At 44.3% G+C, this 72089-nt stretch overlaps 2 protein-coding genes across 2 annotated transcripts; one reads left to right on the forward strand and one right to left on the reverse strand.

Moving 5' to 3' along the window:
• Positions 1 to 691: 691 nt before the first annotated feature.
• Positions 692 to 15400, reverse strand: pygma (phosphorylase, glycogen, muscle A; the record flags this gene model as incomplete). Its single annotated transcript, XM_084140388.1, has 20 exons — positions 692 to 844; positions 2726 to 2792; positions 3494 to 3628; positions 3945 to 4155; positions 4294 to 4435; positions 4564 to 4622; positions 4730 to 4877; positions 4964 to 5065; positions 5258 to 5372; positions 7128 to 7291; positions 7500 to 7646; positions 8529 to 8621; positions 8959 to 9102; positions 9214 to 9296; positions 9462 to 9573; positions 9769 to 9900; positions 10215 to 10318; positions 10482 to 10560; positions 10775 to 10876; positions 15158 to 15400. 20 exons carry the CDS (start codon positions 15398 to 15400, stop codon positions 692 to 694), a joined length of 2535 nt encoding a protein of 844 aa, XP_083996514.1.
• A 7140-nt stretch (positions 15401 to 22540) lies between these two features.
• Positions 22541 to 35027, forward strand: rasgrp2 (RAS guanyl releasing protein 2 (calcium and DAG-regulated)). Its single transcript, XM_084140211.1, has 17 exons — positions 22541 to 22781; positions 23246 to 23569; positions 23765 to 23867; positions 24007 to 24063; positions 24375 to 24506; positions 24723 to 24873; positions 25072 to 25245; positions 28406 to 28522; positions 28708 to 28989; positions 29081 to 29161; positions 29271 to 29369; positions 29452 to 29567; positions 29687 to 29828; positions 32475 to 32511; positions 32945 to 33103; positions 33985 to 34047; positions 34262 to 35027. Exons 2-16 carry the CDS (start codon positions 23500 to 23502, stop codon positions 34041 to 34043), a joined length of 1779 nt encoding a protein of 592 aa, XP_083996337.1. The 5' UTR covers positions 22541 to 22781; positions 23246 to 23499; the 3' UTR covers positions 34044 to 34047; positions 34262 to 35027.
• The last annotated feature ends 37062 nt before the right edge of the window (positions 35028 to 72089 follow it).

Here is a 72089-nt window from a genome sequence, read left to right on the forward strand (position 1 = left end):
TAGTTCGCTCAGAGGGGAAAACATGTTACAATCATGGCAGTACCCTAAGAGAATGATGGTTCTCATCATTGACTAGAGTCTATGCTATGAGAATGCATGCACGATATTGACAGCATTCAAGCTAAGATAAAATCATATAGCTCAACCTACTCTTGCATTTAAGACCACAGAAACTCATTCAGAATGGATCCAAGCCTACATACATAAAGATACACTCCAGAATGCACAACTAAACACAAAACCCACCACACAACTCTTATGTCTTCTCCACAACAGAAGGCATTGCATAATTTCTCGCTAAGGCATGTCACGATAAGGTATGAGCCATGTGAATAGACAGAACTGTGTATGAGACAAACTAGTGAGACAGTCATTTTTTTAAAAACATTTCAGTAATTTTAGCAGATGCTCTTATCCAGAGTGACTTACAGTTAGTGAGTGCATACATTTTTCATACTGGCCTCCCGTGGGAAACGAACCCACAACCCTGGCGTTGCAAGCACCATGCTCTACCAACTGAGCTACAGGGGATTACAGGCATCAATTACTACAGTCATTCAATTGCTTTGAGAAACGATTTGCCATTTCCCTCAGACATATTTAATGGTGCTTATCTCCTAACAGCAGTAGCGTGGAGCGGGTGGGGTAAGTAAGTGGTCGAGAAGGGAGCCCTGTGGAGTGGACGCACAGCTTATTTTAGTTGCTCATCGGGGGCAGGGATCTTTTCCAGGCTGGGCTCCATGCCCCAGATCTCTCGGGCATACTGGGCAATGGTGCGGTCGCTGGAGAATTTACCACAGCCCGCAATGTTATGGATCACCATCTTGGTCCATTCCTTGGGGTTCTGTTTGTAGAGAGAGAGGGAGGGAAGGAAAGATTATGTTGAGATCACAGTTGTCATGACTGTCCTGACAATGCATCAAAGGACCCTCTCTCTCTCCCACAGGAGAGGGAGGGGGGGAGAGAATTTGGCCAGTTTATGACTTAACAACTGGTCGTAAATACCGTGCAGACTTTCTCTTCCTTGCCATGAAGTATTGGGAGAAAGGACCCCTTTGTTAACGCAGAGATTCTTCCCGCCAAAACTCCAACATCCAAAAGTGGATAATGAAACAATATTTCTAACACAAATGATGCGGGAAATGGTCGGTGGGGACTTAAAGAACAATCATGTCGAATTCGTTACTATGTTGTGATGTCATTAAAGATGGTGGAACAACATAACTGTATCTCTGGGGGTGTACACTTCCCAGTTATGAGGTTTGCATCTAATTGTTGTATAAAACGAATTATTAAGTATAATAATACTTTTGTGAAGATAACAATGTGATTTTAGCATTCTAGATGAGATTATTGTTTTCCATATTGACTTGTTCTCAGTCAATGGCCACGCCCAGATGAGCACAAAAATGATGAAACGCCCCCTTTTCTACTCAAGTATAAAATCCCTCATGACGAAATTCACACCAGACCAGGAAGCTACAGGCTTAAAATGGGTAGACCAGAAAGACCAGAAAACGTGAGACGTTAGTCCACACGTTTGAAATGGTGAGAAACTCTGAAACTCTCAATCTCTACACAAGAAGAAGAAACTCACTAGACCGTAGCATTACCAGTCTGCAGCTGGCATGTAAAGCAGTCTAGAACATTTGATTAAATACACGAGGTGGGAAGGACAATCCCTTTCAGACAACCGCTGGTACATCTGAAGTATCTATTCTAACGAACACTCCATTCGAAGACAAGCCGAGTCTCACCAAAGTGGAACCAGGACACTCAAACCCTTTTTGAGAAAGTGGTCTAACAGAGAGATGACGATCAAGGACAGCTACGTGTAAATATATACATTGCATTTCTTATCCGAATGAGCGGTGGTTAGGGTGCTAAGTATTATGATTACTGTGAGCGTAGTTTCCAAATGTAACAACGATAGTTTGAATCTCTTTGTCTCTCCCTTTCACTCTCTTTCTATTGACCCCTCGCTTTTTGATAACCTATACCGTGTGTGTGTTTATGTATTCTGTGTTATTATTTAGTGAGTTAGTAAATAAATAATTAAGCCAATTTGTGTATAGCTGATTCATCAATAAGGTTAGGGTTCTTGCAGGTTCAAGGATTATGTGACGTTCAGAATGAGACTGATGAGGTAATTATTTGATAAGTGACTGTTAAATGATATAAGAGATATCTAGATATCTTTTAGAGTTAATTCAGGAGATGGTAACTCGTTAAACAACTTCTTCCGTGGTGCCCCAAATTCCTAATGAGTTAATTGTTGCATGATTAATTTAATCGAGTGACAATTAAACATAGTTAGTTGATTCGATAAATAACAGTCATCACATGAATGTAAGTCACGTCACGACACACTGCAAAAAGTGAAATCTAAGCAAGCCTTAATATCTTATATTGAGTGATAATTCACTTAAAATTAGTGTTTTTCTTGTTTTGTTTTACCAACCTAAATTATCTAACGTCATTGACAGATAATTTTGCTAATTTTAACATTGAAAAAATACAAGTAATTGATCTTATTAAGGTAAATTATCTAGAAAAAATATCTTGAAATAAGATATATTACTTGTATTAAGCTTTTTTTTTGGTTAAAATAAGCAGAATTATCACTCAATATAAGATATGTAGGCTTGCTTAGATTTTGAGAAGGTATCGACAGATACTTGAACCAGGTGACCTAGGACCTATGACGTTTAGGCATAACACTGACCTTGTACAGTTGGTTGACCTTGTCCTGGCATTTGATGTAGGCTTCATAGTCAGCAAACACCTTGAACCTGTACATAAAACATTAGATAAGAAGAAATGGAAGAAAATACATTTCAGGTGCGTTTGCACACATAGAGCTTGCCCTTTTGATTGGTGGGGTTTCAAAAATGTACATATATTTGATCTCTTTTCTATCTTGTAATGTTAAATGCAACAAATTGCCTATCAAACTAGATGACTTCTCATCAACTCATAAATCTTGAAAAAAGTCCCCTCCCCTCCCTTCTGCCACCACGCAGTGCGTTGCTGCGCTCATCCCCGTCGCATGTGCGAGCTACCTACCGCCGCCTAGTGGTGAATTTCAAATAAATAACGCCAGTAGGTGACTTTGGAGTTGCTAGCATGTGTTGTATCTCACGGTCAGGGACAGGGAAGGGGCAACTGCAGTTGGACTGTTTGTCAGAGTAAAACAAATTCAAATAAGTAAGGACTAGTTTGCTTGTTTTGACAGCGTAGCCTAGCTAACTAGCTAATTAATCTAGCCTGTATTAATGATGATCAGCTAGTATAGCCCATCCCAGCAGTGGCAAAGATGCTTAACTCCCTTTCATCTGTGGTTCTAGCTTGCTAAGCCTACAATGTGTGATGAGTGAGTGTGCCCTTTTTGTACTTTGAGCACCTGCACCACCAAAGGCCCTATGCACGGCCCCTGTGTGAGTGTGAGTGTGAGTGAGCGAGTGTGAGTGAGTGTGTGTGTTGATGTGATTACCTGTCGTGGTGCATCAGCAGGTCCACAAGTTCCTTGAAGAGGTCAGGCTGCTTGGGGCTGAAGAAGCCACCAGCGATCTGGTCCATGGCCTGCTTCAGCTCGGGAATACGGTTGTAGTACTCAGAGGCGTGGTATCTGTGTAAGACAAAGGTCAGTGTTTAAATCTCGCTGTTCAGATCGACGCGCTCTCCAGTTTGGTTTTGTCTCTCTATTATCTTAAACAGAAAAACATATGTTATCCAAAACATTGAGATACAAGGGAGACCTGGCCAAACAGTATCTCTGCCCTGTATATCTCCCTCTGACTGTATCCTGACTGGAACAGCCTCAGTATCCCCCTACTCCCCTTACAGAACTCCCATTCCTGTGGATCAGTTTCTCCTTACTTCCCTGTCCCTTACCCAGTGTCCTCTCTGCCTCCCTGTCCCCATGTGCATGTCCTCATGCTCACCCTTTGCCGGCATCCATTGCATCCACATCCTCCACTCTCATGCCGAAGATGAAGAGGTTCTCCTCTCCGGCCTCCTCGGCCATCTCCACGTTGGCTCCATCCATGGTGCCGATGGTCAGAGCGCCGTTCAGCATGAACTTCATGTTGCCAGTGCCAGAGGCCTCTGTGCCAGCTGTAGAGATCTGCTCAGACAGGTCGGCAGAGGGGATGGCTGGTAGGAGACAAGGATGGTGAGGAAAACTTGAAGCATAGGAATGCAGTACAAGAGGAGTATACGTTATAACAGATGTTACGTCTAGTTAGACATTGCAACAACAGATACCCATGGGGTTACGGGTTAGTCAGTCACCTTTCTCAGCCAGGGTGACTCTGTAGTTCTCCAAGAAGATGACTTTGAGGCGGTCGCCGACAACGGGGTCGTGGTTGACAACCTCACCGATAGCTGTGATGAGACGGATGATCATCTTGGCTGTGTGGTAGCCTGGTGCAGCCTGGGAGAAAAGCAGGGGGCAGAGGTGTTGCATAATAACAGTGAGTTGTGGATGGGAGGTATTGTTCTATATGTACTTCCTATAACTAAACTCTGGGGTCTGTGAAGGCTGAGGGGCACCAAACATACCTTTCCTCCAACCATGATTGTTCTTGGGGTCCAGTGCTTGTTGGGCTCCTTCTTGATACCTGAGAAAGAGACAGAGGGGTATATAGTGAGTGAGTGAGTGAGTGAGTGAGTGAGTGAGTGAGTGAGTGAGTGAGTGAGTGAGTGAGTGAGCCAGGGAAGTACTAACGGTTATAGTAAGTGATCATGTGCAGACAGTTGAGCAGCTGTCGCTTGTACTCGTGGATTCTTTTGACCTGGAAGTCAAACATGGACTGCGGGTTGATCTTGACTTTGTAGTGCTCCTCCAGGTGCACAGCGAACTTCAGCTTGTTCTCCTACATTAGGGGGGATATGATGGGGGGCATGGAGTTAGCACAGACATACAGTAGGCTGTTACAGTTGACAACTTAGTGAGACTCACCTGCTTGATTTTGGCGATGTCACGGATGAAAGAATCATCATTAATGAACTTCAACAGTCTCTTAAGCTGGTCAAGGTCACGGACAAACTCCTCTCCAATTTTCTGACCAACAAGATGACATGAGAATTGTTAGTGTGCAAGTATCAGAACAGAAACATCTATTTAACAACACTCATATTATAAATTATTATATAAATATAAGGATGTTTTCTATTTATATACACAAATGGCTACATCCAGTGCAAAACTCTTATTCCATTCTAAATTCTAATGCTTTTGCAACAGTCCCTGCACCTCTGCGATGACCTCTGCCAAGCCGGGGTTGCACATAACCAGCCAGCGACGGGGGGTGATCCCGTTGGTCTTGTTCTGAAACTTGTGTGGGTCCAACTCATAGAAGTCCTTGAACCTGCACATAGTAGCACAACAGATATCAAGTTAGTTCACTTTAGCTCTTCAAACAAATCCATTCAAAATGTGCACGCATCACCAATAGTATCATCATGTGTATGTGTTGTGCCGTTTAAATATGATGATTTACAGTAGGGAAAAAAAGTATTTAGTCAGCCACCAATTGTGCAAGTTCTCCCACTTAAAAAGATGAGAGAGGCCTGTAATTTTCATCATAGGTACACGTCAACTATGACAGACAAATTGAGAAAAAAAATTCTCCAGAAAATCACATTGTAGGATTTTTTATGAATTTATTTGCAAATTATGGTGGAAAATAAGTATTTGGTCACCTACAAACAAGCAAGATTTCTGGCTCTCACAGACCTGTAACTTCTTCTTTAAGAGGCTCCTCTGTCCTCCACTCGTTACCTGTATTAATGGCACCTGTTTGAACTTGTTGTCAGTATAAAAGACACCTGTCCACAACCTCAAACAGTCACACTCCAAACTCCACTATGGCCAAGACCAAAGAGCTGTCAAAGGACACCAGAAACAAAATTGTAGACCTGCACCAGGCTGGGAAGACTGAATCTGCAATAGGTAAGCAGCTTGGTTTGAAGAAATCAACTGTGGGAGCAATTATTAGGAAATGGAAGACATACAAGACCCCTGATAATCTCCCTCGATCTGGGGCTCCACGCAAGATCTCACCCCGTGGGGTCAAAATTATCACAAGAACGGTGAGCAAAAATCCCAGAACCACATGGGGGGACCTAGTGAATGACCTGCAGAGAGCTGGGACCAAAGTAACAAAGCCTAACATCAGTAACACACTACGCCGCCAGGGACTCAAATCCTGCAGTGCTAGACGTGTCCCCCTGCTTAAGCCAGTACATGTCCAGGCCCGTCTGAAGTTTGCTAGAGTGCATTTGGATGATCCAGAAGAGGATTGGGAGAATGTCATATGGTCAGATGAAACCAAAATTGAACTTTTTGGTAAAAACTCAACTCGTCGTGTTTGGAGGACAAAGAATGCTGAGTTGCATCCAAAGAACACCATACCTACTGTGAAGCATGGGGAAGCATGGGGCTGTTTTTCTGCAAAGGGACCAGGACGACTGATCCGTGTAAAGGAAAGAATGAATGGGGCCATGTATCGTGAGATTTTGAGTGAAAACCTCCTTCCATCAGCAAGGGCATTGAAGATGAAACGTGGCTGGGTCTTTCAGCATGACAATGATCCCAAACACACCGCCCGGGCAACGAAGGAGTGGCTTCGTAAGAAGCATTTCAAGGTCCTGGAGTGGCCTAGCCAGTCTCCCTATCTCAACCCCATAGAAAATCTTTGGAGGGAGTTGAAAGTCTGTGTTGCCCAGCGACAGCCCCAAAACATAACTGCTCTAGAGGAGATCTGCATGGAGGAATAGGCCAAAATACCAGCAACAGTGTGTGAAAACCTTGTGAAGACTTACAGAAAACGTTTGACCTGTGTCATTGCCAACAAAGGGTATATAACAAAGTATTGAGAAACTTTTGTTATTGACCAAATACTTATTTTCCACCATAATTTGCAAATAAATTCATAAAAAATCCTACAATGTGATTTTCTGGATTTTTTTCCCTCATTTTGTCTGTCATAGTTGACGTGTACCTATGATGAAAATTACAGGCCTCTCTCATCTTTTTAAGTGGGAGAACTTGCACAATTGGTGGCTGACTAAATACTTTTTTCCCCACTGTAAATGTATTTGTGTTTGTGTAGGACACGTACAGAGTGGCGATGAGGATCTCAGAGTGGATGCGGGCCACGCCGTTGACAGCATGGGAACCAACGATACACAGATGAGCCATGTTGACTTTCTTGCATCCGCCCTCCTCAATCAGGGACATGCGACGCAGGCGGTCATTGTCGCCAGGGTACTTAGAGGCAACATACTGGAGGAACAAGTCAAACAAAAGTTTAGGTTTCCACAAGGTGGACATTGTTATTCTGTAACAAAGTTGGATTTCAATTAAGTTAGCCTATAATACCACGTTTTGGTACAATAATTCCAGTTAGATAAAGCGTAAGGAACACTTATCTGTAATAACACTTCCTGCACGGTAGGCTACCATTAGTCTTTGTGCCATCGGCCTCACGTACCTCCAAGAAGCGACGGTTGATCTCGAAGATGATCTCCAGGTGACGGGGCAGCAGATGATGGAACAGGTCAAGGGGCCAGCGCTCCAGGGCCTCAGGCAGCACGGTGTGGTTTGTGTAGGCACAGGTACGGACACACACGTCCCAGGCCTGGACACACACAGGGACAGAGGTAAGATAATACCATTTATAAACCTCATGGTTAATTTGCCCCCTTCTAGACAGAAGTAGGATAAATGAATGGTAGTCTTAATAGTCCTAGCTTTACATTTGTGCTAAATCTTTATCTGTAGTGTGTTGCCAAGCCAACACATTCTACTATGCTGGTATTTGTTGCCCCCTGCTGGTATCATTATTAAAGTACAACCCCACACTCCATGGCTTTCGAAGTAATACTGGATGTACCGTACACTACTGCCCAGGGCAGTTCCAATGAAAATAGTTCAGTCTACCCAGTGTGACACATCAGAACCAATGATGTATATACACCTTGGATTGCTGATGCCATGTATTGACCATTGAGAGGCTTTGAAGCCACAGGTCGGCCATATTGGCACTCTCCAGTCAGAGCAGTCTTCCATAGGAATGAATGGAATTCTATAGTATTTAAATTAAATGTTTCAAGGATTTAAGTATTTTCTTGTTGTAGTGGGGACAGTAACATTAGTAATCTATTTATTTCATGTTTTATTTGTATATTTATCTCACATAATATAATTTAAAAGTATGCATTAAGGTGTCTGTAATAGAATAAATGTGGCAAAAACTAATGTAGACATTCATAAATAAATTTCTATAGCTTTTAAAATATTTTTTACAACGGTGAGGGAGTGCCAAGATGGAGGCACGGTGGCTTCAACACAGTGCCCCCTATCAGTCATCTAGTGTATATATAAATTATTGATCAGAACCAGTGTAGTTGTACAGCTGTAAAACACATTCAGTTGTCATGATGATAGTTATCTCATCCACTCACCTTGTCCCAACCCAGCTTCTCCTCATCAACCAGTACCCTCATTAGCTTCCACTCACCTTGTCCCAACTCAGCTTCTCCTCATCAAGCAGGACCCTCATCAGCTCAGGAATAGCCATGGCAGGGTGAGTGTCATTCAGCTGGATGGCAACCTGGATGTGACAGATATTGAGTACATTGTTATTATTTTTATTATATCACAATTTCACATCAGAACAAGTCATCAAAATAACTATACTTAAGCCAGTGACATGGAGACAGTTGCAGTCAAATACATTGGCACCCTTGCACTTTACAATGGAACGCAATGGAGCAAAATGTTCTGTTTTAAGTGAAAAATCAACATTTCAGTTTTGATTATCATTTTTTGGGTCCGGTGCCATTGTAAATCAAACAAATACGTTGTAAATCAAACTCCAGTTGACCACAACTGTAAGTGACATGAAGACATATCAGTATATGTTTGAATAACCAATAGGGGGTTCTCACTTTGTTCGGCAGCTCGGCAAAGTCTGTGCGGACGATCTCTCTGGAGCCAAACTTGGAGGCCTTGAAACGACGGATGATGTCCTGCAGAGTGGCAGCCACCACAAAGTACTCCTGCTTCAGACGAAGCTCCTTGCCCTCAAAGAACTGGGGAGGAAGACATGTAGAGGTGAGTCCACACTGACCTGCACATCTGTCTGTCACCATCTTGAATTCATCACAATTCACAAGTTTTCAAATTCTAGTATGTATCCTTACGTTATCGTTGGGGTACAGCACACGGGAAATGTTCTCACACAAGTTTCTGTCCAACACAGCCTGAATGTAGCCACCAACGTTGACTGTTGAGACAGGGAAAAACAAACCCTAAGGATAATGGTTCCCAGTGGCCAATTACGTCATGCTACATGAGTAGCCATTTGCAGATTTGACTAAATAAGCATATGAAATGGTGGAATGCAGCCAGTCAAGGTGAAAACAATTAGCCAAGCAAAGTGTACACTTACAGTCTTTCAGGTTGAAGTCGCATGGGGCCTTAGCAGACCACAGTCGCATGGTGTTGACAATGTTGTTTCTGTAGCCGGGAATAGGGGTGTCGTATGGCAGAGCCAACACTACCTGTCAACGCAATGACAAGAGACTGAATTTAAAGAAACCTGCTAACAGAATCCATATTCATTGATGGTTCATTGGTGGCATCCAGTTGCCATAGCAGCACCTTGTTTTTCTCTCCCTTCTCAGACACACACACACACACACTCGTCTCCCTCATATGCACCCTCAATCTCACCCCAACCCCTGTCCTTTATTCACCTGAGTGTCAACCCATTTCACACCATCTGGGGTGTGCTCGGTCCTGCCATAAAATCTGACGGGGCGCATGTACTCGGGGCGGGCCTTCTCCCAGGGGTTGCCGTAACGCAGCCAATCATCGGCCTCCTCAACCTGTCAATCATTGGGTTATACAAAAAACGTAATATGTTCCTACTAGCACTGACTTTGCTGATAACTACTTTATTGAGGGAAAATGTATTTGCTACGACTGTGATATGTGGTTGTATCACCCAGCTATCTTAAGATGAATGCATTAATTGTAAGTCACTCTGGATAACAGCGTCTGCTAAATTACTAAAATTGAAATGTAATACAGTCTGTCGGGCAAAGTTGTTTCACAGTCCACCTCTGTGTCTTATGGTCTGAAAATGATGGGGAAACATAAGAAAAAGTTCCCCAAAAGCATAGGAGTGTATATATGTTACCTGCCAGCCATTGACAATCTTCTGGTTGAAGATGCCAAACTCATAGCGGATACCATAGCCATAGGCAGCAAGGCCCAGAGAAGCCATTGAGTCCAGAAAGCATGCTGAGGACCAGGGAAGGCTTAGGTTAGGGTTACACTGGCCAAATTAACTTATCATGTTATATCATTATATAATGTTTAGCTCATTCTAGTGTAATTCAAACAACCGTCTAAGGCACACCAATGTCACACTCTCTCTGTGAGAGGAAGTAGCTAGGCAACTGACCGGCAAGACGACCAAGACCACCGTTTCCCAGGCCAGCATCCTCCTCCATGTCCTCCAGCTCCTCCATGTCCAAACCCAGCTATGGAGAATAGAGGGGCTCAGGTCAAGTCAGGTTCAAATCACAGCTCTGTGGCCATGACATTCAGTTAAAACAGGGGTGGATCTTTTGACCCCCCCAAAAAATGAACGAGGGTAGAAAATGTAGCTATGTTACACAAGGTGAAGTCAGTTTGACTGCCGTGGTGAGCCACAGCAATGAAAAAGCTATCTGAATGACTGTGAGCATCCCTCACCTGGTATACGGCCTCATCACAGGCGTTCTCCAGGGCCAGGTTCACCATAGTGTTCTGCAGGGTGCGACCCATGTAAAACTCCAGGGAGATATAGTACACCCGCTGAGGACAAGAGAGGTGGGGGATAGAGTGAGAGAGAGATGAGTGTGGGATACAGTAGCAGAGCTAACAACCAGAGGAGACAATATTAAGGGCTTGGCCATCTTATTGATTCTCTAACCCAATGAGTCACAGTCTGCTGTTTTAATAAGTGCATTGAATTATTTTATGGACTGTTGAACACTTGGTGAACGACTGTAACCAAAATACTAATGAACCCAAATGCTGATGTGAGTGTAATGTGTCAGATACAGTAACACAAACCCATTCAAACTGTCAAGCAAATTCCTAGAATACTTTTTATGGTCTGCCTGTAAACATGAGCGTGTGGAACTCTGACACCTGAGCCTTACAGTTGTTTAGCCTTTGACATTTTACATGTTTTTCTCTTGGTGTTGGATAGGGAGGTCTGGCACACTCTCTGGCAGAGAGAGTAGAGGAGGGGCGAGAGGGGGGAGGAGGAGGGGGCGGAGGGGAGAGAGGAGGGAAGGAGGGGGCGGAGAGGCGGGAGGGGGGAGGAGGGGACGGAGGGGAGAGAGGAGGGGGAGGAGGACAGAGAGGAGGGGTGATAGGCGCTACGGGAGACAGATTGCTGTTGGTGTTACGTAACATTGGCATTTTGGCTCAGGCAAAAATAGCTTCAGCTGGGGTTGTTGTAAAGGTTAGTCTGTGTGTGATACTCATGAATAGTAAAAGAGAGGTCTGAAAACATACTGTAGCTGTACCAGGGAGGGTACTGATATCAAGTATGTACAGGGCTAGTGTATCAAGTATGTAGAGAGCTAGTGTATCAAGTCTAATAAATGACTTAATGTTGTACTTTGGGGTACAGTGTACGAGTGAACCCTCCAAATGAGCTCTCTATCTTGTGTAAATGTGCAACTAAATGTCTACCAAATAAATATGGCCATATATCATAAAATTGGTAACAATTTGGGTACAAGTATGATAGGTTGGGTTAAGGCTTCTCTTAAATACTATATTTTAACCACTGGGGGTGGTCTTGAGCCAAACAGGCCCCCCTAAATGGTCAAAAATATTATCCAGAAATGACTCATTCCACAGGGGAGACTCTATAAGGTCACTGCTGACCTAAAACTGACCCTGACCTTGACCCTTAACTTAACCCTTACCCTGACCCTTACCCTAAACCTGACCCTAACTATGACCCTAACCTAATTTGTGCCAATTCTGACATTTAAATATCGGTTTGCAGATCAGGAGTTTCCGTATAGATATTTCCATTGCACAGTACACATACCTCCCCCATGAAAATCTAATTACTAAGGAGTGTGTGGTTTCATTAGATGAGAAATAAATTATGATATCATATATGTAAATGAACCAGTCAATACTCAATGAAACATGTGAGTTAAACGATTAGCAATTCAATTCACAGTAGCCGGCCGCGACCGGGAGACCCATGGGGCGGCGCACAATTGGCCCAGCGTCGTCCAGGGTAGGGGAGGGAATGGCCGGCAGGGGATGTAGCTCAGTTGGTAGAGCATGGCGTTTGCAACGCCAGGGTTGTGGGTTCGATAAAATAATGTATGCGCTAACTGTAAGTCGCTCTGGATAAGAGCGTCTGCTAAATGACTAAAATGTAAAATGTAAAATGATATGCACTCGTTGATGTTTCAATAATTCAGTCCCTTTCACTCCAATATTTTGATATAGTTTATACCACCATGGCAGTGATACTGTCCATGCTGAGAACATTTCCCCAGTGAGTTACAGTTTTCCTGTCCAAGACCACATCATTTGCAGATGTATTAAATACATTAGATTAAATGCATCATCATCAACAAAACAACGGTCGTTTTTTGGCATGTAAGGAGAACAGCTCTCTATGTTCTCATACATTTAAACTCTAACCAGCCTCCCAATTTTCTTCTCAGATTAAATGTCCTCTTGCCCTCCCTGCTAATGGGTTTCTGTCTTGACCTTTCTATCAGGGAATACCTTTTGACCTTTCAGCTAGGGACACCATAACCACCAGCTGACCTCGGATGATGTAATGAAGTAGAAGGTCAGAAGGAAAGTGCTGTACAGGCAGCAACTTCTTCGTGTATTGTACTTACCTTAGTTGGTATAAACATGCTATAAACATGCTATAAACATGTTATAAACATATATATATATATATATATATATATACATATTTCACAGAGGGAATATCATATATGATATCTGTGACATATTGGTAAAATATAATATCTGATTTAGTTTTTTCTGTGTCAAGAAGATTTCTTACGGCTTTAGATCCTGTTCATCGTTACTGACTAGGTTTCATTGTCTGTAAGGATGTTGCATGAATAAGGTAGTTATGGAAGAGGCTGATTCACAACTAAATAGAAGGCTCAGTAACATAAAACTAATCAATGAGGGTATGGAACAAAGTTTTTCCCTGCTCCTTTACACTCGTTGATGTCAATTGGCACTTCTGCTACTCCTACAGCTGTAGCTATATCAGCTCCAGGATGAACTACGTGTACGAGGTGGGGGGGAGGAGAGAAGGTCACAGACAGGTTTAGTATAGCAGATCATCACGACTGAGGAGCACTAGTGAATTGGAAATGTCATGGTGATACTGCTTGCATTAATGCAGCAATGCAACATTTGGCAAAGAGACTTAACCCAGGGACAGAGACCCTGTGTGGACAGCAGCATGTTGCTGGGGAATGACTAGTAAAAAAAACTTACCATAGTGAATTATACAACCAGGCTTCAAATGTGTCATTTGTTAAGAGTATACAGTATGTGTTAAGAGTATACAGTATGTGTTAAGAGTATACAGTATGTGTGTTAAGAGTATACAGTATGTGTTAAGAGTATACAGTATGTGTTAAGAGTATACAGTATGTGTTAAGAGTATACAGTATGTGTGTTAAGTGTATACAGTATGTGTGTTAAGAGTATACAGTATGTGTTAAGAGTATACAGTATGTGTGTTAAGTGTATACAGTATGTGTGTTAAGAGTATACAGTATGTGTTAAGGGGCTCCTGAGTGGCGCAGTGGTCTAACTGTGCCACTAGAGATCCTGGTTCGAATCCAGGCTCTGTCGCAGCCGGCCGCGACCGGGAGACTCATGGGCGACGCACAATTGGCCCAGCGTTGTCCAGGGTAGGGGAGGGAATGGCCGGCAGGGATGTAGCTCAGTTGATAGAGCATGGCGTTTGCAACGCCAGGGTTGTGGGTTCGATTCCCACGGGGGATCAGTATAAAAAAAATATGTATTCACTAACTGTAAGTCGCTCTGGATAAGAGCGTCTGCTAAATGACTAAAATGTAAATGTAAATGTTAAGAGTATACAGTATGTGTGTTAAGAGTATACAGTATGTGTTAAGAGTATACAGTATGTGTTAAGAGTATACAGTATGTGTTAAGAGTATACAGTATGTGTTAAGAGTATACAGTATGTGTGTTAAGAGTATACAGTATGTGTTAAGAGTATACAGTATGTGTTAAGAGTATACAGTATGTGTTAAGAGTATACAGTATGTGGTAAGAGTATACAGTATGTGTTAAGAGTATACAGTATGTGTGTTAAGAGTATACAGTATGTGTTAAGAGTATACAGTATGTGTGTTAAGAGTATACAGTATGTGTTAAGAGTATACAGTATGTGTGTTAAGAGTATACAGTATGTGTTAAGAGTATACAGTATGTGTTAAGAGTATACAGTATGTGTTAAGAGTATACAGTATGTGTGATATTAAATTGCCATGGATGGAGATCTTATGATCTCGTGTGGCTCAGTTGGTAGAGCAGGGTTGTGGGTTTGATTCCCATGGGGGACCAGTAGGAAACAAAGTACAAAAATGTATGCACTCACTACTGTAAGTTGCTCTGGATAAGAGAATCTGACAACTAAAATGTAAAAATATGATGTTTTCAAACCATATGTCCTAAGTTGGCTATTATCCTGCTAATAACACTGGCCACTGGAACAGTAGGTCTGAGGTCGGAGGCACACAATAATACATTCATTACTAAAATAGTGTGGTATAACCAAGACCACTGAAATGTAACATTACAATGTTATTTACTTTTCTCACAGTATGGCCATATATTTCCCATATCATTATTTTTCAAAAAAATTAACATGGAATGCTCTTTATGATGAATGACTAATGTTGTCTATTTTTCATTGCTAGATGTTACTGTGAAACCAAAGGGGAAATTTGACATCCTATTCTATTCCATTTCTTTCTGTTTATTTCTATTCTATGGATTTTAGGAGGATACAGATGATACGAGCATTTTAACAGTGGAACTTACTTTGGGATCTTTCTCATAGTAGTACTGCTGGGTTCTGATCCACTTGCCCACCAAGTGGTCGCGCACGGTGTTGGCGAGAGCAAAGTAGTAATCCCGTTTGGTTGCCACATTTCTGTCCTTGACCAGTGTAAAATGGAGATGCCTATTGAAAGCGACCTTCAGTTCTGCGACATTTTCCACACCGGCAAGACCTCTCACGGAGATCTGCTTCCTTTTATCGTGGTCTGACAACGGTTTTGACATGATGCTCTAACACCGGCTTCCTTGTTACAGTAAAAGGTGCACGTCCACCCAGTTCAGATACTACTACAGAAGCACCCACATGGATGGGCCACGTTCACCTATTTATAAGAGTGATCATGAATATTAAGAAGAAGGTGGGGCATACTCAAAAGGGAGATCCAATTACTACTCAGTCCCTATTATTACATAGGAATATTTTCAAATGTTTAGATTAAGGCCTATTTCACATCTTGCAGTCTAGAAACTAAATTAATCTGAATTGAATTGTCATGAAAAAATTTTTTTGAACTTTTAAGTGTCTATGGATTTAGGCGTATCTGAGAGATAAGAAAGCTCAGATTTGTATTTTATTTTAAATTGACACATATTGAACTAATTTTTTGGCACCAAAGTACTTCCATACTTTTTTAAACTGGTACAGGGCTACCTTCAGACGAGTCTTGTGAGAGTCCTAGAGCAAAACAACCAACATGTACTGTAGGTGTTCCTAAGAGTCTCACCTTTCAATGGTGGGTACTACATATTAGTGTGTAGCCCAAACTGACTTCAGACGAGTCCCATGACGCTTGTGGGTGTCGCAGAGCAAAACCGAGAACACCATCGTGAGAGTCTCATCTTTCTATAGGTCGGACGCTACAGACGTTTTCGTGAGAAGTCCGATTTTCGGAAGGTCTCCTGTTCTGACAAACACAGTTGAAGTTGGCCACCTTCCACCACAGATGCAGAAGGACAACATCGGCGGATGCGATGGATTGAGATTGATTTTTATACCGGTGTTCTGCTGGTATAAAATGTATAATAGGAATTATCCTATGAATTTGTTCTACTAGTATTGCGCTATTTCTCTCTACAACCACAGAGTTTCTAAACCCAGAGGCGCAACATCCCCAGCCCTCCGGGAACGCTTGCGAAACAGACTACGTTTTTAATGTCACATGCACAACTACAGTGAAATGCCTTTCTTGCAAGCTCTAACCCCAACAATCCAGTAATCAATAACAATGTAATACAAAAAAAATAACAAGGTAGAACAAAAACACACAAGATATACAAATAAGAAATAAGTAGAACATGAGAAGTAAGTAAGCGTACTATATACAGGGTCAGTTCCAGTACCATTATTTACAATGTGCAGGGATACTGGATCAATAGAGGTAGATATGCATAGAGGTAAGGTGACTAGGCAACACGATATAAGATCAACAGAGTAGCAGCAGCTTGTATGTGAGTGGGTGTGCGTGTGTAGAGTCACTATAAATGTACAGTTGAAGTCGGAAGTTTGCATACACTTAGGTTGGAATCATTAAAACTCATTTTTCAACCACTCCACACATTTCTTGTTAACAAACTATAGTTTTGGCAAGTCGGTTAGGACATCTACTTTGTGCAGGACACAAGTAATTTTTCCAACAATTGTTTACAGACAGACTTTTTCACTTATAATTCACTGTATCACAATTCCAGTGAGTCAGAAGTTTACATACACTAAGTTGACTGTGCCTTTAAACAGCTTGGGAAATTCCAGAAAATGATGTCATGGCTTTAGAAGCTTCTGATAGGCTAATTGACATAATTTGAGTCAATTGGAGGTGTACCTGTGGATGTATTTCAAGGCCTACCTTCAAACTCAGTACCGCTTTGCTTGACATCATGGAAAAATCAAAATAAATCAGCCAAGACCTCAGAAAAAAATGGTAGACCTCAACAAGTCTGGTTCGTCCTTAGGAGCAGTTTCCAAACGCCTGAAGGTACCACGTTCATCTGTACAACCAATAGTACGCAACTATAAACACCATGGGACCACGCAGCCATCATACCGCTCCGGAAGGAGACGCGTTCTGTCTCCTAGAGATGAACGTACTTTGGTGTGAAAAGTGCAAATAAATCCCAGAACAACAGCAAAGGACCTTGTGAAGATGCTGGAGGAAACAGGTACAAAAGTATCTATATCCACATAAAAACGAGTCCTATATCGACATAACCTGAATGGCCGCTCAGCAAGGAAGAAGCCACTGCACATGGGGACAAAGATCGCACTTTTTGGAGAAATGTCCTCTGATCTGATGAAACAAAAATAGAACTGTTTGGCCATAATGACCATCTTTATGTTTGGAGGAAAAAGGGGAGACCTTGCAAGCCAAAGAACACCATCCCAACCGTGAAGCACGGGGGTGGCAGCATCATGCTGTGGGAGTGCTTTGCTGCAGGAGGGACTGGTGCACTTCACAAAATATATGGCATCATGAGGAAGGACAATTATGTGGATATATTGAAGCAGCATCTCAAGACATCAGTCAGGAAGTTAAAGCTTGGTCGCAAATGGATCTTCCAAATGGACAATGACCCCAAGCATACTTCCAAAGTTGTGGCAAAATGGCTTAAGGACAACAAAGTCAAGTTATTGGAGTGGCCATCACAAAGCCCTGACCTCAATCCTATAGAACATTTGTGGGCAGAACTGAAAAAGCGTGTGCGAGCAAGGAGGCCTACAAACCTGACTCGGTTACACCAGCTCTGTCAGGAGGAATGGGTCAAAATTCACCCAACTTATTGTGGGAAGCTTGTGGAAGGCTACCTGAAACGTTTGACCCAAGTTAAACAATTTAAAGGCAATGCTACCAAATACTAATTGAGTGTATGTAAACTTCTGACCCACTGGGAATGTGATGAAAGAAATACAAGCTGAAATAAATCATTCTCTCTACTATTATTCTGACATTTCACATTCTTAAAATAAAGTGGTGATCCTAACTGACCTAAGAAAGGGAATTTCTACTATGATTAAATGTCAGGAATTCTGAAAAACTGAGTTTAAATATACAGTGGGGAAAAAAAGTATTTAGTCAGCCACCAATTGTGCAAGTTCTCCCACTTAAAAAGATGAGAGAGGCCTGTAATTTTCATCATAGGTACACGTCAACTATGACAGACAAATTGAGAAAATAATTTACAGAAAATCACATTGTATGATTTTTAATGAATTTATTTGCAAATTATGGTGGAAAATAAGTATTTGGTCACCTACAAACAAGCAAGATTTCTGGCTCTCACAGACCTGTAACTTCTTCTTTAAGAGGCTCCTCTGTCCTCCACTCGTTACCTGTATTAATGGCACCTGTTTGAACTTGTTTTCAGTATAAAAGACACCTGTCCACAACCTCAAACAGTCACACTCCAAACTCCACTATGGCCAAGACCAAAGAGCTGTCAAAGGACACCAGAAACAAAATTGTAGACCTGCACCAGGCTGGGAAGACTGAATCTGCAATAGGTAAGCAGCTTGGTTTGAAGAAATCAACTGTCGGAGCAATTATTAGGAAATGGAAGACATACAAGACCACTGATAATATCCCTCGATCTGGGGCTCCACGCAAGATCTCACCCCGTGGGTTCAAAATGATCACAAGAACGGTGAGCAAAAATCCCAGAACCACACGGGGGGACCTAGTGAATGACCTGCAGAGAGCTGGGACCAAAGTAACAAAGCCTACCATCAGTAATACACTACGCCACCAGGGACTCAAATCCTGCAGTGCCAGACGTGTCCCCCTGCTTAAGCCAGTACATGTCCAGGCCCATCTGAAGTTTGCTAGAGTGCATTTGGATGATCCAGAAGAGGATTGGGAGAATGTCATATGGTCAGATGAAACCAAAATAGAACTTTTTGGTAAAAACTCAACTCGTCGTGTTTGGAGGACAAAGAATGCTGAGTTGCATCCAAAGAACACCATACCTACTGTGAAGCATGGGGGTGGAAACATCATACTTTGGGGCTGTTTTTCTGCAAAGGGACCAGGACGACTGATCCGTGTAAAGGAAAGAATGAATGGGGCCATGTATCGTGAGAATTTGAGTGAAAACCTCCTTCCATCAGCAAGGGCATTGAAGATGAAACGTGGCTGGGTCTTTCAGCATGACAATGATCCCAAACACACCGCCCGGGCAACGAAGGAGTGGCTTCGTAAGAAGCATTTCAAGGTCCTGGAGTGGCCTAGCCAGTCTCCAGATCTCAACCCCATATAAAATCTTTGGAGGGAGTTGAAAGTCCGTGTTGCCCAGCGACAGCCCCAAAACATCACTGCTCTAGAGAAGATCTGCATGGAGGAATGGGCCAAAATACCAGCAACAGTGTGTGAAAACCTTGTGAAGACTTACAGAAAACGTTTGACCTGTGTCATTGCCAACAAAGGGTATATAACAAAGTATTGAGAAACTTTTGTTATTGACCAAATACTTATTTTCCACCATAATTTGCAAATAAATAAATTAAAAATCAAAAAGGGTCAACTCAGATAGTCCGTGTAGCCATTTTGTTAGCTATTTAGTTAGCTATTTAGCAGTCTTATGGCATGGGGATAGAAGCTGTTCAGGAGCCTGTTGGTGTCAGACTTGATGCACCGGTACTGCTTGCCGTGCAGAAGCAGAGAGAACAGTCTATGACTTGGGTGGCTGGAGTCTTTAACGCTTTTCCATGCCTTCTTCTGACACTGCCTGGTATACAGGTCCTGAATGGCTGGGGTTTGGGGTGAAAGAAGTGAAAAATTCTTCCTTAGTTGTTAATTTTCTCGAAATCTAAAGGCACAACCTGGATTCGAACCGATGTCTTAAATAGTAGTAGTTGAACATGTTACTACTCGTGAAAGTGACAAACTTTTCATTTTAGTCAAAAACAACTTTATGTCGAAGGAGCGCCTTTGATGACCGTTAGACCCGATGACGTGTTTCTACACATGAGCTTAGCTAGCCAACTTCACCATGACATCGCCTACAAGTGTGATCGGGGATTTCTATTGGAGAAGCCGTTTTAGCCTATCTTCAGACAGTACTGTCTCTGGTGCTATCATGGAGGCCTGGTTCATTAATAGCAGCTGTGACCCAGTCTGAAAGGCCATGATATTTGAAAGGCATGTCTGGTGAATGTCAGGAGCCAGTGTACACAACACTTGTAGCCTGACACAAACCAAGCACCCCCACAGCTTTAAAGGGAAGGGCAATATTTGTTTCGGTGACCTTTCCGCATTAGGATGGTGTAATCATTACTGCGTCTTGTCCCTGCAGCGAGTTTACTTACTGTAGATGCTGTTTCATACTGAAAACGAATAGAAGAACTGAAACTCTTAGAATATATGTTAACATGAGCCAAACCTTCCATATTTCCAACAACTCAACACCACTTGAAATTTACATAGACCATCTGCATCCAAAACATTTCTCTCGTTGTCATATGCATATGTTGGCGTACAGTATGTATTTACATAAAAAGGTGAACAGTGAATTTGGATGAGCTAGGAAATGCAGGTTCGTAGGGTCATGGGTCGTAATAGGGTCATGGGAAATGACCCCTTGGCAGCTTGTGCGTAGTTACTGTCTGTTTGAGATTTTCTCTGAGATTTTTCAACATCTCGTCCGGAATTGCTGTATAATAAATGTGTAGTGGGCAGTCATATTTGACATACATTACATATGATATTATAAATACCTCACATGTGACTTGTAATGAGACTAAGCAATTAGCCTATTACATTTTTTATCTGACTCTATAAAGATAATTAAAATATACAAGCAAGCATTACGCAATGAGTTGACATTGACTAGCAAGAATTGGTCTGAGAATTGTCTATATCAAAGGCAGATATTTAATTAACATTGTACAATGAATGGATTCACATACAAGGCATAAAGCATCCTCAGTTTTCTCCTATCACAATCATTAAACTGTAACTGTTTTAAAATCACCATTGGCCTCATGGTTAAATCCCTGAGTGGTTTCCTTCCTCTCCGGCAACTGAGTTAGGAAGGACGCCTGTATCTTTGTAATGACAGGGCGTATTGATACGGCAGGTAGCCTGGTGGGTAGGAGCGTTGGGCCAGTAACCGAAAGGTTGCTGGATTGAATCCCTGAGCTGACAAGGTAAAAATCGGTCGTTCTGCCCCAGAGCAAGGCAGTTAACCCACTTTTCCCGGGCGCCGATGACGTGGATGTCGATTAAGGCAGCCCCCCGCACCTCTCTGATTCAGAGGGGTTGGGTTAAATGTGGAAGACACATTTCAATTGAATGCATTCAGTTGTACAACTGACTAGGTATCCCCCTTTCCAAAGTGTAATTAATAAGTTCACCATGCTCAAATGGCTATTCAATGTCATTTTTTTTTTTTTTTTACCCATCTAACAATGGGTGCCATTCTTCGCAAGGCATTGAAAAACCTACCTGGTCTTTGTGGTTGAATCTGTGTTTGAAATTCACTGCTCGACTGAGGGACCTTACAGGTAATTGTATGCGTGTGGTACAGAGATGAGGTAGTCATTCAAAAATCATGTTAAACACTATTATTGCACACGGAGTGAGTCCATGCAACTTACCATGTGACTTGTTAAATCCATTTTAACTCCTGAACTTATTTAGGCTTTTAATAACAAATGGGTTGAATACACATTGACTCAAGACATTTCAGCTTTACATTTGTAATTAATTTGTAAAACATTTGAAAAACATAATTCCACTTCGAAATTATGGAGTATTAATCTAAATGTCATCAATAAAAAATTCAGGCTATAACACAATATTTTTGGTAAAAAGTCAAGGGGTGTGAATACTTTCTGAAGGAGCTGTTTATGATGTCAGGGATCTGCTACCTCAGAGCAACTGAATAACTAGAAAACCAGCATAACAGCCCCACCCTCTCTCTCTTTGTGTGTGTGTGTGTGTGTGTGTGTGTGTGTGTGTGTGTGTGTTTGTGTGTGTGTGTGTGTGTTTGTGTGTGTGTGTGTGTGTAGAGAGAGAGCGAGAAACATAGACAGACAGACGTCTTTTGACTTTTTGTGTATATAATCCTCTGTCATTTTGGTACATGTATTTGTTGCCTTGTGTGGCTTCTTTATGTATTTTAAATTGTCAAATAAAATATAATTTCCATTACAACATGTAAGTGCTTTGTTATTTCATCTGACAAAGTACCCTTAATAATACTTTACTGCAATCACACCACCAACAGCACTGCTTTGGCAGTGAAAGTGCATGTACTTTAGAAGGGAAGGTACTTTTGGGGCACGGTCTGTAAAGAGGAAATGTGACCGCACTAAAATGCTCAGCAAAAAGGAAACTGAGAGCAAAAGGCATCTGAAGGGATATATAACTGTCACTTAGTTAGACAAACTGCTTTGAAGGAGTAATGGAATGGAGGGGTTCAGACAGCTTTCGTAGTCTTGTGATGGAATCTTCAGTAATAACATTAACAGTTAGCTAGATAGTTAACGAGGTCTTAACATGACCAAATACAGTCCTTCTGTGAAGTTCTCTTGATATTTGCAATCCACTTGATGACGGACAATTTTTCAAGTTTACACATCTTATGATATTACTGCTGTGTTCAATTCAAGAGGGTAAGACCTTTTTTAATTAATATAACATAGTTTGGTAGACTGGTTGTGGTGTCAAGTGCTGCAAATAATGTCTTAATGACTCATGTACTGTATCTAATAGGTAATCAAATTATAAGTTCAGTCAATGTTTTTAAACTCAATTTGCAAGTGCAAAACTGTAATTGTGTTTGAGATAACTTTTGACATTTATTTGATATCTGGGAAAACAGCCACTAACACACTTAATCTCTGTCTGATGGGTAATCCTTTGGCTGGGATTATCTTTTCCTTTCTTCATTTATAATCAGATAGAAAATGTATGTGGAAGGGTGAATTAGTATTGCCATGTTGCAGGTTCTTGTGTCACAAAAATATTACATTTGTATTAACATCAGTAAGCAAACAGTTGAATACCGAATTGCTGAAGGCCTACTCTCAATGGTGTTTTTTTGTTTTCATAACTGTACCAATGTTCTTGTTTTAAGGTGGGGCAGGAAGCATGCTTAAACTAAACGCTTCATAAAAGAGGAAGATACTTTCTTGGCTTGTTGACTGGAGCAGGGTAGCTGCCTGTCTGAGGACTAACCGACTCATCAGAGGGCTCTGCTGGAAGGTTGCCCAACAGAATAGAGAACACGGCCATTCTTCTAAATCCCACACCTCATCACATTCTCACTGTGTGTGTGTGAACGGAGGAGAGAACAGAGAGGGCCGTTGGAGAGAGAACCGTTTGAGGAGGATGAAGTCCATCAAATTGGATCATTCGGCGACAGTCGATGAGCTTACTGATGCCTGCATCAAAGCATTTGGTCAGGATTCATCTCCCTTTGACTCTCTTCTGGTGTAGACAGTTGCAGACAGTACATGCTTAGATAATGTTTTGATTGTTGTTTGGTTTGTACAACTGCAGTAGTTCCTATGTTTAAATGATTTACACAATATGTGGCAGCTTGCCTTGTACAGTGAAGCTCATCCATGTATCTCTGTCTCTCCTTTCCTGGTAGATGATGAAGGCAGGCTAAATGATGAGTCTCTGGTCCGGATGTTTCTCATGATGCATCCCTGGTACCTCTCCTCTGCTGACCTGGCCAAGAAACTCTCCAACAAGTATCCTGACACACTAATGTTCCAAGATGCTAGCAGAGGTTTATTTTTGCCATATTAGCAATGGGCCAAAGGATTACTAGACCAGGGGGTTCAAATCCTTTTGGTGGAAAAGTCATTTTGTTCCTTAACCACACAACAGGTCGCTGGAGGAAAACTGTCTGCCTGAACTCAGGTCACAAATCTGCCATCTTATCAAGTGAGTGAATATAGCATAGAACATCATGGAGCCACAGAGGAAGAACTGCTATAGGTCTTAGTCGTGAGATAGATTCTGTGCATGTCTGTCAACATTAACACACATATATATATATATATATATATATATATATATATATATATATATATATATACATACATACATATATGATTTCCCTGTAAGCAATGGACATACTATTTCTGTGTAAGCATATGATCTCCATGTAGAAATATGATTTCCATACTCTCTGGTCTGAGCACTAACTTCTCCCGTCCTGCTTTTCTATCCCTGTAACCCCATCTCTCCGTAAGGTACTGGATCAGCGAGTTCCCAGCAGAGTTTGACCTGAACCCAGAGCTGGCAGAGCAGATCAGAGGGCTGAAGGAGCAGCTGGCCCTGCAGGGAGAGGAGCACCAGAGCACACTCATCAACGTTGACAGTGTGTAAGTGCCCCCTGTCTTCAGCCAGGCAATCTTACAAGAACAGTAGCAGCCAATCAGCCGGGCAGGCATAGTCTCCTCACAGTGACACAGTGACAGCTTAGCATTCAATTTTAATGATACAGTAGAAGGATTTTCAGAGTGCGTGAGTGCATCTACATTCGGCCACTCTCGCAGTACTTCTACTGATAGCTGACACTCCTTCCTTATTCTCTCTAGGCCGTCATATGAGTGGAGAAGGCAGGTGAGCCAACCAGCTCGGTCTGATTTCAAGAAGAGGAAGACGTCTCTCCTCTTTGATCACCTGGACGCATCTGAACTAGCAGAGCACCTCACCTACATGGAGTATAAATCCTTCTGTAGGATACTGGTGAGTGGGTGGCCAGCAGGTGGCTCTTTTCGCCAGCTTCTTTCTAGGTCTCACTCAGGTGACTTTGCTTTTGGCTGAAATATGCCGTATTCATTGTATTTGTGGTTTAAGTAAGATAGACTGTGTGTTTGTGTGCACTTTTTACCGTATGTATGTGCATATTGGACACTGTTTTTAAAACGGTCCCTTGCCCTCCAGTTCCAGGACTACCACAGCTTTGTGATGCATGGCTGCACGGTGGATAACCCCATCCTGGAGCGCTTCATCACCCTCTTCAACAGCGTGTCTCAGTGGATCCAGCTGATGGTGCTCAGCAAGCCCACCGCCCCCCAGAGGGCTGCAGTCATGTCCCACTTTATTAGGGTCGCACAGGTCAGTCAATCAACTCCCAGTCCCATGTCAATGAATCAACTCCCAGGTCAGTGAAAGTCAACTTCCAGGTCAGAAAGGGTCAACTACCAGGTCAGAAAAAGTAAATTACCAGGTCACAAAGGGTCAACTCCCAGGTCAGAAAGAGTCAACTCCCAGGTCAGAAAGAGTCAACTCCCAGGTCAGAAAGAGTCAACTGCCCAACCTGGTCTCAGAGCACCAGTCAAAAGTTTGGACACACCTACTCATTTAAGGTTTTTCTGTATTTTTACATTTTTTAATAATAATAATAATATGCCATTTAGCAGACGCTTTTATCCAAAGCGACTTACAGTCATGCGTGCATACATTTTTGTGTATGGGTGGTCCCGGGGATCGAACCCACTACCTTGGCGTTACAAGCGCCGTGCTCTACCAGCTGAGCTACAGAGGACCACATTTTACATTGTAGAATGATAGTGAAGACATCAAAGCTATGAAATAACACATATGGAATCATGTTGAAACCAAAAAAGTGTTAAACAAATCAAAATATATTTTATATTTGAGATTCTTCAAATAGCCACCCTTTGCCTTGATGACAGCTTTGCACACTCTTGGCATTCTCTCAACCAGCTTCATGAGGTAGTCACCTGGAATGCAGGTAGCTTAGTAGCTTAGAGAGAGAGAGGTAGCTTAGTGGTTAAGAGCGTTGTGCCAGTAACCGAACGGTCGCTTGTTCTAATCCCCGAGCCGACTAGGTGAAAAATCTGTCGATGTGCCCTTGAGCAAGGCACTTAACCCTAATTGCTCATGTAAGTCGCTCTGGATAAGAGCGTCTGCTAAATGATTAAAATGTAAAAATGATTTCAATTAACAGGTGTGCCTTCTTAAAAGTTCATTTGTGGAATTTCTTTCCTTCTTAATGCGTTTGAGCCAATCAGTTGTGTTGTGACAAGGTAGGGGGGCATACGGAAGATAGCCCTATTTGGTAAAAGACCAAGTCCATATTATGGCAATAACAGCTCAAATAAGCAAAGAGAAACGACAGTCCATCATTACTTTAAGACATGAAGGTCAATCAATACGGAACATTTCAAGAACTTTTTAAGTTTCTTCAAGTGCAGTCGCAAAAACCAGCGCTATGATGAAACTGGCTCTCATGAGGACCACCACAGGAATGGAAGACCCAGAGTTACCTCTGCTACAGAGGATAAGTTCATTAGAGTTACCAGCCTCAGAAAATGCAGCCCAAATAAATGCTTCACAGAGTTCAAGTCACAGACATATCTCAACATCAACTGTTCAGAGGGGACCCTAAAGGACACCAATAAGAAGAAGAGACCTGCTTGGGCCAAGAAACACGAGCAATGGACATCAGACCAGTGGATATTTGTCCTTTGGTCTGGAGTCCAAATTGGAGATTTTTGGTTGCAACCGCCGTGTCTTTGTGAGACGCGGTGTGGGTGAACGAATGATCTCCGCATGTGTAGTTCCCACCGTGAAGCATGGAGGAGGAGGTGTTATGGTGTGGGGGTGATTTGCTGGTGACACTGTCTGTGATTTATTTAGAATTCAAGGCACACTTAACCAGCATGGCTACCACAGCATTCTGCAGCGATACGCCATCCCATCTGGTTTGGGCTTAGTGGGACTATCATTTGTTTTTCAACAGGACAATGACCCAACACACCTCCAGGCTGTGTAAGGGCTATTTGACCAAGAAGGAGCGTGATTGAGTGCTGCATCAGATGACCTGGCCTCCACAATTCCCCGACCTCAACCCAATTGAGAATGTTTGGGATGAGTCGGACGGCAGAGTAAAGGAAAAGCAGCCAACAAGTGCTCAGCATATGTGGGAACTCCTTCAAGACTGTTGGAAAAGCATTCCAGGTGAAGCTGGTTGAGAGAATGCCAATAGTGTGCAAAGCTGTCATCAAGGCAAAGGGTGGCTTCTTTGAAGAATCTCAAATATAAAATATATTTTGATTTGTTTAACACTTTTTTGGTTGCTACATGATTCCATAAGTGTTATTTCATAGTTTTGATGTCTTCACTATTATTCTACAATGTAGAAAATAGTAAAAATAAAGAAAAACCCTTGAATGAGTAGGTGTGTCCAAACTTTTGACTGGTACTGTATATCCAAGACACTTCATTTAGTATGATGTTACATTTTGTATGGTATGTATTAATTTGTGGATGTCCATCATCCATTTCGTTTGATATGTTACAAATTACAAAATTGTACAATATTTTACGAATTGCAATTCATACAATATATTTCGAATTTGCTAAACGTACAATATTGTAGAGGCAGCAGCCTATTAGAGGATCTAGAGGTGTGGCTTGTTGGAGGCGTGGCCTTACGGTAGCTCTGTTGGGACAACCGTGGGTGAAAGTGTCATGCCAGTTTATTTATTATGTTGTACTCTGTATTAAATTCAAGGCTCATACACTGCCAGTTCTGCAGTGTTAATGGGCGTGACATAAGTGCAAGTGATAGAAAAGAGCCCACAGGAGTTCTAATGTTGACTGTCACCATTTTGTTAGAAAATATAAGGATATGTTATGTTGGTTGTGTCTAATGATAGCTAGGTGGCTAATGCTAACATTAGCAGGCTAGCGTTAGCTAGGTTAAGGTTAAAGGATTAGGGAAAGGTTAGCTAAAAGGCTTAAGTTTAGGGTTAAGGTTAGGGGAAGGGTTAGCTAACATCCTAAGTAGCTAAAAAGTAGTAAGTAGTTGAAAAGTTGTTTATTAGCTAAAATGCTGAAGTTGTCCGTGATGAGATTTCAACATGCAACCTTTGGGTTGCTAGAGGTTCGCGTAATATTGTTTTTGCTTTAAGTAACGTTCTGTCTTATGTAACCATATTAAACATATCATCCTAATTTGAGTGTCCCGGATTTACCTTTACCATGTTACGTCTAGCCTATGAGATCAGGCTGAACTCACAGGTCAGAAAGAGTCAGCTACCAGGTCAGAAAGAGTCAACTCCCAGATCAGTGTGAATCATCCTTCAGATAAAGAGAAGTCCGTTAGGTTAGTTCTTGAGTACCACTGCTTCTCAGTGAATGGCTTCCAAACTCCCTCTAGAAGTTGGTCTGTCTTGTGTTCCATGCTGTGTTTTGTTGGCTATGTTAGGGCTAAGATGGGTTATATTTTTGTATCTGGTCTCTGTAGAGGTTGTTACAGCTGCAGAACTTCAACACTCTGATGGCAGTAGTGGGGGGTCTCAGTAACAGCTCCATCTCACGCCTCAAAGACACACAGTCACACATCAGCAACGATGTGAGCAAGGTGAACAGTTTTTTTCATCATTATTTTAGTTAAGAAGAGTGAAAACATTTGCTTACCAATTACAACTAAACATTTGCATTTTGAATGTAGGTCTACGTCAAAATGTGACCTATTATTTCCATTTCCACTGTGTTCTGCTCTAGCTATGTGATGTCCAACATTGTGTGATGTCCTTATTGCCTCAGGCGTTCAACAACCTGGTGGAGCTTGTGACGTCCTGTGGGAACTATAGCCAGTACCGCCAGCGCTTCTCAGAGAGCACAGGCTTCCGTTTCCCCATCCTGGGCGTGCACCTCAAGGACCTGATCGCTGTGCACGTGGCCCTGCCCGACTGGAGCGACCAGGAAAAGACGCAGGTCAACCTGGCCAAGACCCAGCAGCTGTATGCCATCCTCCAGGAGCTTGCGCTGATCCAGACCACGCCACCCAGCGTCGACGCCAACAGGGACCTGCTCAACCTGCTCATGGTCTGGCCCTGTTGACTGATACTGTAAGACTTGGTAGATTTGTTTTACCTGTTGGCATTTGATTGAACAGTTTGTGTTTGGGTCCTGTCAGGTGTCTCTGGACCAGTACCACTCAGAGGAAGAGATCTATCAGCTGTCCCTGCAGAGGGAACCCCGCACTGCCAGGCCATTGGTGAGTGTGTGTCAGGGACACAGGGACACGGACACAGACACAGAGCTTCAATTGTGTGTAATCTAGAGGAAAGATTCATTCTTGTCACATATCTGTTTTGGTTTGCCAGTCTACCACGAGCCCACCTCTGATAGAGGAGTGGGCATCTTCAGTGAAGCCCAAAGCTGACCCCGCCATCATCAGCAAACACATACAGAAGATGGTAGAGGTAGGCTGTTCAACATATTTGAAATATTACATGTAATTATAAAAGATGACACTGAGAACTTACATTTGGTCATTTTTCGCAGTCGGTGTTTAAGAATTTCGACACTGATAGAGACGGTTACGTCTCTCAGGATGAATTTGAGATCATTAGGACCAACTTCCCATACCTCTGCAAGTTTGACGACCTGGATAAGAATCAGTGAGTATCACAAGTCATAACTATTGATTGCCAACATTTCAACTATCTTTAGATCCACAAGTCACACAGAGCATCTTGTTATTACTGTAATATCAACCTTTGACCCCTCACCGTCTCAGGGACGGCAGAGTCAGTCAGGAGGAGATGATCGACTACTTCACCAAGGCTAACTCTTTACTGAACAGCAAGATGGGGTACATCCACACGTTTTCAGAGAAGAGCTGCATGAAGCCTATGCTTTGCCATCACTGTAAAGGCATTGTAAGTAGAATGGTGCCTATGCTTCAACTATGTACAACTCCCTGTAAAAGCAAAAATTTTAATATTTTTTTTAATCATAAGTAAATTAATATGAAACAATTAGGTATAAATCAATTATTATGAGGACCTGTATATAAAAAATTATGTTAAGGTACCCATATTATAGGAAGCACATATTGTGACCAGAATAGTGGAAATTGTGGAATAAGATATTTAGAGGACACCATTTTGGATGTGGAAAGACATTGCCTAACAAAACAAAAGAACACTGACTTCCTGATCTCACATTTCCTGATGGCTTCCATCCCAACACATCAGTTCTGTTTCCTTTTTTTAAGTGTTTCTTTCTGTCTCTCACTCACGTTTAGTCTGTTATCATTCTGAGGACACATCACTTAATTTCCTTTCATACTGTAGCCTATGGTGCCCCACTTCAGGTCTGTTCTGTATCATTTTGAACCAATCAAGCTGTCAGCAGTTGACTCTTGTTGACTCCTGAGAAAGCTGAAATGGCAGTTACAAACAAGACTTAATTAACTGCTCATTGTTGACGACAAAGGCTTTGAAATTGATGCATGTGAAATTTAGATAAAAAGATTATTGTCACGCCCTGGCTCTGGGGACACTGTTATGTTGAGCCAGGGTGTGTAATTCTATGTTTGTATTTCTATGTTGGCCTGAGTGACTCCCAATCAGAGGCAACGAGTGTCAGCTGGTTGTCTCTGATTGGGAGCCATATTTAACTGTCTGTCTTTCACTTTGTGTTTGTGGTTTCTTGTTCCGTGTTGGTTGGTTTATGTAACCAGGGACGTCACGTTTCGTTTTTGTTGTTTTGATCGTGTGATCATCTTGATAGAATAAAATGTTCGCATTCAACGCTGCGCCTTGGTCCTCCTCTCTGGTAGACGATCGTGACAGAAGAAACCACCAAGATGTGACCAAGCAGCGTGTCCAGGAGCCATTGCCAGGGAGATCCCTAACAGATCTCCTTCGCCTCCTCGACTGGGTCAAGCCGAGTGAGGAAGAGAAGGGCTTGACATTATGGCAGAAGGGCGAAAGGCTGGCGAGGGACATGGAGACCTGGTCCACGGGTAGGGGAGACGCCCAGAAATTTTTTAGGGGGGGGCTAACGCCGTGGACGACGGGCCAGCAGGAGACCGCGGCAGAGCGGCCCAGCGGATTGGCAGAGGAGGCCGCCAGGTTACGGGGGCCACTGGTCGAAGAGGGGGTGGAAGATCTAGAGGCACGGCGAGAGGTACTGGCGTGTGTTGCCAGTCCGGTCCGGCCTGTTCCTGATCCCCACGTAGGGCCAGTGGTGTGTGTTCCCAGTACGGTCCGGCCTGTTCCTGCCACTCGCACCAAGTCTACGGTGCGCATCGCCAGCTCGGCCCGGCCCATTCCTGCTCCCCGCACCAAGTCAGTGGTGCGCTTCGTCAGCCCGGTCCGGCCCGCTCCTGCTCCCCGCACCAAGTCAGTGGTGCGCGTCGCCAGCCCAGTCCGGCCCATTCCTGCTCCCCGCACCAAGTCTGTGGTGCGCGTCGCCAGCCCAGTCCGGCCCATTCCTGCTCCCCGCACCAAGTCTGTGGTGTGTTTCGTCAGCCCGGCTCGGCCCGTTCCTGCTCCCCGCACCAAGTCTACGGTGCGTGTCGCCAGCTCGGCCCGGCCTGCTCCCCGCACCAAGTCTGTGGTGCGCGTCGCCAGCCCAGTCCGGCCCATTCCTGCTCCCCGCACCAAGTCTGTGGTGCGTTTCGTCAGCCCGGCTCGGCCCGTTCCTGCTCCCCGCACCAAGTCTACGGTGCGTGTCGCCAACTCGGCCCGGCCTGCTCCCCGCACCAAGTCAGTGGTGCGTTTCGTCAGCCCTGTCCGGCCCGCTCCTGCTCCCCACACCAAGCCAGTGGTGTGCGTCGTCAGTCCAGCACGGCCCGTGCCTGTTCCCCACACCAAGCCAGTGGTGTGCGTCGTCGGTCCGGCACGGCCCGTGCCTGTTCCACTGGTGCCTGGTCCGGCACCGGTCAGATGCGTTACGCCGGAGCTAGAGCAATCCGCTCCATCAGTGTGCAGTCCAGCTCCGGCCAGCGGGGCCAGACCGGACCAGGGGTACTTTGGGGGGTTGGAGAGGGAGTGGGGATCAGGTCCGGAGCCGGATCCGCCGCCAAGGCGGAGTGCCCACCCGGTCCCTCCCCTGCGGTATTTAGTTGGCGCGGTCGGAGTCCGCGCCTTTAGGGGGGGGTACTGTCACGCCCTGGCTCTGGGGACACTGTTATGTTGAGCCAGGGTGTGTAATTCTATGTTTGTATTTCTATGTTGGCCTGAGTGACTCCCAATCAGAGGCAACGAGTGTCAGCTGGTTGTCTCTGATTGGGAGCCATATTTAACTGTCTGTCTTTCACTTTGTGTTTGTGGTTTCTTGTTCCGTGTTGGTTGGTTTATGTAACCAGGGACGTCACGTTTCGTTGTTGTTGTTTTGATCGTGTGATCATCTTGATAGAATAAAATGTTCGCATTCAACGCTGCGCCTTGGTCCTCCTCTCTGGTAGACGATCGTGACAATTATTCAGCAATCAGTTTAGTTTCCAAAGTCACCATTAACCTGTCTTTTTTTCTAATGCTAAATGTGATATGTAACAGATGTGTTATATTTTTCAGATGTGGGGAATTTACAAACAAAGATACAAGTGTAAAGGTACACAAATAAAATGATCTCTGTCAGAATTCTGCACCTCCCGCACCCCACGGACAATGTGTAATGTTGACCGACATTATATTGTTTATTTGCTTATAATAGCTTACATTTATATTTCAGGATTCAGTTATTTACCAGATACTCTTGCTCATTGAGACAGACACTGATTAGTGTACACAATAAGAAGTTAAGCAGCATGCACTGAACCTCAAGCAAAACCTTTCCAAAACCTTTTCAAAACCTTTCCATAACCTTTCCAAGACCATTCCAAGACCATTCCAAGTCACATTCTGTAGTTAAACACAAAGCCATATGACATTGCCTATAAAAAGCCAAGGCTAGCTATCTAACAATACAATAGCAATGCCAGTACCAATACTGTCTGTTTTCGGATGTAACAGATTTAACCCCATACTACCACTCTTTGTTCTAGCCTGTGGGGTGAGCTGCCACAAAGATTGTCGCAGCCGCCTTGCTGTGGAGTGCCGCAAACGAACACAGAGCACCTGTCACGAATACCATTCACCCCAACACTCCCGTTCCTTCAGTGTGCCTGCTATAGCTCAGCCACTACACGCTATGCAACACACAGGTAAAAGCACACCACCCGATTCACCTCTCTTTTCTTTTATGTTCAAATCTTTACCTACTCCCGAGTGGCGCAGTGGTCTAAGGCACTGCATCGCAGTGCTAGCTGTGCCACTAGAGATCCTGGTTTGAGTCCAGGCTCTGTCGCAGCCAGCCGTGACCGGGAGACCCATGGGCGGCGCACAATTGGTCCAGCGTCGTCCAAGGTAGGGGAGGGTTTGGCCGGCAGGGATGTGGGTTTGTTTCCCACGGGGGGCCAGTATGAAAAAAAGATAAAAGATAAAAATTAAACTAACAAATTTAAAAAAGAAAATCTTTACCTGGATGTCTCAAACTTAGTCTTCAAGCACAAGGACTGGTACAGTACTTTTTACAGTTTAGTGCAATTAGGTATGGTATATTTTGCCAAAACCGGTCCACGAGTGATTTTATCGGGCCCCGCAAAGATTTTAGGATTTTCGTTTTTTTGGTCAGAAAATACTAAAATCACCAGGAATTAGGCTGAAATGTTGTTTAATTTAGGAAATCTGTTCAACAAGTATTCCCACAAATAAAAAAAGAAACATATGTGATCATATTTCAATGTCATCAAGGTATGAAATTATTGTTATTTACAAATACAATCTCTTTTTGTGTTTAGTTGTGGTCAATTTGCAGTGTACAAATTATTATAATTACATTCTGTTCAGTGGCTGAATCGAGCTATCTACCCGTAGACCTCTTGGTATAATTCAGACCACCTGGTGGCTTTCCATGAACAGATACATAGTTACCTAGTTACACATATGTTTTTTTATTCAGTGCAAATGCTTTTGAGCTCTGCTGTTCTCCAATATGGCTGATGAGGTGCCCTTAACACAGAGATACTTTGTTCTCTCTCCCCAGTCATTACAGAGGAAGCTCCTGACTCCCTGGGGGATGAAGTGTTTGATGTCCACCTTTGAGGAGGTAAGAGGCCTAGGAGAATACAGGGTCTAGGTGTTGGAGTAATCCTAGTGCAAGAAATGGTCCTGGTCAAAATTTGACCATTTATGCTCTATATGCAGGTGTTTTGAAGTGGTCTCTAAGCATATCATATCTGAGCACATCCCGTTTAGACTGCATTTCAATATTTTTCTTGAATTAATTTTGTTGTCCACTTACTTGTTCATTTTTATATCAGAATGAAGACCAACGTTGAGGACAAAAACAACAAAGACTGGCCATGTTGCCGACAGCAACGGCACTCAGAAGATCTCAGTGTGATAGAAACGTAATTGCTCCTGTTTGAAGATACAACGCATGTTAGGAACATTCCAATTTTCCAGTTTAAGGGCATTTCGCATCTGAGGAAGGATTGTATACATTTTCTGATTGATTCATCCTTCATTCTCTCAGCCTTTTCAAACATCATATTATTTGCTCAGCGCTTTCACAGTAGGTAAACCTACAGTAGATGCATATCTCTGTGTGTGTTTGTATGTGGTTCATGAACGCAGAAGATTGCTTCTCCACTAGATGAGGCTGTTTGTGTGTCGCAACTCTGGATATTGTAGACTACCACTGCCTTTTTACATTCGCTGTTTTTGGTGTTGCCCTGTTTGTGTGGTCTAGTTGAGTAAAGACATGTGGGTGTGGATTGTTAGTGACAAGATAAATTGAGGTTCTCTCCTCAACTAGACAATCCTGTGGTACAATTTAAAAGACAGACATGCAGTATCTTCTATGGTTCTATAATTATTATAGAATAGAAAATGATAGAAACATAATAATATCATACTACAGAAACTACTGCACAGACTTGTTCTACCTGTATACATATGACTCTCTCTGGGCTTCAGTGACATTGTAAAATGGGATAGCAGCACAAATACAGGCTACATTTTAAAATTGAATTTAGACATACAGTGGGGAGAACAATTATTTGATACACTGCCGATTTTGCAGGTTTTCCTACGTACAAAGCATGTAGAGGTCTGTAATTTTTATCATAGGTACATTTCAACTGTGAGAGACGGAATCTAAAACTAAAATCCAGAAAATCACATTGTATGATTTTTAAGTAATTAATTTGCATTTTATTGCATGACATAAGTATTTGATACATCAGAAAAGCAGAACTTAATATTTGGTACAGAAACCTTTGTTTGCAATTACAGAGATCATACGTTTCCTGTAGGTCTTGACCAGGTTTGCACACACTGCAGCAGGGATTTTGGCCCACTCCTCCATACAGACCTTCTCTAGATCCTTCAGGTTTTGGGGCTGTCGCTGGGCAATACGGACTTTCAGCTCCCTCCAAATATTTTCTATTGGGTTCAGGTCTGGAGACTGGCTAGGCCACTCCAGGACCTTGAGATGCTTCTTACGGAGCCACTCCTTAGTTGCCCTGGCTGTGTGTTTCGGGTCGTTGTCATGCTGGAAGACCCAGCCACGACCCATCTTCAATGCTGTTATTGAGGGAAGGAGGTTGTTGGCCAAGATCTCGCGATACATGGCCCCATCCATCCTCCCCTCAATACGGTGCAGTCGTCCTGTCCCCTTTGCAGAAAAGCATCCCCAAAGAATGATGTTTCCACCTCCATGCTTCACGGTTGGGATGATGTTCTTGGGGTTGTACTCATCCTTCGTCTTCCTCCAAACACGGCGAGTGGAGTTTAGACCAAAAAGCTCTATTTTTGTCTCATCAGACCACATGACCTCCCATTCCTCCTCTGGATCATCCAGATGGTCATTGGCAAACTTCAGACGGGCCTGGACATGCGCTGGCTTGAGCAGGGGGACCTTGCGTGCTTTGCAGGATTTTAATCCATGACGGCGTAGTGTGTTACTAATGGTTTTCTTTGAGACTGTGGTCCCAGCTCTCTTCAGGTCATTGACCAGGTCCTGCCGTGTAGTTCTGGGCTGATCCCTCACCTTCCTCATGATCATTGATGCCCCACGAGGTGAGATCTTGCATGGAGCCCCAGACCGAGGGTGATTGACCGTCATCTTGAACTTCTTCCATTTTCTAATAATTGCGCCAACAGTTGTTGCCTTCTCACCAAGCTGCTTGCCTATTGTCCTGTAGCCCATCCCATTCTTGTGCAATTATCCCTGATGTCATTACACAGCTCTCTGGTCTTGGCCATTGTGGAGAGGTTGGAGTCTGTTTGATTGAGTGTGTGGACAGGTGTCTTTTATACAGGTAACAAGTTCAAACAGGTGCAGTTAATACAGGTAATGAGTGGAGAACAGGAGGGCTTCTTAAAGAAAAACTAACAGGTCTGTGAGAGCCGGAATTCTTACTGGTTGGTAGGTGATCAAATACTTATGTCATGCAATAAAATGCAAATTAATTACTTAAAAATCATACAATGTGATTTTCTCTCACAGTTGAAGTGTACCTATGATAAAAAATACAGACCTCTACATGCTTTGTAAGTAGGAAAACCTGCAAAATAGGCAGTGTATCAAATACTTGTTCTCCCCACTGTATATTCCAACCTGATCAAAAATGATGAATGTGGTATCATGTAAAAATATCATGATTTATCCTAAACACATTTTTATGCAGTTATCAGCTCTGAAACCCAGTTTAAATGTGTTCCTTTTTATGACAGGCTCTAAATGATTTAAGCTTTCAAACAGATTCCAATTTAAAGTGTTTTGTTGCACTGGACTTTTGTAGATACTCTGTTTGAGAATAAACGCTGTTGATCATGTTGGCGGCAGGTTGCCTGACGGTTAAGAGCTTTGGGTCAGTAACCGAAAGGTAGCTGGTTCAAATTCCTGAGCTGACTAGGTGAAAGCCCTTTCCATTTGCTCCTGTAAGTCACTCTGGATAAGAGCCTCTGCAAAATGACGTAAACGTTTAACACTTTTGTGCTGTCCTTATTTGAACCACTAATTTTGTAAACTCACAGCCTTCAGGTATTGATGGCTCTTGCCAACTTCAACTGTGGTAGGCTACCTGGGTCCAGCTGAGGATTTGTCACCATAGTAACTCCACATATGGGTATCCTGTAGGCTATTACTGGCCTGTGAAAATTGAAGCCATCTCACAATGGCTAGTCCTGTTCCTATTGTGGTAGCTCTCCCTATAGGGGAAGATGGAGTTAGTTGAGCCACCCTTGTTTCTAGGAAACCATACTGTGACAATCGTCCTTATGACCTCCGTCACCTCATCTAAAGCTAAGCTTATTCTAAATAACCAGACATTGCAAACGGTTAATGATTTATTAATTGTAATTGTGTGGTTTGGCTATATTCTTTTGATTGATGAGCATCTGTGAAAGAGAGAAGAAATGTATGTTAAGAGTTTATGGCTGCATGCCAACAATTGGTTTCTGCAAGCAAAACCTCTTGTTGTGCGGTGCACAGTATAATGCTCGTTCTAATGATGTATGTACTGACCAAAACTTACAACTACAATGTGATCATGTTTAACTATCAAATCGTTAAGGTTAAGTCAAATAAATGTATATGTTTTCCTGGTCCGAGTTTTCACAGGTTTATTCAGGATAGGGGGTAATGCGATACTAGCTTATCCCGGGGGGAACGTACATATTTATATCCCAGGTTGTATGTATGCGTAAAGCAGGTGAAGCATCTTTAGTGATATGTGTGCTGTATGAACACATATGTGTTTATGAACTGAACATTTTGTATTGAATTTCATGCATTGTGAATGTTAATTGATCAATGTGTCAGGTCTTCCTCCCATTGGCTGATGCATTGTGGTTATGTGTATTTAAACCCTTTCATTGTTTTTTGGACAAGACAGGGTAAGGTTGGCATACTGCTGGGTGGTAGGTATATTTGAAGCCTGGGTTTTGGTTGAAGAGCTCTATTTGATTTCGTTTATTTCCTTTTGTTGTTTTGTAAAAACTTGTACAGTTTTCGGTGGCTATTTATCTTCACGTTTGCTAATAAAAGCCAAACTCTGAGCAGAAAAAAACATTGTCTGTCACGCCCTGGCTCTGGGGACTCTTAAATGTTGAGCCAGGGTGTGGATTTGCTATGTTTAGTTTTTCTATGTTTTTGTTCTAGATCGTTTGATTTATGTTGGCCAGGGTGGTTCCCAATCAGAGGCAGCTGTAGCTCGTTGTCTCTGATTGGGGACCATACTTAGGCAGCCTGTTTTGCACTAGTCTTTGTGGGATCTTGATCCGTAAAGGTTTGTTGTGTTATAACCGCAGGACTTCACGTATCGTTTGTTTGTTGTTTTTGTCGTTAAGTACGTTAAATAAAAGTATGTACGCTTATCACGCTGCGCCTTGGTCCGTGTCTTCAGTCAACGATCGTGACAGAAGATCCCACCATAAGAGGACCAAGCAGCGTGCCCAGGAGGAGAAGATGGCGATGTCGCAGGTGGGCAAATGGTGGTCTTGGGAGGAGATATTCGCGGGGAAAGGGCCATGGGCAAAGGTGAATGCCCAGGCAGGAGAGGAGACTGTGGAGGCGCGCTACAGAGAGGAGCAGCGGCAACGCAGAGGGTACCGGCCGGGGAGGAAGCCCGAAAGACAGCCCCAAGATTTTTTTTGGGGGGGGCTAAAAGGGTGGTTGGCGGAGCCACGTACTGTGCCGCGAGTGTTCCAGCAGAGTCCTGTACGTCCTGTGCTAGAACCACACACGTGTCGTGCTAAGGTGGGCATGCAGCCAGGACGGGGTGTGCCGGCTCAACGCTCGTGGCCTCCAGTACCCCTCCTCGGTCCCGTATATCCTGCGCCAGTGCCACGTGCTGTAGCGCCAGTACGAGTGCACAGCCCTGTACGTCCTGTGCTGATGCCTCACACATATTGTGTGGAAATAGGCATTCAGCCAGGACGGGTTGTGTCAGCTCTCCGCTCCAGACCTCCAGTCCGCCTCCACAGTCCGGCCCGGCCCGTTCCGGCTCCCCGCACCAAGCCAATGGTGCGTGTTCCCAGTCCAGCCCGGCCTGTTCCTGCTCCCCGCACCAAGCCAGTGGTGCGCGTCGCCAGCCCGGTCCGGCCTGTTCCTGTCCCTCGCACCAAGCCAGTGGTGCGCGTCGCCAGCCCGGTCCGGCCTGTTCCTGGCCCTCGCACCAAGACAGTGGTGCGCGTCGCCAGCCCGGTCCGGCCTGTTCCTGTCCCTCGCACCAAGCCAGTGGTGCGCGTCGCCAGCCCGGTCCGGCCTGTTCCTGTCCCTCGCACCAAGCCAGTGGTGCGCGTCGCCAGCCCGGTCCGGCCTGTTCCTGCTCCCCGCACCAAGCCAGTGGTGCGCGTCGCCAGCCCGGTCCGGCCTGTTCCTGCTCCCCGCACCAAGCCTGTGGTGCGCGTCGTCAGCCCGGTCCGGCCCGTTCCTGCTCCCCGCACCAAGCCAGTGGTGCGCGTCGTCAGCCCGGTCCGGCCCGTTCCTGCTCCCCGCGCCAAGCCAGTGGTGCGTGTGTCCAGTCCGGCACGGCCCGTGCCTGTTCCACCGGTGCCTGGTCCGGCACCGGTCAGCTGCTCCACTCCGGAGTCAGAGCAATCCGCTCCACCGGGGTCTGGTCCAACTCCAGTCAGCGGATCCACTCCAGAGCCAGAGCAATCCGCTCCACCGGTGTCCAGTCCAGCTCCGGCCAGCGGCTCCAGTCCGGAGCCGGTAAGGTCTGGTCCACCGTCGTCGGGTCCAGCTCCAGTCAGCGGGGCCAGACCAGACCAGGGGCGCAACGGGGAGGTGGAGAAAAGGTGGTGGTCACGCCCGGAGCCGGATCCACCTCCGAGGCGGAATGCCCACCCGGCCCCTACCCTCTTGTGTTTGTGTGGCGCGGTCGCAGTCCGCCTTTGGGGGGGGGGGTACTGTCACGCCCTGGCTCTGGGGACTCTTAAATGTTGAGCCAGGGTGTGGATTTGCTATGTTTAGTTTTTCTATGTTTTTGTTCTAGATCGTTTGATCTATGTTGGCCAGGGTGGTTCCCAATCAGAGGCAGCTGTAGCTCGTTGTCTCTGATTGGGGACCATACTTAGGCAGCCTGTTTTGCACTAGTCTTTGTGGGATCTTGATCCGTAAAGGTTTGTTGTGTTATAACCTCAGGACTTCACGTATCGTTTGTTTGTTGTTTTTGTCGTTAAGTACGTTAAATAAAAGTATGTACGCTTATCACGCTGCGCCTTGGTCCGTGTCTTCAGTCAACGATCGTGACATTGTCATTGTCAGCCTCACTGTTCCAATCCTACCACTGGATCAACCTCAAACATACACACAATTAATAATTTGATCAAATATTTAGGAAGAGCGAGGTCATCATTTCATGGAATCTGAAGGAAGAAACCACATTTAAAAAGTGGTAAGCAAATTAGGTCCAAAAACTGATTTTCACCGAGTCAAATGAATGTGTTGTGTTGAGGTTTCATGTTGCTTGTATCTAAACCAAAGTAGATCATTTTAATATTGTTCTATACATCAGTTGGGGTCTCTATAAGCTTCAATATGAGGTCCTAAACCTAGCATGAAAGTGCATCCTTGTAGCTGTGTGGACTAATATAGTCAACATGTTTGCTTTAGGGTAAGTTGAGCCAATGGCAAATTGAAGTGTTTTCTTCCCAGGCATAATCACTGGGATATGAGGTAACAACAGGTCCTGGCCTATGTTAAAAGTGTTTTAAAAAAGTACTGTGTTTTTAAGGTGTTAAGCCTGTGTTAAAGGATGCTTAAAATGATTAAAAGACAAAAAAATAAATTGTGTTTGTGTTGAATTGTATTGAATTGTGTTTTGGAAATAAAGATAGACATGTTTTTTTAAAAGGTAGTGGTAATATTTAATTCAGTACAGAAATGTGTAGGCGGCTTAACTTACCCTGTCCCATGGCTCAACTCACCCCGTACCTGGAGACAATCTTATGTTGTCAAAACTGTAATGTTTACATACATTCTGATTGTTTCCAGGGATACACAGTATCCTGAAATATATGTTGATATCTTTGTTAGAAAGAATACTATATTTCCCTTGATGGAGTGATGCTGAATGTAAAAATTGACTCAATTTACCCCATTCTCCCCTAGTGAAGCAAGGTTATTACTGATGGAGATGTTCAACCCATATGACCTTGTCACACTGCATTAACAGTTTTGTGGAACAGATTGAACACAGGGCTGGAGTGGCTCTGAGGTCAGTTATCGTGTGTGCAGCATTAACATGCATGAAGGCAGAATATGTTGCATGTGAAATAGGCTACATAACATGCAAAATTAAAAAGGAACAATGAAAAGTGCTGTTGAAGTTATATTCAAAATGCTCATGCTTAAAGTTGCCACCATCATAACAGCTGTCCTTGATTAGTCAATTAATTTGGTGGAAACGATAATGCGCTGAAAATGTTCCAATGCTGTGGCTATATTTGCCAGGATAATAGGGATATACAGTTTGAACCCAATAACTGTGTGATTGTCCTCCATGATAACGCACATGTAAGTTTCATTGGGAGTGCACATGATTGGTCAACTGCTGCTGACCGCGCCCTCAACCCTATACCGAACCATCAGCAACCGGTGAGTCCGGGGAGCGATGCTACTGCTGCTACCTTCAGTGCGGCGTAGGAAGACAACCATTGTCTAATGCGGGGTTCAGGTGGATCGGCAGGGCTCATAACGGCATGTGAGTCTGAAGTCTGTCCTTCCGGAAAACGAAGAAGTCTGCAGCATTTCACCTCCATGTAAATATTCAGAAGACCGCAGAAATTCTGACCCGAACCCCGGGATAATTCTAACAAACCACGTTGTCTTTCTATCGGGTGTTGAAGAGTAGAATAATGCCCAGGTAAGACCACTGAACATTTCTCTGGGGAATGACCTCCATAAATAAACATCGAAATATTGTTAAAGGTGTTGCAGTAAATATTGTATCCGTAGACTCTCCGACCCGTGGTGTGGTTTGCAGTACGGACCTCGCTCGCTATCATCAGACCTGTGATTGTCTGCACTATCCTACAGATATCCTGCTTTCCAATCATTAAATAATAATTGTCTCTCGTTAAGTAATAGGACATGCGTTATGTTTATGCTATAAATGAGGGCTTCTCAGAGTCATTCCGTTTCCGTATTGACTGGGTTAGAGCAGCAACAATTTAGGGGAGAGGACAGTCAAAATCATATATATATATATATATATATATATATATGAGAGCATGAAGTCGCCTAATTGCAGCAGCATCAATTGAGGGGAGAGGACAGTCAAAATCATATATATATATATATAAGAGAGCATAAAGTCGCCTAATTGCATGTGGGTAGTAGAAGTGGCTTGGCAATATTGCCCGCAGATATAGCTTGTTTTCTGGCTCACATCATGCAGTTATGAATAGTGTGAATTAGACGTTATTATGTGTACTAGCCTATAAGCAGATGTAGGCAACGGGTCAGTTTTACACTTGACAAAACTATTGTCAAGGTGGTGCTCTGTGTTTTAGGTGATGCACAGCCACACACACACACACACACACACACACACACACACACACACACACACACACACACACACACACACCTGGGGGCATCTCCCTGTCTGTGAGAAGTAACTGAACTTAAACACATAAGGCCACTCCAGGCCTCTGGCGGTGCATCTTCTTATCTCCTCTCCACCCCATCACCTCCCCGTTAAGGGTAAAACACCATCGGCACCCTACTGTCAGCCGGTAGAGGTGTCCTAGTGCGATGCGATTTATTATCAACTGTCCACAGCTCTCTCGCTCTCAATTCAATTCAAAGGGCTTTATTGGCACGGGAAAGATATGTTTAGATTGCCAAAGCAAGTGAAATAGATAATAAACAAAAGTAAATTAAACAATATCTCGCTCTCTTTTTAATGAAGTAGCATCATCACACCTTCACCTCACACCCCAGTGGCCACACTGATCCCGGGTGGTTTACGGCATAGAGACACTGACAGCAACAGTGCCTCACTCACTCATAGACTTGGAACTGCAGCACACTGCCAGACTAGCCTCAAGGGTGATCAATAAGACAAGCAGACTGATTACATGTTATGTTTAAATAGCTTACAGATATGATTTGTTTGCTTTGTGTTCATCTGATTAGTGGTCAAATGGAGCCTACAGCTATCTGATACTCAGCCCTGTTCAAACAGAGTAATGAGGTAGCCTATCTGATACTCAGCCCTGTTCAAACAGAGTAATGAGGTAGCCTATCTGATACTCAGCCCTGTTCAAACAGAGTAATGAGGTAGCCTATCTGATAATCATACTGATGGACAGAGGAAGCTTCTTATTCCCACAATGATATATTTTCATTTTTGTTTATCCTTTCTTTAGCCATTTATCACTTAAGATGAAAATCATATCTGTTTAGGAGAGAGGCCTGGCCAGAAGGGCAGCTTCAGTATAAAAACAACACAACAATCCCATTATCTGGACATGCCATAAAACCCCATATAGAGGATGTGAGGAGGTTGCTCTGGAAAGGACCAGTATGACTGTTGGATTCCTTCCCCCAGGTTCTTTATCTTCCTCACAGTGCCACTAATTACATGTCTTCTTGCCCAGTGCAAGTGTTTTAATTGCCGTGAGAAGGGAGCAAATTAACAGTGTAGACGTGACAGAGATTACCTTGTAATTGTCTAATGGCCAGTGGCAATTAACATGTTAATGGCAATTAGTTAATTATCAGGGAAGGGATTGCAGGTAGCCTAGCGGTTAAGAGCGCCTATCGGTTAAGAGCGTTGGGCCAGTAACCGAAAGGTTGCTGGTTCGAATCCCCCGATAAGAGCAGCTGCTAAATTATTAAAATGTGAATGTATGGCGGAGCGGGAAAAAACAATCTTATTTTCAAAGGTCTCTCTTTCGGTTGCCATACAGTAAATCCAAACAATAGTAAAACACACTGATTTCTTAGTTCTATTAATCTTTATCTAGAAGCAGATGAGAGGACTGCTGCTCTGCTCAGTGCTATGGTATCTCATTTCAGCACCACACTTGTGGACAGCACCCCTGTGCTGTATGTCCCAGCCTTTTAACAAAGCTTATTTCTAAGCCCCAGTTTGTATGTGGAAAGCTGCTGGAAGTCTTTACTTTACCACCCTAAGGCTGTTACTACAGTGAACACTGCACTGTCTGTTGTCCTGAGAAACATGGTTGCTTCATGCTCCAGAGCTGTGATGCTGTAGAACTGATGTTATTGTCTCTGTGACATCACAGCCGACTGAGAGTGGTGCCTTCATCTGACTGGAACGGTTTCTGTTGTATTTATAATGAGGAAAACTTAGCCTTAGACTGTTGCCCGTTGAGGGGTTAAGAAAATATATATTTAGTCAATTTGTTTTTTTAATGATTGTTATCTCTAAAGCTACTGGACAGCCTTATTTCATCATGTACATTCTTGATATAATTGTATTGTTTGTTTGAATGACAGTTGTAGAGAATTAACAAATGCAGCAGTATTTGGTTTGTAAGTAGATTTGATTCTCTACAGAAATGTTTCAGTCAAAGCATATCAGTCAATATGTAATGAAGGAGACATGGTGTGGTGCTTGAGGTAATGATGAGCCCAATTGGAGATGACGTGCGTGCGTGCATGTGGTGTTTGTGTATGTGTGTGTGAGTTGGCGGGGTTATAAACACTATGTGTAGCTCTGGCTTGTCTCCTTCTCCATCCTGCCCCACCAAGGTCGTGTCCACAGACTATGCACAGTGGCCCTGGCCCGCTGCACTCCTGGCCCTGCCAGAGAAATGGGCCCTGCCCGGAGAGCACTGCTGCTTTTAATCAGGCCTGATGCGTGACTCAGCCGCATGCCAGCTGCACATACAGCCAAACAGAGATCGCTTCCCTGGATGATGAAGAGGAAAAAAGGTCACTGTTGAGATATTTGTTTCTCTCTACACCTTCAGGGACCCCTGCTTTATTTATTTAATTCTGGGGCTTTGGCTCTGTTGAACTTTGCTTACTAACTGGAATGATTTGCTAAATGCCGTAGGTTCCCATGTGCACATGGCAATAATACAAGGCATTATGTTGAAGGGAGCGGTTTGGAGTCGGGAGGAACACTATTAGTTGAAATCCCATGTGGGTCACTGTGCTATTTTGTTGAGGAAACACTTGAGATGGATTGTATTTATATCCAGAAGGATAATGTTACAATCCAGGAGGAGTGGACATTGGAGATGACTGAACAAAACCAGCTGCACTAACAGAGCTGAATGACACAGGGTATCTGATTGGTACCTATTAGAAACAGAGAATAACAGCCCAAAATAACTGCAAGTCATTGTGAATCCTGAGAGGCTGCTAAAATGCCCCATAGATGGAACAGATGGAGAATAGACAGAGGAGGAGATCATCTGGAGAACAGACAGAGGAGGAGATCTGGAGAATAGACAGAGGAGGAGATCTGGAGAATAGACAAAGGAGGAGATCTGGAGAATAGACAGAGGAGGAGATCTGGAGAATAGACAAAGGAGGAGATCTGGAGAATAGACAGAGGAGGAGATCTGGAGAATAGAGAGAGTAAGAGATCTGGAGAATAGACAGAGGAGGAGATCTGGAGAATAGAGAGAGTAAAAGATCTGAAGAATAGACAGAGGAGGAGATCTGGAGAATAGACAGAGGAGGAGATCTGGAGAATAGACAGAGGAGGAGATATGGAGAATAGACAGAGGAGGAGATCTGGAGAATAGACAGAGTAAGAGATCATCTGGAGAATAGACAGAGGAGGAGATCTGGAGAATAGATAGAGGAGGAGATCCGGAGAATAGACAGAGTAAGAGATCTGCAGAATAGATAGAGGAGGAGATCTGGAGAATAGACAGAGGATGAGATCTGGAGAATAGACAGAGGAGGAGATCATCTGGAGAATAGACAGAGGAGGAGATCTGGAGAATAGACAGAGGAGGAGATCTGGAGAAAAGACAGAGGAGGAGATCTGGAGAATAGATAGAGGAGGAGATCATCTGGAGAATAGACAGAGGAGGAGATCATCTGGAGAATAGACAGAGGAGGAGATCATCTGGAGAATAGACAGAGGAGGAGATCATCTGGAGAATAGACAGAGTAAGAGATCTGGAGAATAGACAGAGGAGGAGATCTGGAGAATAGACAGAGGAGGAGATCTGGAGAATAGACAGATGAGGAGATCTGGAGAATAGACAGAGGAGGAGATCTCGAGAATAGACAGAGGAGGAGATCTGGAGAATAGACAGAGGAGGAGATCTGGAGAATAGACAGAGGAGGAGATATGGAGAATAGACAGAGGAGGAGATCTGGAGAATAGACAGAGTAAGAGATCATCTGGAGAATAGACAGAGGAGGAGATCTGGAGAATAGATAGAGGAGGAGATCCGGAGAATAGACAGAGTAAGAGATCTGCAGAATAGATAGAGGAGGAGATCTGGAGAATAGACAGAGGATGAGATCTGGACAGAGGCCCATCTGCTTCTATGTCATCAGAACTAGTGGTTCTCAGGATGCAGCCGCACATTGGATGTGGCAGTTTGTGGCTCTCTAGGGAATAGCCAGTGTTTAAATAAGTTTAAACCAGAGAGGGCTAGATGTCACAATGCTATTTTAGATGTGCCAGCCACACAGCCTGTTGTAATGAGTCAGTTTGTCTTTCTAGTCCAATTTGCGTAACAAGTCATAACCCAATGCAGTGAGTATTGGAAGGGACTTTTTCAGTACGTTTACATAGGAAACTCCTGCATGAGTCAAATTATTAGTAGAACGTACAGGATACACAAACAGGATACACATGGTATACAACGTCCAATGAAATGCTTACTTGCAGGTTCCTTCTCGACAACGCAACAACAATAATAAATAATAAAAGATAAGAATATGAACATAAAGTAAATGGCTCAGTAGAATAGAATACATTTTTTGTTGCGTAAGTTTAATACAGGAAGGCACAGTTTGTACATGGATTTAGCACAGGTGTTGTGGTGAACTCACGCATGTTTGTTTATTACATGGTAACTGTGTGTCAAGCATCACCATGAGTTGTATAATAGGCTGATAATTAAACCTAATAGTCAGAAGACCGAAGAAAGTAGTGGGGATACTGTGTGGAGAAAGCTGTCCTGTCTCGGATTAGCTCCCACGCTGGGAAGTGTAAGGTTACATTGAAACGATATTTCCGCTGATACACCACTGTTACTGTGTGACCCACAGGAGGGCAGAATACTCTGACTGCGCTGTTTATAAAAATGTGGCCAGTGTAGTCCATGCCCTTAGAGATATGAAACAGGATATCAGCCTGTCAGGCTAATACATTATGCCGGGACCCATTAGTCCATGGAAACAAATGGCAACCCCAACAGAAAGGCACCAATGTTGGCCCACTGCTGCAGTGGCAAATTTACCATGTGAATCTTGATGGGGCCCCCCAAAAAATATGGGGGATGCATGCCAGCAAAGCCACAACACAACACTAAACAATACATTAATTGCACTATAACATTTACATTTTACATTTACATTTTAGTCATTTAGAAGACGCTCTTATCCAGAGCAACTTACAGTTAGTGAGTGCATACATTTTCATACATAACGGTGACAAACGGTGCCCACAAACTGTTAGGGCCTACATAAAGCTGTCCCAACAGCAGTCCCAACACCTTACCACTGTTACACCTGGCTATCAGTGGAGCCTTGTCTGGCAGCGAAGCAGTTCATTTAGCCTCATTTACTGCCTTTAAAAAAACATAGCTGATATGGCAGACTTGCTTAAACAAATGGAGATGTACAAACTATGGCATAAGAGGACGACAAGCGGATAAGAGGCAATCCGTAATTTCGATTAAGACATTAATGAGCAAGCTAGGATGGACGTCGTCAATATAACTATTTGTTCAGCACTTTTGAAATGTACAGCGACAGAATTCAGAACATGGGCCGTTCTTGCAGTGTTCTCCCTGTACACCAAGTCAGAACCGTAGGATAAATAAAGGGGGCATCTAAGCAGACAATGAAAGCTCTTACAATATTCGATGATTACATTTTTCTAAAACAGGCTATAGGCTACATGTGCACCACCAAGTCAGAACAGTAGGCTAAGTTATGAGGGGAAGATATACCAAATTATTAGGGTGAGGCACATGGGCTACTAACAGCTTACTACACAACATACACTTAGTATTACTTTCTTAGCTACAGTATACATATCTCCCTGGCATATTACATCATTTATGCAGCAGCATACAATACATTTTTGGACTTGTTGTGCTGTGCTCACTTGAACAGGTAGGTGGCGCGGCGGTCCTTCGTTGGCAAATTTGTTCATGAAAGTCTGGCATTCTCTGGATTTATGGCGCTTTCAAGACAACTGGGAACTCTGAAAAAAACAAGTTAAATCATGATGACGTCAGTGATCTTCAGGTCGTAGCTCTAGAAAGAGGCCAGAGTTCTCGACTTACAATTCCGAGTTGGATGACCGTTCTAAACGTATTTTCCCAGTCGGAGCTCGTTTTTTCCCCGAGTTCCCAGTTGTCTTGAACTCACTGAAGTCAGATTTCCCAGTTCAGAGTTAACAGCATGGATTGATAGCATGGCCAATGTTGAATGTTTGTCATTTTAAGATTGGAAAATAGACCCTTAAACCCAGATTTGGGACCACACAGCCACGCCACTGAATAGCAGGCTAGTGATTACTTTGCAATACTGGCACCGATACGTTTTGTCTATAATTTCTCTTCATTATTTATCTTCATATGATAAGTATTAAAAAGCATTTGCCAGTAGATTGTCGACTTGATTCATGATGATGACTGCAGGCCAAGATTTTGAAAGTATGGTGTTGACATGATCAGTCCAATCAAAGCTACTGTAGATATAACGTGATTAGACGCCATTTTATCTGTGGCCAATGACCTTGAGCCTTCTTGGATGGGCACTTCTAATGTAACTCTATGGCAGCACCCAGGGGCTTGAATTTTTTAGCTCTACCCTTAGATTTGGCGGTGACGTAGTGTCCCCCATGAGTGAAAGAATATTGAGCCAATCACGGCGCAACTAGAGAATACGCTCCGTATTTTCCGCTGGCTGCCCCACCACCACAGAAAGCACTGAGCTATACTGAAACATCTGCATTTTGGAGCTGCCTTACTCAAGAAAGCAAAAAATTGACCATGTTTGTATGCAGCTTTATTAACTCAATATTGTTTTTTTTAGTTTTTTTTTTTACATTGTTTGCAAACTGATATGTGACACGTATTAATGTGGTGCTCAAAACCTGCACTGAATAACGGGTAACCACTGCACTGCTGAGTTGTTAGGGCCAGCCACACTGGGGATCAGATGTATTAAAGCCATGGCAAACCCAGCCATCATTCAATAAAGACTCCCACTCTCATCTGACAGAAAGCAGCAGGAAATGGCTCTGTAGGAGAAGAACACGATTGAAGGAAAAGGAGGCAGAGAAAGGATTCACCTTTTACAAAACAAGGACCTGGGATAAGATGAAGAAGAAAAATAACAATCTGCTGTTTCTTCCCCAGTCCCTCTTGCTTATCGTGTCACATTGATGTCAGACTTGAGATTTACTTGGGCGCAATCGGTCAGTGAGTGACATGTCAGGCAATGTGTAAATGTTGAGATGTTTAGCAGCTGTCTGGGTGTCCATCCATCACACTGCTCTGTGCTGGGCCCAGGCACTGCTGGTGAGCAGGGCCATGCTGGTAAACACTGGAGCACACTCCTATATTTCAATTCACACTGTCTGTCTCTGCAGGCTTTCCTCCTGGGCGAGAGATTCATGCTGATTTGGTATAGTATACGCACAGAGAAATCCATCCCTATGCCACATTGCAAAAAATGCTTATGCCCTCCCTTAGGCTGCCTCTTCTAAAGCAGCTTGTCTCAAATGTCTTCCTGCCTGTGTGTAGATCCTCCGTAGCACATTGATGTCACTGCTCACCGATCCCATGCGAGGCTCTCAGATTCTGGCTAAGATGCCGTAGCCCCAGGTTTACCCCAGCTGAGCTGTTGTGGTGCAGAACTCTGAGGAGGGGATGTGTGAGAGAGGATGAGGGGTTTTTGTTGCATGCCGACTCACCCTGAATCAATTCCACTGCTATCAATCGCTACATACATTGTCTGAATCAGCCATCCTAGGAGAAGTTTGTGTAAAGTTAAAATGAAGGGCGTTCTACAAAACCAATTCATCAGCGATTGGATCGTCTCTAACCAATCTAATTAATCAGAGTATCAAAACTGATAAAGTCATCATGTAGGCCGGCTCTGGCCCAACCCATCGGTTTCTGGGACCAATCAGAATCGTCAGAATGTGTTTGCATTCTAGAAATCATAGGGGAGGGAGGCAAATCCAGACTCATGGTGGAGAAGGAAGGTCCATTTTGCCGGAGTGGTGTGGATGGGTAGCCAGGCTAGGTTGTTTGCTGCCTGGTCTCTCCTCCTTTTTCTGGAGGCATGATAACCTCTCACATTGTCCCAGGCCAACTCCTCATTAGAAGTAGTGAGGGACAGATGTTTGTATCTCAATAGTGACTCAATTAAAATGTCATTGACATTGGTGTCATTGAAACACAAATACACGCAAATTCATTGTTTGATTTGACTTAATCTGCTTCTAGGAACTACATTTACATTTTAGTCATTTAGCAGACGCTCTTATCGAGAGCGAGTTACAGTTAGTGAGTGCATACATTTTCATACTGGCCCCCCGTGGGAAACGAACCCACAACCCTGGCATTGCAAGCACCATGCTCTAACAAATGAGCTACAGGGGACTATAGACACGGTCCTGTTTTGTGTTGCATTTTCTTAGAAGATGGTATTACACTTTGCACTGTAGTTCATAATGGTATTTTGTGTGATGCGTTGGAGGATGCTTTTAAGGAAATCTCAGCAATTCAAAAAATATTGTTAAGAGTTGTGGAAAAACACTACAGAATGTATTTCAAAATCACTCAAGTTCTTTTCAGAATGCTTGTTCATGTAGTTGGGCAATTTGCATATCCTGACTTAGGTGCTGAAGTGGCAATTTAACAGATACGCAATTTTGGTTGCGTTTCACTGCGAGAACCATGGCATTGATCTCTGATACCTGCAAATCCTAGCTATTTTCTCCATGGTAATTTTCTGTATGATTCTTCTGCGTTAGTGGATGTGTTTTGACAGTAAAGAATATTAGCTCTGCCCAGTGAGCACTACTTCACACCCTCTGTGTGTGAGTAAGAACGCTGAGTTTGAATGCAATACTGCAAGATGCACTACAGTATTCTTTGTAACCTTGTGTTATTCCGTAAAGGGGCTTGACTTCACTACCTGTGTGTGAGCCTGAGTCACATTAACTGTTGACCAGTAGCACCTCTGTGCTCTTTTATCTGAAAAGATGGTCATTCTTTTATTTTTTTATTTAAATAGGCGAGTCAGTTAAGAACAAATTCTTATTTACAATGACGGCCTACACCGGACAAACCCGGACGACGCTGGGACAATTGTGCACCGCCCTATGGGACTCCCAATCACGGCTGGTTGTGATTCAGCCTGGAATCGAACCAGGGGGTCTGTAGTGACGCCTCAAGCACTGAGATGCAGTGCCTTAGACCAATGTGCCACTCGGGAGCCTGGAGGAAATATATGCTAGTTATACGCTAACATTCACCCTCAAAGACACGTTTCAGTTCATCGTAATTCCCTGTTACTTAAAGGGATACTTTGGGATTTTGGCAATGAGGCCGTCCCCGACGACATCTCGAATGCGAACACATTAAAACTGTTCTGATTGGTCCCAGAAATCGATGGGTTGGACCAGAGGTGGCCTACAATACTCATGAATCACGTCATTTTGACGTCAGCACAAATGACTTGTAGGTTCAGACTGATGTATGAAGCAATTGGTAGATGTAAATTCAGGATGAATTGTCAGTCAAAGGTCTTAGGGCCAGACTCTGCAGAGTATGACAAGATTGTTACTTAGAATCTGGATGGTATTGTAGAGGGGACATACAGGTGTAAAAGGCCAGCTACTGGTCTTGTTGATGCCTAGCCTGATTAGTTAGTCTGTGGTTTAATTCCCCTTGTTGATGCCTAGCCTGATTAGTTAGTCTGTGGTTTAATTCCCCTTGTTGATGCCTAGCCTGATTAGTTAGTCTGTGGTTTAATTCCCCTTGTTGATGTCTAGCCTGATTAGTTCGTCTGTGGTTTAATTCCCCTTGTTGATGCCTAGCCTGATTAGTTAGTCTGTGGTTTTAGGAAATAGATGTCAGTTCCCCTCTTTTTAAAAGCTCTTCTACCAGTGTGTGTTCTGTGGCCCCATCTCCGTATTCATGTTTAGGAAATGGTTGCTGTGAATATATTGGTATGGAGTAGCAGAGTATAGATGCTGTCCACATATGAAAAGCCTCAATTCTGGAGGAGATAAGGAATAGCCGGAGATGACAGGAGAAGCGTAGGCAGGGTGTGATTTGACCACTGGCAGGCTGGAGAGTAGTCCGAGAACCTGAGGTGAAAAGGTTGTGTGTGTGGAGATGAGGAATGAGGGCAGAAGAGAGTATTAATTGAAAGTGAAGGCCATACAGGGATGTATTAATTTGTAACCATAATTGGCAACATGGAGGTTGTCAGTGGATGTTGTCCTTTTTCCTCTCCCTTGGGTCTTTGTGTTTTATGGGGTCGTGACTGAGGATCATAAATCATGTCCCTGGTGTATGGCCAGCCTAAGGATAGCCTGTTGAGCTGTTCCAGGAAATATCACTTTCTGCTCCTGATGGATAGTGATATTCCAGGGTAGAGAGAAATGATGGGACAATCTCTCCTTATCTCTCTGATCCCTCCATCACTCACCATTTATCACTTTAAATATATTCCTCCACATATAATTCTCCATGTGGTGTCATGAAAATGGATTATAGCATTACAACGTTTTCAATGGTCAGTGAACATTTTCCTCGATACCCTCAATACCCTTTAAACACAGTGGCAACACCTAGGCCGGTTTACTTTCATGTTCTACAGTGGAGATGCACTGCTCTTGTTACTGTGTTGTGTCCTAGATACATTTCAACACAATCCCCAGTGAAAGGTATTTGTGTGAGGCTGTCACTGGATGAAAGGGTCATTTGCACATGCAGTATACTGTATGTCAGAGGGCTGAGTGATTTTCTTTGTGAGCAGTCATTTCTCTAGCCGAGAGGCTAGTAACTTGACATGTATTGTTGCTTCAGTATTGATTTCAAAGTAAAACCTGAAAAGAAGCAAACTAAATATTTTCTTCCAGCCAGACTGTGGTAGGCCTGTTATCAGTCCAGGCTCTGTGGTACATTTACATTTACATTTATGTCATTTAGCAGACGCTCTTATCCAGAGCGACTTACAAATAGGTGCATTCACCTTATAGCCAGTGGGATAACCACTTTACAATTTTATTTTCTTTCTTTATTTTTTGGGGGGGGTTGGAGTAAAGGGGGGGGGGTGGGGGGGGGGGGGGGGATTACTTTATCCTATCCCAGGTATTCCTTAAAGAGGTGGGGTTTCAAATGTCTCCGGAAGGTGGTGAGTGACTCCGCTGTCCTGGCGTCGTGAGGGAGCTTGTTCCACCATTGGGGTGCCAGAGCAGCGAACAGTTTTGACTGGGCTGAGCGGGAACTATGCTTCCGCAGAGGTAGGGGAGCCAGCAGGCCAGAGGTGGATGAACGCAGTGCCCTCGTTTGGGTGTAGGGACTGATCAGAGCCTGAAGGTATGGCGGTGCCGTTCCCCTCACAGCTCCGTAGGCAAGCACCATGGTCCTGTAGCAGATGCGAGCTTCAACTGGAAGCCAGTGGAGTGTGCGGAGGAGCGGGGTGACGTGAGAGAACTTGGGAAGGTTGAACACCAGACGGGCTGCGGCATTCTGGATGAGTTGTAGGGGTTTAATGGCACAGGCAGGGAGCCCAGCCAACAGCGAGTTGCAGTAATCCAGACGGGAGATGACAAGTGCCTGGATTAGGACCTGTGCCGCTTCCTGTGTAAGGCAGGGTCGTACTCTCCGAATGTTGTAGAGCATGAACCTACAGGATCGGGTCACCGCCTTGATGTTAGCGGAGAACAACAGGGTGTTGTCCAGGGTCACGCCAAGGCTCTTCGCACTCTGGGAGGAGGACACAACGGAGTTGTCAACCGTGATGGCGAGATCATGGAACGGGCAGTCCTTCCCCGGGAGGAAGAGCAGCTCCGTCTTGCCGAGGTTCAGCTTGAGGTGGTGATCCGTCATCCATACTGATATGTCTGCCAGACATGCAGAGATGCGATTCGCCACCTGGTTATCAGAAGGGGGAAAGGAGAAGATTAGTTGTGTGTCGTCAGCGTAGCAATGATAGGAGAGGCCATGTGAGGATATGACAGTGCCAAGTGACTTGGTGTATAGCGAGAATAGGAGAGGGCCTAGAACTGAGCCCTGGGGGACACCAGTGGTGAGAGGACGTGGTGCGGAGACAGCTTCTCGCCACGCCACTTGGTAGGAGCGACCGGTCAGGTAGGACGCAATCCAAGACTGAGCCGCGCTGGAGATGCCCAGCTCGGAGAGGGTGGAGAGGAGGATCTGATGGTTCACAGTATCAAAGGCAGCAGACAGGTCTAGAAGGGCAAGAGCAGAGGAGAGAGAGTTAGCTTTAGCAGTGCGGAGAGCCTCCGTGACACAGAGAGGGAGGAGAGGAGGGTTGAGGAGGCAGAATCAGGAGATTGGAGGGAGAAGGATTGAGCAGAGGGAAGAGATGATAGGATGGAAGAGGAGAGACTAGCGGGAGAGAGAGAGCGAAGGTTGCGACGGCGCATTACCATCTGTGTAGGGGCAGAGTGAGTAGTGTTGGAGGAGAGGGAGAGAGAAAAGGATACAAAGTAGTGGTCGGAGACTTGGAGGGGAGTTGCAGTGAGATTAGTAGAAGAACAGCATCTAGTGAAGATGAGGTCAAGCGTATTGCCTGCCTTGTGAGTAGGGGGGGACGGTGAGAGGGTGAGGTCAAAAGAGGAGAGGAGTGGAAAGAAGGAGGCAGAGAGAAATGAGTCAAATGTAGACGTAGGGAGGTTGAAATCCCCCAGAACTGTGAGGGGTGAGCCATCCTCAGGTAAGGAACTTATCAAGGCGTCAAGCTCATTGATGAACTCTCCAAGGGAACCTGGAGGGTGATAGATGACAAGGATATTAAGCTTAAATGGGCTAGTGACTGTGACAGCATGGAATTCAAATGAGGAGATAGACAGATGCGTCAGGGGAAAAATTGAGAATGTCCACTTGGGAGAGATGAGGATTCCTGTGCCACCACCCCGCTGACCAGATGCTCTCGGGGTATGCGAGAACACATGGTCAGACGAGGAGAGAGCAGCAGGGGTAGCAGTGTTTTCAGTGGTAATCCATGTTTCCGTCAGCGCCAAGAAGTCGAGGGACTGGAGGGTAGCATAGGCTGAGATGAACTCTGCCTTGTTGGCAGCAGAACGGCAGTTCCAGAGGCTGCCTGAGACCTGGAACTCCACGTGGGTCGTGCGTGCAGGGACCACCAGGTTAGAGAGGCAGCAGCCACGCGGTGTGAGGCGTTTGTGTAGCCTGTGCGGAGAGGAGAGAACAGGGATAGGCAGAGGCATAGTTGACAGGCTGCAGCAGATGGCTACAATAATGCAGAGGAGATCGGAATGAAATGAACTACACATCTGGGAAAGGAGAGAGCGGGGCCTCCCTCACCACAACTCCCAAATATAACTCTCCCAACTTCCACCTCAGAAACTATAATTGTTGTAAACTACAGCGGTTCAATGTTTTCTAGGAATAGACTAACTTAGTTTATTCAGCTAGGTAACTAGGTGCAGTATTATTCCGTGAAAAACGTCCGGGCACCTCGTCATAAGACGCCACAGCCAGCTAGCATGCCGGTCTCCAACAACACGGTTTAGCGCCAATACTCAGCCACAACAAACCACCAGTGTATCAACACGCAAGCAGATCGTTCGTGTCCGTGTCTAACGTTGTGGGTTAGTCCCGACAGCTTGAGCGAGTCCGTCATCAACTTATTCAGCCAGTTAGTTAGCTAGGATAGTTAGCAAACTAGCTAGCCATTGCTTTCAGACAAAGAAGAACCCCTCCTTTCACGGCGCGAACACAAAGAGAGCCAAACTAACGTTAACTAGTCACCCATGTCCCGAATTCCTTGAACGACTCGGGCTATCAATATGTAAAGAACAAAACACAAGTGTAGGTTATGACTTACCCCTAGCAGCTACTGTTAGCTAGCCAAGTGCAAAGCTAGCCACTGAATTGACTCAGCCAGTTCGCGTCTGTTCGCTCGGTCGTTCCAGCTATTGTTTACTAGTCGCTATCCAGGTAGCAACAAGCTAGCTAAATTTCAAGCACAGTAGCCACTTGCTACCTAACGTTAACGGTTCAGACAATGAGGTTAGAAAACAGCTGAATGGTAGGCAGTTCTTGTATGTAATTATTGTAGGCAGCCAGCTGGCGTAATTACAAGCACTCTCAGGCGTGAGACAACTATACCGTTGCTAATAGCTACTCGCCAGCTAGTCCAGGTGGTGAGTTAGCTAACTAGCTAGCTTCGTGCTACACCGGCACCGCCGAATACAGTACTAACCTACAATAATTACATACAACAACCCACGATACCTACCTACAATACCTAACTACAATCTAAATACATAGTTTAAGCCTTACTCGACAAAGCCCAAGCTATGTATAAAGTCTAACTTACCCGACGCCAAGCTTACCCGACGACCACTCTGCTGGCACGCTGGCCTGTTATCAGTCCAGGCTCTGTGGTAGGCCTGTTATCAGTCCAGGCTCTGCGGTAGGCCTGTTATCAGTCCAGGCTCTGCGGTAGGCCTGTTATCAGTCCAGGCTCTGCGGTAGGCCTGTTATCAGTCCAGGCTCTGTGGTAGGCCTGTTATCAGTCCAGGCTCTGTGGTAGGCCTGTTATCAGTCCAGGCTCTGCGGTAGGCCTGTTATCATTCAAAGCCTAATCTTCTGCTCTGTTTCACAGGTGCCCACATGACACCAGTTGCAGATATGCTTTGGGGACATATGGATAGTCCTGGCCTAGATTACTTTAGGGCAGTAAAGGCTTACAATACAGACATATTATGCGTTAACCCAACCTAGTCTATCCCATGAATGTCTGATTATGTTTTGCATATTGAATGAGGGCAGCAGCATCTAGAGACCAGACACCATAATGTTCTATGCACAATGTATGAATCAAAGAGCATAGCAGTATAGTCACTCTGGATAAGAGCGTCTGATAAATGACTAAAATGTAAATGTATAAATGTAGTCGTTTTTGCATGCAGACAGGGCTCTTCCAGTTCCAGTGTGAGTTGCTGTCCCATGTGGAGCTACAGACAGTGGTGGTGCACAGCGGCACACAGAGCCACCCTAAGCAGAGAACTATTTGGCATCAGTGGGGAAGGCACCAAGGCAGAGGGTTCATGTTCCCACAAACCCTCAGCTGCCTGTGGCCCCAACACAATATGGCAGACAACATGAGCCAGCAGGAGTGGAGCTAACCTCCCACAGAGCTGCCTGTGGCCCCAACACAATATGGTAGACAACATGAGCCAGCAGGAGAGGAGCTAACCTCCCACTGTGCATGCTGATGATTACCTATCCCCTCCCCAACCACTACACAGTTATCAGGCACTGCCATGGGGGGATTGGACAACATAACTATTATGAAGGACTGTATAGGACAAATGGGAAAGGTATGGCTACTCCTATTCTGAGGTTCATCCAGGGCAGAGCGAGGAAGCTTACTGTGTCCTTTACAATGGAATTGATTTAGAATCAGTGGGTTATGAATTAGTGTGTGTGATTTGTGCTACATCCCACAAGTGTACTTCACTCAAGCATTTGCCATTAAAGTGAACACATGTTAGAAAGATAAACAGATAATTTGTGGTGTAATTATTGTCTTGGTAATCAAACTCACAGCAGTGCGGTACAAGTGACTTTAGGGCTGGCACAATTACCGTGTAACTGACGGTTATGGATGAAGACCGTCATTAAAATAAAATACATTTCATAACTGTTTAAAAATGTTTTTGTTTTTTTGTTTTTTTGGAAACTCATGGGAACACTCGCAATGGCTGCCTGGTATTGTGATGCAATCATTTCCATGGTAATGTAGAATGTTAATTCAAATGATGTTAACTGATGTGGCTCATGCAATGGAAGGTATTTTTAGTAATGTCATTTGAGTTGAATCAACAAATCACAGCACATATTGATGGGTACACTTCCTACTTTTACTTCCTGCTTTTACCTCCAGCTTTGCTCCTCGCAATGGCTACCAGTCCACTCATTATGCCATCATTGACTTGAATGGGGACACACGTTCTATTCATTTTATTTATATGGCAGCCAATTACTGTCATCCCAAATTCCATGACCGTCACAGCCCCAGCCTGGACTAACAGTAGCAGGTTGACTACTAATGTTCCCCCCACAGTGCATCAGCGATCTGAGTTGAAATAGCTCCAGTTAACTTAACTCTCCCTTAACACTTCAGGCTTCACACACCCTCCAGATCAGTGTGATTACATGACTACTCAGTTAGCTAATGGGCTTAGCACTATTCCAGATGCAATAGTGTCCAATTGAACTCCTAACCGCTCTCCACAGCCCCAGTATCTAGGGCTACTGCCAGGCCAGTCAGAGCACCATGAATAATGCACTCATCAGCCCCTCACTGTGCTACAGATGAGGATAGGCTACTACTGTATGGTTAGACACTTGTGTGGGTCATCAATATTAATGATGGAGGAATTGGAATTCAAGTGTATTTTCATAATTTCTATACAGTGTAAAATGTAAATAATAATAATAATAACCACAGCCCATACTGTAGTAACCAGAGCCCATACTGTAGTAACCAGAGCCCATACTGTAGTAACCAGAGTCCATACTGTAGTAACCAGATCCCATACTGTAGTAACCAGAGCCCATACTGTAGTAAACAGAGCCCATACTGTAGTAACCAGAGCCCATACTGTAGTAACCAGAGCCCATACTGTAGAAACCACAGCCCATACTGTAGTAAACAGAGCCCATACTGTAGTAACCAGAGCCATACTATAGTAACCAGAGCCCATACTGTAGTAACCAGAGCCCATACTGTAGTAACCAGAGCCCATACTGTAGTAACCAGAGCCCATACTGTAGTAACCAGAGCCCATACTGTAGTAACCAGAGCCCATACTGTAGTAAGCAGAGCCCATACTGTAGTAACCAGAGCCCATACTGTAGTAACCAGAGTCCATACTGTAGTAACCAGAGCCCATACTGTAGTAACCAGAGCCCATACTGTAGTAAACAAAGCCCATACTGTAGTAAACAGAGCCCTTACTGTAGTAAACAAAGCCCATACTGTAGTAAATTGACCCATACTGTAGTAAATTGATCCCATACTGTAGTAAACAGAGCCCATACTGTAGTAAATTGATCCCATTCTGTAGTAACCAGAGCCCATACTGTAGTAAATTGATCCCATACTGTAGTAAAAACAGAGCCCAGAGTCAGTTAAAAATGTATTTAAATTAAATTTTACATTTTAGTCATTTAGCAGACGCTCTTATCCAGAGCGACTTACAGTTAGTGAGTGCATAAATTTTTCATACTGGCCCCCCGTGGGAATCGAACCCACAACCCTGGCGTTGCAAACGCCATGCTCTACCAACTGAACTACACGGGACTATCCGTGAACTCTACTACACGTATTGCATGTGCTCTTAGCTCCAGTCAACTGTATAAAGTACACAGTGTATCCACCAGTGGAGGCTGCTGAGGGGAGGACGGCTCATAATAATGTATGGAACAGAGCGAATGGAATGGCATCAAACCATGTGTTTGCTGTATTTGGTACCATTCCACTGATTCCGCTCCAGCCGTTACCACAAGGTTGTCCTCCCCAATTAAGATGCCACCAACCTCCTGTGATCCAGATGTAACGTGTGTATCCCTCAGAGCAGTATGGGATGTGCTGATGAACAGACACATTTCTGTACAGCGTCTTTAAAAGGGTTGCAACAGTTTGTTGTGGAGCGGAAGTGAAGGGAGCTAATGAAATGAAGTCAGCTCAAAGCACAGCCCCTGTATCGACTGAGAAGGTACTGTAAAGCACAGCCCCTGTATCGACTGAGAAGGTACTGTAAAGCACAGCCCCTGTATCGACTGAGAAGGTACTGTCAATAAACCATACAGCATTTCATCTTTCAGTCTCCATCTGAATTCATGACTAATCCACTGTACATCAAGGTTGGGGTCAATTCCATTTCAATTCCAGTCAATTTAGAAAGTAAATCAAATTACTATTCCAATTTTCCTCATTGAAAAGCTTTGAGTAGAACTGGATTTGGAATTTCAGTGTACTTCCTAAATTGACTGGAATTGAAGTGGAATTGACCCAACCCTGATGCACATACTTGATTATATCGGTTTTACACAACCCAACCACCTTTAATTTGTCCTAACGTACCATAGACATGATTGTTTCTAGTACAACACTGTTTTCACATTTGAGGTAGAACTACTCTGTTCAACCCTGGGGCATGTCCCCTACCATGACACAGGACATTTATGACTGCTGCATTCTGGCGGCTAAAACATCCTGCCAATGAGCAGTAGGTTGGCTGATGTATGGACTGTAGCTGGTGCCCAGGGTGGTGGCCAGTCTCTCTCACTCTCTCACTCTCACTCTCACTCTCACTCACTCACTCACTCACTCACTCACTCATTCACTCACTCACTCACTCACTCACTCACTCACTCACTCACTCACTCACTCACTCACTCACTCACTCAGCCCAGGTCTCCTCCTCTCACTGTGTCAGATGCAGCACAGCAGTGTCCAACAGAATCCGAATGTGAACAGCAGATGAGATGACAGTGGTCATTAATACCCTCATCTAGGGATGGCCCTGTTCTGGTTGGACTAGATTTATCCATATTGTATGACCAGGTGATTATTTAAATTGGGTCAAGTCTGTTTTCAGTTGTATAAAAAAAAATGAACTGTTACTTAGACACTTCTTCTTGATTTTTGACATGGACATGTCTGAACAAGTTCTTGGTTAACAACATATCTTTATTTTTTGACTGATAAGCGAATACTTGGTATCTATAACACAAAATGGCTAAATGTAGTGTTTTGCCCTGGGCCTCATACCCAATTACCCATTAGTCTTTGGCTCAGCCTGTCAGCATCCGGACTCTCCTCATCACGACCAAGGTTGACTCGTCTGAGTGCTGTGAGACAGCAGTAGCAGTGTGCTGTGCTCCCGTAGTGCGGGCAGAGCTCACCTCACACACAGTCCTCCTGATGTCATTGGGTTACGTCACAGGTCGTCTCTGTGTGTCCTAGCAGAGCTCTAGAACAGGTGGCCGGGCACAGCCACGGAATTATTCATGAGCTCGTCGCTCACACTTTGTCCCCCGTACTGCAAGCCACCAAATGACTTTGTTTCCGGCTGTGTGTGTGTGTGTGTGTGTGTGTGTGTGTGTGTGTGTGTGTGTGTGTGTGTGTGTGTGTGTGTGTGTGAGTGTGAGTGAGTGAGATTTCTTTGTTGTTATTTACCCACACACATATTTTCTACTCAGTGTTGATTAAGAGGCTTACTTCTCTACATATTCGTTATGTAGTACTGGGATAATGAGGGGGAACTAATGTGACCTACAGATGTAGGATCTTCATTTTAGCCAGTTTGCTACAGCATGAAAATAATCCTGCAGCAACAGTAAATGTGGATTATAATTAATTGACATTTTGATAGGGGTTGATACATTTTTCATAAGGGAATATCAAGTCTGAAATTTCAAAGTGGAAATTACAAACTTCAGAAGCCTTTTTAAACCTCAAATATGCTACACGTTTTACATTTCCTGTATTGCAGGAAAGTACTCCTGCAACAGGGTGATCAAATAAAGATCCTACATAGCACCCAAAAACAACCACCATGAAACCATAAGAGCCGAGACATACCCTGGTGCTGACGTACTGTACCTTGTAGGGCATGGAGACAGGACCATGAGGGTGATACAAAGAGACGTGCACTTCCCTAAAAGGAAGCACTCCCAAACCACTAGCAGTGGAACTATCTGTGTACAGCGGAACCACATCACGATATACATGACAGAATATCAAGTTGAAACATGTCAAAAACCAATCTATGGTTTTAGCACATGAGTTTTAACACATTTTATAGGACACAGATGGTTTCTAGTGTACACTTACACCACATGCATAACTCATGAGAGAATATGAAGATGAAACATGTCATAAAGACATATACATTTTTAACACTTCTATGACAGCCTGGTCCCAGATCTGTTCGTGCTCGTGCCAACTCCATTGCTGTCCTTGTCAAGCCAATTGTTTGGTATGACAATGAGTGACAAGGAGTTGACTTGATAGCACAAACAGACTGGAACTCTGGCTATCTATGACACAGTCAGAGGCTTCCTACTGGGCAAACAAACACTGGTTGAATCAACATTGTTTCCACATCATTTCATCAACCACAACAAATGTGATAACGTTGAATCAACGTAGAAAACTGATTGGATTTTCAGAAAGTCATCAACGTAAGGACATTTTGTCATTTTTCTCACCCAACTGTTAACCTAAATCCAATGACATGGTGACATTTTTTTGTTGATTTCATGTTGAATTCACGTTCGTTGACAACTCAATCAAATTTAAATAAAAACTAGACGTTGAACTGATGTCCGTGCCCAGTGGGTTGTTTCTATGGTTTTCAGGTCACCTCAGTTTACCTTTCACATTATTCAGGGACGGGTTAGGTATTTGTTTTAGCTGGCATCCTAGAGTTGTATAATAGATAGCGCTAATCAGACTACATGCAAAATAAGAATTGTGTTGTCACTAGTGATGCACAGATTAACTCATAACCCGAAGTCCCAGCGTTAGGGTCATTAAATATTGTGTGGATGAAGGGCGGGTGGGTCGCGGGCATGTTGAATAAAGAGAAAACAATACCAGAAAAGTAATGTTTGGGAAAGATTTGTTGAAGTGGTAAAAGAGGGTGATAGCAGTGCTGGCTATGTCATGTGTGATGATTGTGAGGCGCTATACATAGCCTATGGCACGTCAATGGAACTGTAGCCTACTGTTCAGATGGTGTCACGCCCTGGCTCTGGGGACTATGTTATGTTGAGCCAGGGTGTGTAGTCTATGTTTGTATATCTATGTTGGCCTGAGTGACTCCCAATCAGAGGCAACGAGTGTCAGCTGGTTGTCTCTGATTGGGAGCCATATTTAACTATCGGTCTTTTCACTTTGTGTGGTGGTTTCTTGTTCTCATTTTGGTTTGTTTATGTAACCAGAGACATCACGTTTTCGTCAGTTATTTTGATCGTGTGATCAGTCTAATAAATACTATGTTCACTTTCAACGCTGCGCCTTGGTCCTCCTCATTAGACGATCGTGACAGAAGAAACCACCAAAACCAGACCAAGCAGCGTGACGAGGAGAAAGGCTGGAATTACGAGAAGTGGAGAGAGAATTGGACGAGAACCATGGAGGCCTGGTCCACGGGGGAGAGACAAGCCCAGAATTTTTTTAGGGGGGGGGGCTCACGCCGTGGACGACGGGGCAGCAGGAGTACGGGATAGAGTGGTGCAGAGGGTTGGCAGAGAAGGCCGCCAGGTTAAGGGGGCCACTGGTCACAGAGGAGAGGGAAAGTGTGGAGGCACGGCGAGAGGTACTGGGGTGTGTTACCAGTCCGGTCCGGCCCGTTCCTGATCCCTGCGTAGGGCCAGTGGTGTGTGTCCCCAGTACGGTCCGGCCTGTTCCTGTTCCTCGCATCGAGCCTGTGGTGCGTGTCGTCAGCCCGGCGCGGCCCGTTCCTGCTCCCCGCCCCAAGTCAGTGGTGCGCGTCGTCAGCCCGGTCCGGCCCATTCCTGCTCCCCGCACCAAGTCAGTGGTGCGCGTCGTCAGCCCGGTCCGGCCCGTTCCTGCTCCCCGCACCAAGTCAGTGGTGCGCGTCGTCAGCCCGGTCTGGCCCGTTCCTGCTCTCCGCACCAAGTCGGTGGTGCGCGTCGCCAGCCCGGTCCGGCCCATCCAAGCTCCCTGCACCAAGTCAGTGGTGCGCGTCGTCAGCCCGGTTCGGCTCATTCCTGCTCCCCGCACCAAGTCTGTGGTGCGTTTCGTCAGCCCTGTCCGGCCCGTTCCTGCTCTCCGCACCAAGTCGGTGGTGCGCGTCGCCAGCCCAGTCCGGCCCATCCAAGCTCCCCGCATCAAGTCTGTGGTGCGCGTCGTCAGCCCGGTCCGGCTCATTCCTGCTCCCCGCACCAAGACAGGGGTGCGCTTCGTCAGCCCGGTCCGGCCCGTTCCTGCTCCCCGCACCAAGTCAGTGGTGTGCTTCGTCAGCCCAGTCCGGCCGGTCCCTGCTCCACGCACCAAGCCTACGGTGGGCGTCGTCAGCCTGGTAAGGCCCGTTCCTCCTCCACGCACCAAGCCAGGGGTGCGCGTCGTCAGTCCAGCACAACCCGTGCCTGGGTCATGTCCGGAGCCGGATCCGCCGCCGAGGCGGAGTGCCCACCCGGTCCCTCCCCTGTTGTGGTTGTTTGGCGCGGTCGGAGTCCGCGCCTTTGGGGGGGGGTACTGTCACGCCCTGGCTCTGGGGACTATGTTATGTTGAGCCAGGGTGTGTAGTCTATGTTTGTATATCTATGTTGGCCTGAGTGACTCCCAATCAGAGGCAACGAGTGTCAGCTGGTTGTCTCTGATTGGGAGCCATATTTAACTATCGGTCTTTTCACTTTGTGTGGTGGTTTCTTGTTCTCATTTTGGTTTGTTTATGTAACCAGAGACATCACGTTTTCGTCAGTTATTTTGATCGTGTGATCAGTCTAATAAATACTATGTTCACTTTCAACGCTGCGCCTTGGTCCTCCTCATTAGACGATCGTGACAGATGGGTTAAATGGAAATGAAATCTGGACACTGACTGTAGGTCTATAACCTCTCACATAGCCTTAATATTAACTCATGCAGAATTAAGCATTTATTGCATTAAAATTTTACATCCATGATGTAGGCAAAATCTCGACTCGGGAACAGGAGTGGAGAAATATTATTTATTTGTTTAAGCATCTTGAGAGAATGTGAATGCCCAGTTAGATAACAACTGTAGAGGTGCTATCTTTATCAGTATCATAAAAGTTGACAGTATTTCAACCACAAAATATGCATCCAAGTCAAACTGAAATATTATCATGAGAAACAAGATTCTCTGGTCTGATGAAATCAAGATTGAACTCTTTGGCCTGAATGCCAAGCGTCACGTCTGGAGGAAACCTGGCACCATCCCTACGGTGAAGCATGGTGGTGGCAGCATCGTGCTGTGGGGATATTTTTCAGCAGCAGGGACTGGGAGACTAGTCAGGATTGAGGGAAAGATGAATGGAGCAAAGTACAGAGAGATCCTTGATGGAAACGTGCTCAAGACTTCAGACTGGGGCGAAGGTTCAGGACAACGACCCTAGGCACACACTAAGACAACACAGGAGTGGCTTCGGGACAAGTCTATGAATGTCCTTGAGTGGCCCAGCCAGAGCCCGGACTTGAACCCAATCAAACATCTCTGGAGAGACCTGAACATAGCTGTGCAGCGATGCTCCCCATCCAACCTGACAGAGCTTGAGAGGATCTGCAGAGAGAATGGGTGAAACTCCCCAAATACAGGTGTGCCAAGCTTGTAGCGTCATACCCAGAAGACTCGAGGCTGTAATCACTGCCAAAGGTGCCTCAACAAAGTACTGAGGAAAGGGTCTGAATACATTTACATTTTAGTCATTTAGCAGACGCTCTTATCCAGAGCGACTTACAGTTAGAGAGTGCATACATTTTTTCATACTGGCCCCCCGTGGGAATCGAACCCATAACCCTGGCGTTGCAAATGCCATGCTCTACCAACTGAGCTACACAGGGCCATACAGTTATATATATTTAATAAATTTACAAAAATGTCTAAAAACCTGTTTTTGCATTGTCATTATGGGGTATTGTGTGTAGATTGATGAGGGGATTTTTTTTTAAACCTTTTTTAAAAAAACATTTTAGAATAAGGCTGTAACGTAACAAAATGTGGAAAAAGTGAAGGAATCTGAATACTTTCCGAAAGCACTGTATATAAAAAAATAACATATATATATACAGTTGAAGTCGGAAGTTTACATACACCTTAGCCAAATACATTTAAACTCAGTTTTTCACAATTTCTGACATTTAATCCTAGTAAAACATTCCCTGTCTTAGGTCAGTTAGGATCACCACTTTATTTTAAGAATGTGAAATGTCAGAATAATAGTAGAGAGAATTATTTATTTCAGCTTTTATTTCTTTCCTCACATTCCCAGTGGGTCAGAAGTTAGTATTTAGTAGCATTGCCTTTAAATTGTTTAACTTGGGTCGAACGTTTAGGGTAGCCTTCCACAAGCTTCCCACAATAAGTTAGGTGAATTTTGGCCCATTCCTCCTGACAGAGCTGGGGTAACTGAGTCAGGTTTGTAGGCCTCCTTGCTCGCACACACTTTTTCAGTTCTGCCCACACATTTTCTATAGGATTGAGGTCAGGGCTTTGTGATGGCCACTCCAATACCTTCATTTTGTTGTCCTTAAGCCATTTTGCCACAACTTTGGAAGTATGCTTTGGGTCATTGTCCATTTGGAAGACCCATTTGCGACCAAGCTTTAACTCCCTGACTGAGGTCTTGAGATGTTGCTTCAATATATCCACATAATTTTCCTTCCTCATGATGCCATCTATTTTGTGAAGTGCACCAGTCCCTCTTGCAGCAAAGCACCCCCACAGCATGATGCTGCCACCACCGTGCTTCACGGTTGGGATGGTGTTATTCGGCTTGCAAGCTATCCCCTTTTTCCTCCAAATATAACGATGGTCATTATGGCCAAACAGTTCTATTTTTGTTTCATCAGACCAGAGGACATTTCTCTGAGGTCTTGGCTGATTTCTTTTGATTTTCCCATGATGTCAAGCAAAGAGGCACTGAGTTTGAAGGTAGGCCTTGAAATACATCCACAGGTACACCTCCAATTGACTCAAATTATGTCAATTAGCCTATCAGAAGTTTCTAAAGCCATGACATAATTTTCTGGAATTTTCCAGGCTGTTTAAAGGCACAGTCAACTTAGTGTATGTAAACTTCTGACCCACTGAAATTGTGATACAGTGAATTATAAGTGAAATAATCTGTCTGTAAACAATTGTTGGAAAAATGACTGGTGTCATGCACAAAGTAGATGTCCTAACCGACTTGCCAAAACTATAATTTGTTAACAAGAAATGTGTGGAGTGGTTGAAAAACTAGTTTTAATGACTCCAACCTAAGTGTATGTAAACTTCCGACTTCAACTGTATATATACAGTGGGGAGAACAAGTATTTGATACACTGCCGATTTTGCAGGTTTTCCTACTTACAAAGCATGTAGAGGTCTGTAATTTTTATCATAGGTACACTTCAACTGTGAGAGATGGAATCTAAAACGAAAATCCAGAAAATCACATTGTATGATTTTTAAGTAATTAATTTGCATTTTATTGCATGACATAAGTATTTGATCACCTACCATCCAGTAAGAATTCCGTCTCTCACAGACCTGTTAGTTTTTCTTTAAGAAGCCCTCCTGTTCTCCACTCATTACCTGTATTAACTGCACCTGTTTGAACTCGTTACCTGTATAAAAGACACCTGTCCACACACTCAATCAAACAGACTCTAACCTCTCCACAATGGCCAAGACCAGAGAGCTGTGTAAGGACATCAGGGATAAAATTGTAGACCTGCAAAAGGGTGGGATGGGCTACAGGACAATAGGCAAGCAGCTTGGTGAGAAGGCAACAGCTGTTGGCGCAATTATTAGAAAATGGAAGAAGTTCAAGATGACGGTCAATCACCCTTGGTCTGGGGCTCCATGCAAGATCTCACCTCGTGGGGCATCAATGATCATGAGGAAGGTGAGGGATCAGCCCAGAACTACACGACAGGACCTGGTCAATGACCTGAAGAGAGTTGGGACCACAGTCTCAAAGAAAACCATTAGTAACACACTACACCGTCATGGATAAAAATCCTGCAGGGCAAACAAGGTCCCCCTGCTCAAGCCAGCGCATGTCCAGGCCCGTCTGAAGTTTGCCAATGACCATCTGGATGATCCAGAGGAGGAATGGGAGAAGGTCATGTGGTCTGATGAAACAAAAATAGAGCTTTTTGGTCTAAACTCCACTCGCCGTGTTTGGAGGAAGAAGAAGGATGAGTACAACCCCAAGAACACCATCCCAACCGTGAAGCATGGTGGTGGAAACATCATTCTTTGGGGATGCTTTTCTGCAAAGGGGACAGGATGACTGCACCGTATTGAGGGGAGGATGGATGGGGCCATGTAGCGCAAGATCTTGGCCAACAACCTCCTTCCCTCAGTAAGAGCATTGAAGATGGGTCGTGGCTGTGTCTTCCAGCATGATAACGACCCGAAACACACAGCCAGGGCAACTAAGGAGTGGCTCCGTAAGAAGCATCTCAAGGTCCTGGAGTGGCCTAGCCAGTCTCCAGACCTGAACCCAATAGAAAATCTTTGGAGGGAGCTGAAAGTCCGTATTGCCCAGCGACAGCCCCGAAACCTGAAGGATCTGGAGAAGGTCTGTATGGAGAAGTGGGCCAAAATCCCTGCTGCAGTGTGTGCAAACCTGGTCAAGACCTACAGGAAACGTATGATCTCTGTTATTGCAAACGAAGGTTTCTGTACCAAATATTAAGTTCTGCTTTTCTGATGTATCAAATACTTATGTCATGCAATAAAATGCAAATTAATTACTTAAAAATCATACAATGTGATTTTCTGGATTTTTGTTTTAGATTCTTTCTCTCACAGTTGAAGTGTACCTGTGATAAAAATTACAGACCTCTACATGCTTTGTAAGTTCTCCCCATTATGTGTGTGTATATATATATCCAAGATGGCGTAGTAGTGCAGTTGTGTTTTTATCGTATGTCTGTAAATAGCCTGTAAATACCCTATTTTTCGTACATATTTCCATATCAGACTTTTCATCCTTCTACAAAATATACTTTCCTGCAACCCGCCTCACTCAATGTGGAACGGATTCTATTATTGACTTACCTTTATCTAGAATCTAGAATCTCCAGTTGAAACTAGCTAGCCAGCTAGCCAGCTAACTAGCTACTTGCTATTAGCCTCAGCTAGCGGTATTTCACCCAGAACATTGGATTTTTTCTGCGGGATTAATTTTAATCACTGGACATTAATCACCGGATATTCGGCCAGTCTGCACAGCGCGTTATCGACCCAGAACATATCAGTTTTTCCGCCGGAATCACTGAATCACTGGACCTTTAACTCCGGATTCATCGCTATCAGCTAGCTACAACAAAACTGACGCTGTGGTCTGGCTAATCATCCTGAGCTAGGCCCATCTCCCGGCTATCTACCTCTCTGTCAACCGGACGGGACCACCTAGTGTTGACACGGAGCCCCGCCGATCCTACACGACTGGTCTGCCGACGAAATCGTCTGATGTGGTTACGACGTTAACCACGAAGATTCCATCCATCTGCTAGCCCCGGGCCGCTAGCACACGCTAGCCGTGGCCTCTTACTCACTAGTTTACCACCGGACCTTATGATAACTCAGCTATACAGCTGATGTCTGCTGGACTGTTCCTTTTTACGGTACTACATCCTGTTTATGTTTAGCCTCAGCCCAAACATGGTTAGTTTATTGTTGTTTCGGTTATTTCTAATTTTACTATATCACTGTAGACCCCCCAGCCTAGCTAAACCTGCCTTAGATAGCTCCTTTGCCCCTCCCCCTATACACGCGGAGACCGACTCAATTGATGCCTCCAGCGATGCTATCTCTTTCATTGTTACCCAACGCTTAGGTTTACCGCCACTTTACTCATATCCTTCCATATCCTTGTCTGTACATAATGCCCTGAATCTTTTCTATAACACCCGGAAATCTGCCCCCTTTATTCTATGTACCCAACGCACTAGAAGACCAGTTCTTAAAGCCTTTAGCCGTATCCTTATTCTAGTCCTCCTCTGTTCCTCTGGTGATGTAGAGGCTAACCCAGGCCCTGCAGCCCTCAGTATCACTCCTACTCCCCAGGCGCTATCATTTGATGACTTCTGTAATCGCAAAAGTCTTGGTTTCTTGCACATAAATATCAGAAGTCTACTTCCTAAGTTTGAGTTATTCACTGCGTTAGCACACTCTGCCAACCCTGATGTTCTAGCAGTGTCTGAATCCTGGCTCAGGAAGGCCACCAAAAATTCTGAAATTTCCATCCCCAACTATAACATTTTCCGTCTAGATAGAACTGCCAAAGGGGGTGGAGTTGCAATCTACTGTAGAGATAGCCTGCAGAGCTCTATCATACTATCCAGGTCTGTGCCCAAACAGTTTGAGCTTCTACTTCTAAAAATCCACCTTTCCAGAAATAAGTCTCTCACTGTTGCCGCTTGCTACAGACCCCCCTCAGCCCCCAGCTGTGCCCTGGACACCATATGTGAATTGATTGCCCTCCATTTATCCTCAGAGTTTGTACTGCTTGGTGACCTAAATTGGGATATGCTTAATACCCCAGCCATCCTACAATCCAAGCTAGATGCCCTCAACCTCACGCAAATTATCAACGAACCTACCAGGTACAACCCTAAATCCGTAAACATGGGTACCCTCATAGATATCATCCTGACTAACATACCCTCTAAATACACCTCAGCTGTCTTCAACCAGGATCTCAGCGATCACTGCCTTATTGCCTGCGTCCGTAACGGGTCCGCGGTCAAACGACCACCCCTCATCACTGTCAAACGCTCCCTAAAACACTTTAGCGAGCATGCCTTCCTAATTGACCTGGCCCAGGTATCCTGGATGGATATAGATCTCATTCCGTCAGTAGAGGATGCCTGGTTGTTCCTTAAAAGTAATTTCCTCTCAATCTTAAATAAACATGCCCCATTCAAAAAATACAGAACTAAGAACCGATATAGCCCCTGGTTCTCCTCAGACTTGACTGCCCTTGACCAGCACAAAAACATCCTGTGGCGTACAGCATTAGCATCAAATAGCCCCCGCGATATGCAACTTTTCAGGGAAGTTAGGAACCAATATACACAAGCAGTCAGGAAAGCAAAGGCTAACTTTTTCAAACAGAAATTTGCATCCTGTAGCACTAACTCCAAAAAGTTTTGGGACACTGTAAAGTCCATGGAGAATAAGAGCACTTCCTCCCAGCTGCCCACTGCACTGAGGCTAGGAAACACTATCACCACCGATAAATCTACAATAATCAAGAATTTCAACAAGCATTTTGCTACAGCTGGCCATGCTTTCCATCTGGCTACCACTAACCCGGCCACCAACTCTGCACCCTCTGCTGCAACTTGCCCATGCCCCCTCCCCTTCTCCTTCACACAAATTCAGACAGCTGATGTTTTGAAAGCGCTGCAAAATCTGGACCCCTACAAATCAGCTGGGCTAGACAATCTGGACCCTTTCTTTCTAAAACTAGCCGCCGAAATTGTCGCAACCCCTATTACTAGTCTGTTCAACCTCTCTTTCATAACGTCTGAGATCCCCAGAGATTGGAAAGCTGCCGCGGTCATCCCCCTCTTCAAAGGGGGTGACACTCTAGATCCAAACTGCTACAGACCTATATCGATCCTGCCCTGCCTTTCGAAAGTATTTGAAAGCCAAGTTAACAAACAGATCACCGACCATTTCGAATACCACCGTACCTTCTCCGCTATACAATCCGGTTTCCGAGCTGGTCACGGGTGCACTTCAGCCACGCTCAAGGTCATAAACAATATTATAACCGCGATTGATAATAGACAGTACTGTGCAGCCGTCTTCATCGACCTGTCCAAGGCTTTCGACTCTGTCAACCACCGCATTCTTATTGGCAGACTAAATAGCCTTGGTTTCTCAAATGACTGCCTCGCCTGGTTCACCAACTTCTTCTCAGATAGAGTTCAGTGTGTCCAATTTATTTTTTTTTATTTTTTTATTTTCTTTAATTTTT

Source organism: Coregonus lavaretus (genome assembly GCF_964263955.1).
Source record: "Coregonus lavaretus genome assembly, chromosome: 24".
NCBI lineage: Eukaryota > Metazoa > Chordata > Actinopteri > Salmoniformes > Salmonidae > Coregonus > Coregonus lavaretus.

What these genes read in the sequence shown, in the direction of transcription:
- rasgrp2 (XM_084140211.1), top strand. Translation starts at nt 23,500, where the DNA reads ATGAAGTCCATCAAATTGGATCATTCGGCGACAGTCGATGAGCTTACT. An exon ending in TCAGCAACGATGTGAGCAAG is followed by an intron (nt 28,523 to 28,707) that starts GTGAACAGTTTT and finishes TTATTGCCTCAG; the next exon opens with GCGTTCAACAACCTGGTGGA. An exon ending in GCCATCACTGTAAAGGCATT is followed by an intron (nt 29,829 to 32,474) that starts GTAAGTAGAATG and finishes TATATTTTTCAG; the next exon opens with ATGTGGGGAATTTACAAACA.